Genomic DNA, 65707 nt, shown 5'->3' with positions numbered 1-65707 from the left:
ACTCTGTTCACCCAACAGGCCATTTCTACCCAGCACCGAGCATAGAGCCACTCTTAGCAGTTCAGTAAACGTTTCCTGAACTGTGGGATGCAAGCGCAAGTGGCAGGGCCAATAGTCGGGTAGGCCGCGGAAAAATCCGGGCTTGGGACCCAGGAGAGGCATCGCGCGATTCCTCGAAAACGTCGCGGATTTCCGGGCAGGAAGTCAAAGGGCGGGCGCTGGGGCGCTCGTGAACTTCGAAACTGGAAAGGAGGGAGGCGATCTGGCGGCTGTAACGGTCCGGGACCGAGGACACCCGGAAAGCGGCCCTGATAGTAGGTTCCTAGCTCAGGTAGGGATGAACAATTGCATTTCCGGCCAGCGGCGATAAAGCCGTTGCCTGGGAAACAGAAAGGAGGTGGAGCCCAGCCTAACTTTGATTGACAAGGGCCAGAGGAGGGGCGGGACTCTGCGCTGACTGGCTTCGCCTCCCCAGGGGGCGTGACTTACCTATGACTGACAGCCCCCCCCCCAGGGCGGGGCTGGCTTGAGACTGACAAGCTTGACTGACAGAAAGGGGCTTGGCTGTGACTTGCAGGGCGCCGCAAGGGGGTTGGCGGGAGAGCGAGGGGGAGGGGGGACTAGCCTAGTCTGATTGGCCTGCGCCCACAGAGCAGAGCTGAAGCTGGCCCTAACCACTGTCCCTGAGATGCCAGCCTCAGTGACCCTAGAAAAGGGCAGGCTAAATCTACTCCTGAAATCATTGTTGCACTATATGCTAACTCACTTGGATGTAAATTTAAAAAATAAATTAAATTAAGAAAGAAAGAAAGAAAGAAAGAAAGAAAGAAAGAAAGAAAGAAAGAAAAGAAAGAGAAAGAAAGAAAGAAAGAAAGAAAAGAAAGAGAAAGAAAGAAAGAAAGAAAGAAAGAAAGAAAGAAAGAAAGAAAGAAAAAGCGTGGGATATGCCCATTTGGCTCCCTCCCTATGGCCAGCCTAACCCAGACCTGAGCCATTTTTCTCCTCAGAACGTGGGTTGGGAGAGAGGGACGGTTGTGGTCTTAATAATGGGCAAGATGGGAGTTCTGGAGCAGATGAAACCAGGCCAGGGGGAAAAGGCTGGAGAGGAAGACCTAAGACGCAGATGTAGGCTCCCAAAGAAGGTTCCCAGAGTCTGGCTGCGCATGAGGAGGAAGAAGGGAGGCCCAAGAATGGGGGAGATTATTTTCCAGCGAGAAAAGTGCTACCTCTGTCCAAATGCTGACTTCCCAGGAAAATTCAAGTACGTGGAAGCAGTTTGGAAAAGGCACCTGGCTAGGATTTGCCCCTAGAGAGCCTGTGAAGTTAGCCTACAGCCAACTTTTGCTCTGAGAAGCTGGTGTGGAATTAGGAAGGAAAGATGGCAGGAAAGCATTCCTTCCTAACTGGCCTCACTGGTGCCTTGGCCAGTCCTCTCCCTGATAGGGTTAGTGTTATCTACAGAACACAGTAAGTTATAAAATGTTCTTAATGATTTTGTTTAACAGAGGTTCCTGCACCTCCCTCCCCAAATAGGTTTATTTTACATGGATTTTCCAGTAAGAGTGCAAGGCCTCTTTTCTTTTTTTTTTTTTTTAAATTTTTTTTTTTTTCAACGTTTATTTATTTTTGGGACAGAGAGAGACAGAGCATGAACGGGGGAGGGGCAGAGAGAGAGGGAGACACAGAATCGGAAACAGGCTCCAGGCTCCGAGCCATCAGCCCAGAGCCTGACGCGGGGCTCGAACTCACGGACCGTGAGATCGTGACCTGGCTGAAGTCGGACGCTTAACCGACTGCGCCACCCAGGCGCCCCGCAAGGCCTCTTTTCAAGGAGGTTACCAAAGACCAAAGCAGTACCTGCAGAAAGAGGTTTCAAGAGTTGACCCAGAGCCCCCTGGACTTGGTAGGAGGCACCGGTCAAGACTGGCAGAACAGGATGGAATTGAAACTGGTTTTTGAAATGTTACGCCATATTTAAAAACATTTTTTTTAAAGTAAACTCTAGGCCCAACATGGGCTCAAACTCACAACCCCAAGACCAAGAGTCACATGCTGTACTGACTGAACCAGCCAGGCACCCCATCTAAGTGTTGCCCTGTATTTAAAAAAAAGTTTTTTTTAATGTTTGTTTATTTTTGGAAGAGAGACAGAGCGTGAGTGGGGGTGGGGAAGAGAGAGAGGAAGACACAGAATCTGAAGCCGGCTCCATGCTCTCAGCTGTCAGCACGGAGCCCGACCCAGAGCTTGGTCTCACGAACCAGGAGATCATGAGCCGAAGCCGGACGCTTAACCAATTTGAGCCACCCAGGTGCCCCATGTTGCCCCATCTTTAATCAAGAAGAGAAATCTTTGCTTATGCTCCTTCAGCTGTAAAACTCTCAAGCTTGGAAACTCCTCGGGCTTTAGTAAAAGGTCTGAGTACACTTGTGGGCCTATCAGTTTTGTAGGCCTATAAACAAACTGGGCCCAGGGAGGAGAGGCCCTGGAGCGTCAGAGAGACGAGAAGAATGATCTCAAGTTTGGCTGGTGGCTGGCAGGTGAGGAAGAAGCTCAGCCCAGTGGCTTCAGAGTCACGCGACTCGACTTGAAGCCTGGTTCTACCACTTCCTAGTTGTGGAACCACGGGCAACTTTTTAAATGTCTTCAATCCTGTGTTTTTGCTAAGAATGGACATAACATGTCTGGTCCCCCAGTGGGTTGTGAAGATCAAAAGGTGGACTTAAAGCACTTGGGCCAGCACTGCACGTACGGCTCAATGAGCGGTAGCTGGTATCACCCCCACTGCCCATACTAGGAAACTTCCATTTCCCAAGAGGAGTGAGAGAGTCCAGGCCAAGGTACCAGGTTCACTTCAGGTTGTTGTGGGACCATACAGTCCCAAAGATTGTCTCCCACCACCTAGTGTGAGAGCTTGGAGCTGAAAAAGGGGAGATGAGGGGTATGTCCTGCAGGGAGTAGGCAATGGATTTTATCATAGATTCATACATGTTTATTCTTTTGAATCTTCCAAAGCCAAGACTTGGGGTAAGAGAGGCAACTAACTATAAACTGTTTAATAGTAGCTCTCACCATCTGTTCAGAGGCATGAACTTTTGGCCTCATTTCTCCCAGGGCGGGGGGAAAGGGTTACACAAGGAGGGAGTGGAGGGTCCTGATGGGGGGGGAGGGGTGCTAACTAGCAAATGGTCCCTGCCAGGCTTGTTCCTGTGCTGTGCTGGTGGGGGCATGGAGGGGTATGGAGGGTGTGCTGGTGCCCTAACTTCTGTCTGATGGAGCTGGACAGTCCCTAGCCTTCCTCTCTCCAGAGGCTTCCCTGGGAACCAGAGGCCCACCAACCCATGCCAAATGCCTGAAGGGAACCAAGAAACCCAGAGCCTGAGCTGGTAGGTAGGTGGGATCAGCCTTCCTAGCCAAGAAGGAAATGAAGCCAGGACTCTATCTGCAAAGGGAATAGAAGGCATCTACATCCCCTTAGTTAGCACTCTGGGTGCTGATGGAGGACTGATTTTCTAATCTCAGAGTGCCCTCTGCTGGGGGCTGAGGTTCCATACAGAAGGGAGGGAAGAGCTAGAACCTAGATTTTGTGGGGGAGGGAAGGCCGAAGGCAGGAGACTGGTTCTTCCTGAGCACTCAGGACACAGAATCAAGTGAAGATCAAGAAGTAGATTGGTTTCTAGTTTATTGAGTAACAATGGCATCATAGTTTTAGTCACTGGTAGCAGATAGTTGGGGGAGCACAAAAATGCTCTTAGAGGATCCCACTGGGGCCTTCGTCCGCACCACCCACTGCTTCAGCTAGAGCTCACGGGAGTTGGAGTCAAGGTCAAGCTCTGTATCCTGTGAGTGTAACACCATACCTTCCATTCCCAAGCCTACCTGCCCTTTGGACCAGCTATGGATGCCTGGGCCCTTCTTCCTCTTGGGAGATGGGGGTGGGAGTGGAGGTAGGAGCAGGGCCAAGCCTCAAAAAAGAGGAGCTAAGGTCAGGGTTCTGCTGAATGTCTAACAAGAGTCAAGAGAACACAGAACTTCCTGTCTTAAGATTGTACACTCAGGGCCTAGTTGCCCTTGAGGGTGTGCTAGTTGTCTCCACTCAGATACCTGTGGTATCTGAGGTTAAGCACCATTCCCACAGCTGTGTCCCTCTGCAAGAGGGGGTGCTGGGAGCTCTTAAAGGGGGAATGCTTGCTCCATGGCTTTTTGGTTTGGGTTGGGACTATCGGTGTAGATTTGAGTTTATGATGTCAGAGCAGACCAAGAACTCCTAAGAATGTACCTAAAGATGTTGGGGCGCCTGGGTGGCGCAGTCGGTTAAGCGTCCGACTTCAGCCAGGTCACGATCTCGCGGTCCGCGAGTTCGAGCCCCGCGTCAGGCTCTGGGCTGATGGCTCAGAGCCTGGAGCCTGTTTCCAATTCTGTGTCTCCCTCTCTCTCTGCCCCTCCCCCGTTCATGCTCTGTCTCTCTCTGTCCCAAAAATAAAAAAAATAAAAAAAATAAAAACATTGAAAAAAAAAAAAAAAAGATGTCCACACTGCAGTGTGGGGGCGATGGGAGGATGGCGAGAGTGGTACAGGATGCCACCCCTTTGTTCTGACAGAGGAGAGGAGAGGAAATGAGCTCTTTCAGGATGTGGGGGGTGCACAAACTCCCCGTCTCCCTTACCCTGATATGTCTTTCTCTGCCAGCCCAGTTCCTGGGAGCCAGGAAGCAAAAGTCGGAAGGAGTCGGGCCCGTTTGGCCTGCTAGTATCCCTCAGTCTCTGTTCAGAGATCCTGGCTACTCCTGTGTCCAGAAGGGGCCCTCGAGGTGCTGTCAGAAATGACTTGGCCAGTGGAACTGTTTAGGCAGGGAAGTCCTGTAGCCTGGCTGGCTGACAGGTGGCAAGAGGCCGAGAGGAGAAGCCAGATTATCAGGACATCCTAGACAGCATGTACACACACACGTACACACGTATCATGTATGTACATACATAAACATAGGAGCACAGGAGAAAGGGATTATGTGGCCCTGCTCTTTGAAACCAGAGAGGAGAGAAAAAGGCTTAACGGGGGCACCTCTCAGCCTATGGATTGCTGGTCTCAATGGCTGCTCCCCCACCAAGCCCCCGCCCAGTACCAGGAAGAGGGGCAAGTGGCAGGGATGGCAAGGCTCCACCAAAGCAGCAGCCCAAGGGGGTGAGGGAGGGGTCCAGGGGCTGACCCTCCCTCAAAGCCCCTTGTTGTAGTAAACCACTTCGATGCTGGGGTTTTGCTCACGGACCCGAGCTCTCAGCTCTGGCTCCAGCCTGCTCACATGTAAGGAGCTGCAACAGAACAGCACAGGCAGGCTGAGGATCCCCTCAACCCAACCTGCATCAGCCTAAGGGCTCACCACCTCTCCTCCTCCCAGGCTGGACAGTCTCCTTCAACTGCCAGAAGGCCCAGCTCACCATCAAGTCCCCACCCCCAGAATAAGTCTAGTGCCTGCCAAGCCTCCTCCTGGAACACACTAAAGGACCCTAAGGTCAGTGGGTTCCAGAGATGCGGAGACCTATTCAGAGCCCCCAACCAAGCCCGGGGGCAGCACTTACCTTCTCTGGGGGAAGAGGGCACAGCACAAGGGGGTGGCAAATACCAGGCTGGGGGGAGAAGAGTGTTGGGAAGGTTTGTGAAGTTTTGACCTACGGTTGTTGCCTCCCTGCATCCCACCCCATGCCTGGAGACAGCCCCTAGGGGTAGAGATTGATTAAGGCCAAGGCTGACATCAGGTTCTGGCTAAGGAAAGAGCCTCCAGGGCAATGACCCAGAGGTCCACAGCCAGTGAGTGCCTGAATCAGAAACTAAACGTGCATGAAACTCCTGGATGATACCAAAAGGTATATTTCCATGCTTTCCTCTTGTACACAAAGACTAGAATGTCTTAAAGTAGACTGTTGACCTTCAAGGGTGGCAATCACCTGCTAACACACACAACATGCCCTACAAGTGTCTAAGAGCCCTACCAGCTGAATGGATGAATGAATGATGTACATAAACGTCTTAAAATCAGCAAATACCCACCCACATTCACCAGGGAAAGGGCACTCCCACACACCCTAGCTAAGTCTCCACACACTTACCAGAAGCCCACCAGTCCCACCTGCAGGGGCGCTCCCAGCCAGGGGCGACGCTGTAGGGAGACAGAGGCAACGGGATGGCTTGTGTCCCCTCCTCCCCTAGCCCCCACCGCATTTCCCCTACCACAGCTTTATCCCATCAACCCTGCCTTTGAGTCTTTTCTTTCTCCCAAGACCATAACAGGCTTGGAATTTCCAAATCACCAGCCTCCAGTCCAGCCACGCCTACTTGCGACACCCTCCCTAGTGTCCCTTCACCCACTCTCCCCTCACAGGATTGGTTCCGCACTTCCTCCAGGAGCTGCTTTCTTCAGGAAGCCTCCTCTAACACTCCGCTCCCGTCCCAGTAGCATGCATGAATCTGTCCCTTTCCTGTTCTGCACGCCCTTCTCCATTCACTCCAGCCACAGGGACCAGCGTTCGGTTCCTCCAGTGGGCACAGCTGGTGCTCAAGATAAATTGGTGAATAAATGATTCAATAAATGAGCTTGTAGTCCTGTGCCTTCTCTGTTCTGTTCGTGCGTGTGTGAGCCTGTGTGTCTCATTGTTGTCGGTAGGTGACAGCATGAATATAGTGGCCAGTGTGATGGTGGTGGTCCATCCCCGTGTGTGTCAAGAGGCCTCTGGAGTGATATCAGCTCTCTTCAGGACAGAAACCATTTCCTTCACCCCAGCCCACTTCCTTCCTGCTGAATGAATGAATGAAGGTGGAGGGGGCAGCCCAGGGGTGGGGCCAACAGGGAGCAAGTCTCAGACTCCTGGGCCAAGCTGGAAAGAGGGTTGGGGACTGGTCACTTCTGCTCCCAGCCGTCACCTCTTCCAGGGTGGGAAAGGTGGGTGTGGCCTACCTTTAGGAAGTCTTTCTTCTCCAGAGTGTCCATGATCACCGGGGGGATGGCTGCAGGGAGAGCAGGGCAGAAGAGGAGGTAAGAGTTAGTGGAATGAAAGTCAGAATCGTGAGGAGGGGTGGATCCCCTTCACAACTCTTCCCACTCCCCTGGGAGTGCTCAAAACCCCTGGAGAATGCACCCGTTCTCTTAGAGCCTCCCGTGCCCCACCCAGGCACCCCTGCCTCACCCATGGCAGGAATGGCCATGCAGATTCTCGATATCACCACCTGGAAGATTCCCTGCTTGGCAGCGGCCACTGAGTGGCCAAGTCTCTGACCTTCCTCATCAGTCACTGGGATGCCCACCTGCAGTTCCCTGAAAAGGGAAGGGGGTGGGGGTCGGATCACAGGCCCACATCCTACCTGCACTGCCCTCACGGGCAGCTATTCCCTGGAGTCCCGTCAGATATCACAGATTCAGATATCATTCTAGGATCCCAGAGTCAGACTGAGACTGTGCCCAGAAGCTTCTGTTTGGAGAGGGAGAGGACGGTCCCCACCATGGGCCAGTCGGCACGGCGGGATGGTGTGCCTGCCTGCACGCTGGGCCTGCATGCCGGGAGCCGGAGCCACTCACCTCTGCCTCATCAGGGGGATGTTGATGCAGTTGGCAGCTGCCACAGCTGCAAAGGGGACAAATCTGCCCACCAGGGGGGGCAGGTGCTGGGGGGAGGAAATATACCGTTTAGTGGCCCTAAGGGCCATGGAGTGGCAAGGAACTCTGGGGAGGGATGTGGGGAGCCTGTAGGTTGGTGTGGACGAGCGATGGGGAAGAGGGAGACAGATAAAGGGTAAGTGAGGGGGCAGTACAATGGGGGGGGGCATTTACCTTGGTGAGGGATTTGAGTCCCAGGGCTGTGGCCACGGCCCCAGTGGTGGCACTCACATAAGCTGTTCCCAGCTGCCTGTGGGTGGAAGAGGCAGGACACAAGGTTGGAGGTGAACAGTCCAGCGTGTGGTTCTTTCCTTCAGGGACACGTCAAAATCCTCAATACGTGAGGCGTGACGGGCAGAGAAATTCCTCCCCTGCTACAGCATAGACTTGCCTGGAAGCTCCAATCCCTCGGACAGGGCCTCCCTTAGCACAGGCAAGAGGACCCCAAGCCCTCAGGCCAGGAGAGTGGGGAGAGGGGCGGGCTGAGGGGAGGGAGTTGAGTCACTGGCTGCAGAAGCACTCAGGAACAGGAGCAGACAAGAGGGAGCAATGGTAGGCCTGGGGAGGCCAGGGCAGGGAGAGAGTGGGGGGGGGAGTCCCGGTGAGGGGATGAGCTCTCACCCCACAGTGATGGGAGCGTCGCCGCTGCGATTGGAGTAATTAACAACAGCATTGAAGGACTGATTCACCCACTGCCAGAACACCACGGTCGGGGTCTTCCTGAGGGAACAGAGACACTTACTGCTGCTCCTGCTACTACAGTGTCCCTTATCCTCAAACCCTAATAAAGAAACCCTAAAGGTTATTCCCAAACCCTCAGGAGGGACCCAGCTGATGACCCTAGAACTTGCTTCGGTGACCTCTGCACGACCCTCCCCACTGACACGACCACATATACTTGTCTCTGGGGTGGGAGGAGCCCTGGGGCTGAGTTCTGAGGAATGTGAGGGATTCTAACACAAGCTCTCATTCACCCACTATTTTCTGCCCAAACTGGCCTCACCTAGTCATCAGGCTACACTCTAGCCTGGACAGAGTGCTCAGGGAGGGGACACACGGGGCAGGACCTGCCTGTAGAAGGTGAGCATGCAGCCAGTGATGGTCATGTTCATGGGCACCTGGGCTGACATACGGCCAATCAGGACCACCTTCTCCCCCGTGTCCGGATGGAAAGCAGAATCGTACACATACTTGGCCCTCCACAGCTGGTCCTCAGTGAGCCCTGGCGTCACCACGCCGGCCCTGCGGAGAATGTCAGGGAACAGACAGGCAATTCTAGGGGCAGATCTGCCCCCACCAGCCCTGACCACTTAGCTCAGGGAAAGTCTGGCCAGAGGACCAGGAACTTTGGCCCTGAGTCTCAGAATAAAGGAGCTCCTTGTCTCTGGGGGAGTCAAATCTTCCAGAAGGGCAGAGGGGCTCCTATTTCCATTTTCCTTCTAGCCACATAAAGAAGGGTCCCCTTCTGTTTCTGCCTAAATGCCTGGTCATGGGTAATGGTAGTTTCCAGTGGGTCAAAAATGGCTGGGGGCGGGGCGCCTGGGTGGCTCAGTCGGTTAAGCGTCCGACTTCAGCTCAGGTCATGATCTCGCGGTCTGTGAGTTCAAGCCCCGCATCGGGCTCGGTGCTGACAGCTCAGAGCCTGGAGCCTGCTTCAGATTCTGTGTCTCCCTCTCTCTCTGACCCTCCCCTGTTCATGCTCTCTCTCTGTCCCAAAAATAAATAAATGTTAAAAAAAAAATTTAAAAAAAAATGGCTGGGGGCATCTCAAGGGTATTTCCTCTTGGCGACAAGGGGGTGCTCTCCTATCTCCTTGGGACTCAACTTTGAGCCCCATCTGTCCTTGAAGAGGGTGGGCCTAGCAGTGGGACAGGACCCTGTGGAGGGTTGCGAAACATACAGCAGCCCCCCACCCACAAATACCAATGCCACCTCCTCAACCCAAACACCCTGAAATTCTCTGGGTTCAAGCGCTGTGCCATAGTTGCCTGTGATTCCAACATATAGAGCTAGGGAGTAAGGGGGTCAAGGAGTGGGACAAGGTCACTCTCAAACTTGAGGAGATAGATGCAAAAGGTACCATATTAATGGCAGGGAATGAGTACCCCAGGGTCTCATTCGGACGGGGCAGCGGGCTACCTGTAGTTCTGCACGATGTTCCGGGAAGCTTCCAGCTGTGCTCCAGACAGCAGCAGATTTCGGGGGTCAGTAACGGTGAAGAAGTGCCGGGCTCTGCCCAGGAAAGTGCTTTGGTCCCAGCGAGGTTCCTGGATATTGATATCTAAGGGCAACTCCCCCATTTTCTGCAGAGCAAAGATCAGGATCGGAGGACTCCAAGGAGGGAGTTCAAGAGCTCTACCTGCAGGAGCCTCTGGTGGCTCTGCCCTGGTCCCTGGGCCTATCACCAACCCCTTCTAGTGCTCAAGGTGACTCCAGATAGGTAAGCAAGGGTTGGGGGGAGGAGTTGTTTTCCAGGCAAGGCCCTGGCTCAGAGACCTGCAGCCATTGGAGGAGGGGGCAGGGGAAAACAGAACCAGAAAAAACAGATCTCTTTTGCACCCTGGCCTTGTGCAGCTTTTCATCAGTGAGGATTTACACGTGTATGGTTGATGCAACAGCAGCAACTAATCCTATGCAGCTACTCTTGTGCTCTGTGTGCACAAAAGTGTGTATTATATGCGTTATACACGCATGCTCAGGTCAGCTTCAGGGCCCAGCTGCCTTAAGACCTAGATACAAACCCCCAAGGCTGTCTGGGAAGATGGCATAAGCCGTCCCACACCCCAGCCCCTGATTGGAGGAGAACAAGGGCTCACTGGCTACTTCAGGGCTTATCTATTCCAGATCTCAAATAGGGGACTCTGATGCCAGCCAAGCATGCGTGCTCGCAGTCATGCACAAGTCCCCCTCTCCAGGGGCATTTTTCTCAACCCACACTGAATGGCCCAAGGCCCTCCTTGTTCCCCAGCTGGGCAGGGCTGGCACAGACACCCATCCACCTCTCCCCAAGCCACCTACGTCTAGAAAGGAGGAGTCAGTAAGTGCCCTCTCCACCCAGTACCAAGAGGAAAGCCTGAAGCAGCCGGCTGGCTGTGTTAGGCAAAATCCTACAATATGACTAATCCTCTCCAACCGCACTTCCTCCCGCACTGGAGGAGACACCCTCCCCTCTCTCACAAACTCACACTCACATACCCACATACAAAGATACGTACATGCCCTACACAGATATACAAACGGCGGACACGCACTGCATACACTAGCCCACAAAGACCGTTACTTGCACACTCACACATACGCGCGCACACACACACCCCATATCCATCAACTGCAGACACGGGAATGTGTGACCACATAAGGCCCCACCCTGACATTACTCCCACCAGCCAACCTCCCCTCGTGCCCCAAGCACCTCCCTAGAACCGAAGATACTGAATCCGGGTAGGACAGAGAGCACACCCAAGGCAGGCTTCCTTCCCTCTTAGCTCTCAACCTCCTACTCCCCTGAACCCCGCGAACCCCGCCCCGGACAGCCAGCACTCACACTTTGCCGAGCTCCTGGGCTTCTGGCCTCTGCAGCTCCCGGACCCGCCTTTCTCTCGGCGCGTCGCCCCTGCCTCCGCCCCCCCAACCCATCACGCGTAACGTCACGCGTGACGCTGACAGGCAGGAGGGGCGGGGGCAACCCCCCGCGCGTCCGCCGGGCGTGCCCAGGGATTGGCAGAGACTGGGGGCGGTGGGTGCCATTTGGGGCGACGCCCCCAGCCCCGGCTGCAGGGAGCTGGCTCTACGCCGCCTCCCAAAGCCAATCAGGGCTCGGGGAATAGGTTCTGGCCCGTCCCCAGGCCTAGAGAGGAGGGGAGGAGCCGTGGGCGCTGCCCCCTTTGCTTGCAGTCCCCTGACTGGCCTCGGGAGGCACCCGGCTTCGGCAGCAACGCGTCTAGGTGCCCAGGGCGAAGGCTCCCTGGGCGCAGGACGAAGGCTGGCGGCGTGGAGGGGCCATCCTCTGATGGTGCGCCCGGAGGGACTCGGGTTACCGCCTGGGTTGTTTACTAGATGGCCGCCTTGGCAGTGGCCTTTGCCTACTTGGCCCCCTGGGCTCCTACCCCAGTTCTCACAAGCTCTTCTCACAGCACTTGGGAATTCGCAGTCCTCCACAATCTCGTTCCGCTCGTGCCTGTGCCCCTTCTATGTCCCCACCCTTTTCCTCCTCCAGCCCCCTCCTTACCTAGCTCCACTAGGTCCCAGTTTCCTTACGTCCGCGATCCCTATCCCGGCACCACAGACCTAGCCCCAGTCCCTGCCCTGGGAGGTGTAGGGGAAGAAAGTGTAGCTCTGTCTGCATCAAGCAAGTGGCTCAGAAAGATTCTTCCTCCCCCTAGTGTCCTGGAACCAGTGATCCACTCTGTCCCCTTTCCAGAACTGAGGGGCCAGAGAGACACTTTGTGACATAGAAGGAAGACGCATGAGAAAGAAGTCAACACTCAGACACACACCCACACCCACACCCACCCACACACACATATACTTCACAACTCACCCAGTCACCTTACAGGGCACGCCTGACGCACGCCCAGGCGCCAGCCCACGCTCCTGCCCACCGCATGTTCACGCCCCCACTGCCCAGGTGACATTCCTTCACTGAGGCCTCACAGGTGACGCGAAGGGGTGACAATTCCGAGCCCTAGCATCTAGCTTGGCCTGGAGAAGACGCGGTTCTGGGCTCCCCTGCGCTGAGCCGGTAGCGGGAGGGGGCGAGGCGTGACCCAAACCCTAAATTCGTGGGGGCGTGGTGGGGCATCAGAACTCGAACTACAGGGGTCTCAGCCCAGGTGACGAACGCCTGACCGGAGCGCCCGAAACAGGGGGCGGAGAGAGTGACTGGCGGCCCTCGCAGCCAATGGGAGCCCGGAGCTACGTAGGCCAGCCCCGTTCCAGCAGCTAGGCGGGGCATGGGCGGGGTTCCCCGGACGCTGCAAGAGCTCGCGCCCGCGCCCACCGGCTGGCAAGGCCGGCGGCCGCCGCACCAGCAAGCAGGTGAGGGGGGCCAAGCTCAAGAGGTGGGGGCCGAGGGTGGGATGCTGCGTTCTGAGTCCCAGCTGCTCTGGGGGACTTAGCTCCGGGTTTGGGGCGCGATGTTGTGGGACTCTAGCCAGCAGGTCCTCCCCGCAAGCCTGGGAGACGTTGAGGCAACCCCTTTCGACGGGAGAGGGGGTGGGAGGGACAGCAGCCTGGAGCCAAGGGATCTGTGGCGGTCGGGAAATCTCCGGGGCCATTGGCTGCAGCTGTCCCAGGTCCTGACTCCCTGCCTCGAGACATGAGCCCCCTGCCCACAAACACAAGGAAAGGCGTGCAGTGACTGGTCCTGCCCCCAATTTCTCTCACACCACTTGAAACCCTAGGGCCCGCAAGAATCCATCTCCACTCTCTCAGCCTCTACTGAGAACTGGTCACTGGGGTGGATGACTCAGCTGAGAGCAGGAATGAGGGGTGAATGAGAGGTTCTCACTGGCGTTGTATAAATGACTCCGAAAATCCACGATGGTGCCTGGACTGGGCCAGGGGTGGGAGACGTGAGGGGCCTAGGGCATGGGAGGGCAGGAAGCTCAAATCAGGGCGAGGGGTGGAAGTTCTGGGAGGCAGCAAGGGCAACATTCACACCCTTGTCCCAACCCCTGCTCTCCCTCCGCAGGCCTGGAACGCACACCGCTGTGAGGCAACGGAGGTGGGGGGCTCCCGGTCCCTGAGACCCCAGTCCCGCACGGAAGGCTCATGGAGCCCGGGGCACGCGGGGCCCTTTGCTCCAGGGCTAGCAGATTCTTTCTGGACCTGTAGGACGCCGCCCCAGTCTAGCCATCATGGCGCACAGTTTTGCGGTGGGCTTCGACCCACTGGGCCTTGGAGACCTAAGCTCGGGCTCTCTGAGCTCCCTCTCCTCCCGAGGCCACCTGGGCAGCGACTCGGGCTCCGCAACGCGATACCTGCTGAGGAAGCAGCAGCAGCGGCTGTTGAATGGGCCCCCCCGCGGAATCCGAGCCTCATCGCCCATGGGCCGTGTCATCCTCATCAACTCTCCCATCGAAGGTGGGGGCGGGGCCCAGCTTGGGCCGGGAGCTAAGGGTGGGGGTAAGGGGCAGCAGCACTGAGTAGGAGGAGGCAGAGCCAATATGGGTGGAGGAACCCAAGTGATGGGAGTCTTAAGGATGTGGGAGGTGGAGGGTCTCTGTTTACGCTTATACTCTACCTTAAAAGCCCTTTCCTTATGTTTAGGCCAATCCTTTAGTGTTGCAGGGCTGTAGAGAGGTCAGAGGTGGGAGATAGGAGCCCGGAGTCACGGAAAAGTGTGTGTGTGGTATGCTAGCCCCCAAGTGAGCAAGATAGGGTATTGAATTGGCCCCTCCGTCCTATGGACTCTGCCTTTCTCCAATCCCTTTGTGTAGGCCTTTGGTGGGGGGCAGGATAGAGAATGATATAACCCCATCAACCAGCCCATTGTGTGACCAGCTCAGTGCGGGGCTGTGAGGAGTCAGTGCCCAACTGAGCAGACAGAATTTAAGATTTCAGGTGCAGAGGCCCCTGACCAGTTCATTCAGGAGAGCGTGCGACTCTTGATCTCAGGTCATGAGTTCAAGCCCCATAGTGTGTATACAGATGATTTCAAATAAGTAAATAATAGGGGCGCCTGGGTGGCTTGGTCGGTTAAGCATCCGACTTCGGCTCAGGTCATGATCTCACGGTCCGTGAGTTCGAGCCCCGTGTCGGGCGCTATGCTGACAGCTCAGAGCCTGGAGCCTGTTTCAGATTCTGTGTCTCCCTCTCTCTCTGCCCCTCCCCTGTTCATGCTCTGTCTCAAAAATAAATAAACGTTAAAAAATTTTATTAAAAAAACAAATAAGTAAATAATAATAATAATAATAATAATAATAATAAAAGATTTCAGATGCAGAAAAAAAGAAATAGAGGTAGAGCAGCAAATGTTCCAAAAAGTGGGGAGAAGAGGAGGGTTGAGGGTCAGGAAGGGAGCCCCAGGACTGAGCCCAGGTACCTAATCAGGGCGTACCTAATCTTCTGTAGTTGCCCAATGCTGTTTCATTGCACTCCTGTTCTATACCAGCCCTGCTTAGGTCCTGTAGGGGACCTAGAGAAAAATAAAGGTCAATCGTCACCTTCCAGAAATTTACAGGGTAGCAGAGCTTAGAGACAGAACAATGAGAACAGCTGCTGCTGGGGTAGAGGTATTCCAGATAAGGCTGGAAGTGGAAAACAAGAGTACAAGTTGCGGGGGGGGGGGATGAAATTAGGAGACAGCCAGGCTGCAGTGACAGATGTGAGGCGACACAGAGCTAGTGAGTGAGGCAGGACCTTGAATGCCCATGGGGAATGGGGACCCTCCTGGGGTTGGGCTCTCTGCGGGCCAGATGCCATAAATGTCTCCAGCTCCCCTTTTGTCTCTCAGCGAGCAGAACTCCCCTGGCTGGATCCCAGAGTGGGCTTTTCAGACCCTGTTCCTCCCCTCTGACCCAGCTGGGCATCTCTGTTCTCCTCCCTGGGCCACTGGGGCAGGGATAGCCATGTTGCTCAGGCAGCAGGCTTTCCTGCCTCAGTGGCCCAGCATGCCCACCCCCATCATCTACTATGATGGGCCTCACCCCTAGGTGAGCTGTAGGGCACTGCTGAGGGTCAGCACTGTCATTCGGGTCATGGAGCAGAAGTCCTCAGAGGAGCTAGGAGACATGGTAGGGGACAGGGAAGGCACTGGGGCAGGACCCTTGTGAGTCCCATTGTATTAAAATAACTATGTTTTGGGGCGCCTGGGTGGCGCAGTCGGTTAAGCGTCCGACTTCAGCCAGGTCACGATCTCGCGGTCTGTGAGTTCGAGCCCCGCGTCAGGCTCTGGGCTGATGGCTCAGAGCCTGGAGCCTGTTTCCGATTCTGTGTCTCCTTCTCTCTCTGCCCCTCCCCCGTTCATGCTCTGTCTCTCTCTGTCCCAAAAATAAATAAACGTTGAAAAAAAATTTAAAAAAATAAAATAACTATGTTTTACCTCCCCTTCACAACCACGCACACCATGCCCAGCTACGATGTAACAGCTCTGTCCACTGTCCTGCTAAAGATCCTCTTGCAGAAGTTCCAGGATTGCTCTCTCTTTCTGCCTCACCCTAGAGCCCCAGTGCAGCCAGGAGAGCAGGGTCTCCCAGCAATGGGAGGACTGGGGCATTGCTCTGACCTGCCAGCCCCTACCCTGTCTGGGCTGGGAAGCTCTGAGCCCAGAATCTTCCCCCTCTGCCCGAGCACAAACATCTCCCAATTCACCGAAGCCTGGAACCTCTCCCCCTTGTTACTATTCAGACCATTCCAGAGGCCTAAAATAGCTGATAAGGGAGAGACAGTGGGAAGGGAGAAACTGCTACCCACCTCACCCCCACAGGTTCCCACCAGCTCCGCAAACTCAGCTGGTCCCAAAGGAAATGCATCCTCTAATCCAAACCAGCCCTTTCTCTTCACTCTCCTTGTTCATTGGTCTGTTCACTCATTCATCCCTTTATTCTTTTACTCATTCAAAAAAGACTTAGCAGATATCAAGTGCTGCGCAACACATTGGAGATATATTGGCAGAAAAGAATTACAAAGTCCCTACCACGATTGAGTTTACAATCTAGTGGAAGGAGACAGACAATAAAATAATATATGAATAAGCAGTATATGAATAAATAATATATGAATAAGCAAATAATGAGAAAGGATGGTAAGAATCTTGGAGGTACTAATTTGGACAGTACGACAGAGTAGCGGTTCTCAAACTTTGGAATACATCAGAATTGCCTGGGGTGGGGGGCTTGTTAAAAGACAAGTTGCTGGGTCCTACACCCAGAGCTTCTGATTCATTGTGTCTGCAGCAAAGAGCAAGAGCACACATTGTTGTTGTATAATTTTTTAAGACTTTATTTTGAAGTGATCTCTATACCCAACCTGGGGCTCGAACTCATAACCCCAAGACCAAGAGTTGCATGTCGTACCAACAGAGCTAGCCAGGTGCCCCAGGTATACATATTTTTTGAGTAAGTTCCTGGGTGCCGCTGCTGCTGTTGGTCTGGGAAGCATGCTTTGAGAACCGCTCTAATAGAGACCATCTGGGAAGAAGGGAAGGGACTTCTTCAGGTAGGGTAGTCCAGGAAGGCTTCTCCGAGAAAGCGGTGTCTGAGCCAGGAGGGGCTGCAGAATGGATGCTGGCTTTACAAAAGTCTGGACAAGAGTATCAAGGATTGAGGGAACATTGAAATGATTGGCCCATGAGAGGGACAGGAAGGAGGTCAGTTTGGCCAAAGCTCAGTGAGGCTAGGGATGGTGGCCAGAGGTGAGGGTAGGGAGGTGGGCAGAGGACAGCCCATGGAGGGCCTTACCGGGCATGGGGGGCTGCGGAGTTTCTTCTAGAAGCCGGAGCAGGCATTGAAGTTCTCAATAAGCAGTCTACTGTAAAAGCTGGCTCTGGCCACTGTAGAGAATGGTCTAAACGAGGCAAGAATGGAGGTGGGGAGACAGTGAGGAGGCTATGAGTGCCTAGAGGGAGAGGTCGGTGGCCCAGGCTAGGGTAGTGGAGGTAGAGAAGTTTCCATCCTCAGAGGCCCCAAGCTCCTATGCTCAAAACCCCAGTGTGGCATCCCCCTGGCTCAGGGCCCTAGGAAGGCCCCAGGGAGGGCCTGAGAAGAAAGAGGGTTGGGGGGCAGGAAAGCAATAGACTCCTTGGCTGGGTTGAGACCTATACAGTCAGAATCAGCCAGGAAGCCTTAGAATATCGCACATCTCTGTCCTGCACCATCCATGCCCACAGGCTGCCCTTGGAGATTTCTTCCTGAGCTGTTCTGCTCATGTATTGTAACCTGATTTCTCTTAGATCACAGAGAGAGAGAGAGAGAGAGAGAGAGAGAGAGAGAGAGAGACAGATTTGTCCCCCACAAACACCTCTAGAGTAAGCCTTGTTCAAGAGGAAATCTCATCTTCTCACCTTCTCACCTGAGACCTAGCTTCCCTCTGCAGTCTTCTTATTTTTCTCTAACCAAAGGCCTTCTCAAGGACCCACCGCAGTGCCTTTACTCACTCCATCCCCTTCTTCATTAGTGCCCTCCCTTTCTGCTCCCCCCCTCCAACCAAATCCCACTCATCTCAGTCTTCCAAATCATTTTCCCTGACAGCTCCAGCCCCTAGGGACCCTGCTCCTCTGACTTTTCCCAACACTGATGGAGGGGACCCCTCTGGGCTCTGGGCACACACTGCAACATAGTGGTGTTTTGGGTTTCTCTCCTCATATAGTCAAGTAGCTCCTAGAGCCCTTACCTCCAGAATCACAGAGTTGAAGAGATAGAAGGAGCCTCGGGGATCCGTCCACAATATCCCAGACAGGGACTTATCAGGGGTCAGCTTGTATGCCTCCAAAGATGGGGAACTCATTATCTCTCCAAAACTCATTCCATTGTCTGACAGCTGAAGGTTTTAGATAGATAGCCTCTATCTCGGGCTTGGTTCTGTCCTCTGGGCTACACAAACAAAAACATCTAATGCCTTTCACAGAATAGCTCTTCAACTGTTTGAAGATTAGCACACTCATTTCTGTGCAAGCCGAAGAGCCCAAATTTGCTCAACTCTGCCCTATCGAATGGAATCTTGAACCTCTTCTCTATCCATCTGACCCTTAGAGTGACAGGATTTTTAGGAATTTGTTCTATCTCAGGCCTGTAGGTGTGAGAAGCTGAGTAAGCATTAGAAACACACACACACTTGCACACACGGACACGCGCGCACACACATACGCACACACACTCACCTATATAAGGGAAGGAGAACAGTGGCTTCTACTGTGGGGTCCTGTCCTGCCTATTCCCACACTCTCCCTGGCCCATGGCCTCAAAACCACCAATAGGGAACTCAGAAATTGGCTGCCCTCAGGCCTTAGAGCTTTAGGTATCTTTGCCTAGAAACCCACCCTTTGCAGGCCCCAACCTGGGAAACCCAGGGGCCCTCTGTGCCCAGAAAGGACATGGGAGTCATGCCTATGTCCCTCCCACCAACACCACCACACAGCCAACAGTGATGAGAGCGACATCATCCATGCGGTCCGGGTGGAGAAGAGTCCAGCAGGGAGACTGGGTTTCAGTGTGCGGGGCGGCTCGGAGCATGGCCTGGGCATCTTCGTCAGCAAGGTGGAGGAGGGGAGCAGTGCAGGTGAGCAGGGCTCCCAGGAGCGAGGTTCTGGCTTAGGATGGTGCTCTTATCAGGGATGGGAGGAAAGGGTCCTCAGCTTTGGAGGGCCCGATCCAGTGGGGACATGGGGCCCCCTCCCAGGGTGGAGTGGGCTAATGGACAGGTCCCTAGTCTCATAAGGACTACTCAGACCTCACCCGGGGATCCCCAATTTCACAGAAGAAGTTTTACCCCAGGGAGCCTTGTGTGGTGGCGGGAGGCTTAGCTTCACCCTGGAGGACTTCTCCCAAGTGGCCCCTGCCAGCCACGCCCCTCCCCTGGTGCAGAGCGGGCCGGCCTGTGCGTGGGGGACAAGATCACAGAGGTGAATGGGCTGAGCCTGGAGAGCACCACCATGGGCAGCGCCGTGAAAGTGCTGACTGGCAGCAGCCGCCTGCACATGATGGTGAGGCGCATGGGCCGAGTGCCGGGCATCAAATTCTCCAAAGAGAAGACCACGTGGTGAGAACGCCTGGCCCCAGCCCTGGCTTTTCCCCTCCCCATCCACCCCCCCCCCCCCGCAGGAGAGGCCGAGGTCACAGGGCTCTGCGTGGAACTTGACTAGTATGGCTTCTACTCTTCCCTCCACCCAGGGCACCGGAAACACAGGGATCCCAAGGCCTGACCTTGAAATAAGACAAGGCCGTGTCTCTCCCCAGCCCTCCTCCCAACCCTGCTATCCCAGAGGCCAGCGGCCCTGCCCCCAACACCGCCTGGCCTCTGCTGTGAGCCTGGGGGTGGTAACAGCATCTCCCCCTCAGGGCTTTTGTAGGGAGTTGGGCACGATGGAGCTGCTCCGTAAAAAGAGGAGATCCAGGTCTTTTTCCAAATTTGGCGAAATCTACATCCCACTGACCGTCTCTGGGCTGGGGAGTCCCCCAAGGCAACCTCTCCTTTCCCCTGCGGTTGTCAAGGATGCTGGGAGGAGGGGGGTGGTGGTGGTGGATGGGGGGCCCAGGTCGAGGGCCCCTTGCTGTTGTCCCAGGGTGGATGTGGTGAACCGGCGGCTGGTGGTGGAGAAGTGCCGATCAACGCCGTCTGACAGCGGCTCGGAGGATGGCGTGCGGCGCATCGTCCACCTGTACACCACGTCAGACGACTTCTGTCTGGGCTTCAACATCCGCGGGGGCAAGGAGTTCGGCCTGGGCATCTATGTGTCCAAGTGAGGGCTGGGCGGGGCATGCAGTGGGCGGGGATCAACAAGCGAGGCCTGGCCAATGACATGTCCAAAGGAGGGCCTGGGTCAGGGGTGGGGTCTGGAGAGGGGTGGGGGGCTCCGGGAGGAGAGCCAAGGAGTTTGGCTGGGGCATCCCTGTATCCGAGTGAAGAGAGTCTGGACTAGGGTGAGACAGGGCAGGCTAGGCAGCCGACCAGACCGCCTCCTGTCTGACCCCAGAGTGGACCACGGCGGGCTGGCCGAGGAGAATGGCATCAAGGTGGGGGACCAGGTCCTGGCGGCCAACGGCGTCAGGTTCGACGACATCAGCCACAGCCAGGCCGTGGAGGTGCTGAAGGGCCAAACACACATCATGCTGACCATCAAGGTGGGCAGGACTGTGGGTATCAGGGAGAGGCCAGACTATAGGAAGGACTTCCCCGACCGCTCTAGTACATCATTATGCCCATCGCTCTACAGTCTATGGTTTTACCATAGCCATCGGAGAGGGAGGGCAGGCATTGCGCTCGTCCCTATTGCGCAGAAGAAGAAACTGAGGCTCAGAGAGGCAGAGTAACTCAGGAATCCCGGTCCATTACTCAGCTGGTCAGTAGCAGGGCCTGGGTCCAGTCCTGCTCTTCAGATACCTAGGGCAGTGCCCCTTCATATGAGTGGTGGAGGACCTGGGCTGAAAGGAGAAAATGTCCCACCCAGAGGGTGGGGTGGTAGCTGTGGCTTTGGGCAGGACGTGGGCACAGGGCAAAGAGGCTGGGCTGGGGCCAGAGATTGGATTTCAGGGGAGGCACCTGCATTCATTATTCATGTGGGTCTCACACTTGCCTGAGGATCAGGTCTTTCTCACTCTGTCTCCAGAGGAGGTGACGTCTCGCTCTCGGCTAGTGCCCAGTCCCAGCCCCTGCCCCGCTCTCTTCCCTTTCCCAAGCTTTCACCCACATTGCCCTTCAGGGCCTCCTCTGCCATTCCTCTACTTCTGCAACCTTATTTCCCATCTCACGATCCCCCCCCATCCTGTTTCTCCCTTTCCTTCCTCTCACATGACCCCAAACACTCCTCCTCTCTCCCGCTCTGCCCCTCATTCATCCACTGAACATTTTCGAGTACGTTCTACATGATGGCCACTATGACAGGTACCGGGGCTGCCACGTTGAACAAGACAGACAAGGTCTCTGCTCCTTATGGGAGACGGACACACTAGATGCGGGCCAACTGTGACAAGTGCTACACTGTAATTAACAGAGAGGTGGGAGGGGTAATTTGGGAAGGCCCTTTTAGCCAGAGTGGTCAGGGCAGGTCTCTCTGGGGAAGTGACACCCAAAGAGGGAGGAGCTGGCCAGAAGGTGAGTTGAAGGAAGAGAATCAAGGCAGAAGGAACAGCAAGTACCAGGCTCTGAGGTACAGAGGAGTTTGGCATGTTGAGAAATAAAGCAGCTTGTTTGTCTAGAGCATGATGAACTTGGAGGAGAGAGAGAGACGGGGTTGAAAAGTTTACTCCTGTCCCATCACTCCCCCTTCTTAACCCCATCCCTTCTCACCCACCCCCTTCTCATCTTCCCTCACCCACCCCTCCTCCCTCCCACCCCCTTTCTCATCCCTCCTACTCACTTACCCCCCTTCTCATCCTCCTTGTCACCCACCCCCTTCTTGCCCACTCCCCCATGCCTTCCTATGCCCACCACGCTCTTCCCAGGAGACTGGCCGGTACCCTGCCTACAAAGAGATGGTTTCTGAGTACTGTTGGCTGGACCGATGTAAGTGGCTCAGGTCCATGGGTTGGAGGGAAAGGGCTGAGGCCCAAGGGTGGGTCAGAGTCTCTGAAGAATAATTGGGCAGGAGGAGCAAACCTCCTTGGGACTTTCACACCACCCAGCGCCATTTCTGGGCTCCCCTCCGAGGAGCTGCAGGTTTGGTTTCAGGCTCCCCTTGGCTCTGGGGTCCTGCGGTGAGTGGAGGAGAACCGATCTGCCTAAGTCAGTGGCAGGACTGCTGAGCACCGGTTCCCCGGAGCCCGTGCTTCCAGCCCTGGCTGCTGCCCCACACTACCCACCCGCCCCCCCGCCACCAAGCCCAGGGTGGTCTGCAGCCCGGCCTTCCCCTCAGCCGCCCCCGCCTTCCCCACTGCCTGCAGTGAGCAACGGGGTGCTACAGCAGCTGTCCCCGGCCTCTGAGAGCAGCTCCAGCGTCTCCTCCTATGCCTCCAGTGCCCCCTACAGCTCGGCCGAGGGCTCGGGTTCCCTGCCCTCCGACCGCATGGATGTCTGCCTGGGGCCTGAGGAGCCGGGCGGTCGGGGGCCAGGCTGGGGGCGGGCGGACACAGCCATGCAGACGGAGCCCGATGTGGGGGGCCGCGTGGAGACCTGGTGCAGCGTGAGGCCCACCGTCATCCTCAAGGACACAGCCATCCGCTCCGATGGGCCCCGGCCTGCCCGCCGCCTCGATTCTGCACTCTCAGAGTCCCCCAAGACTGCCCTGTTGCTGGCCCTGAGCCGACCCCGGCCCCCCATCACAAGATCCCAGAGCCACCTGACCTTGTGGGGTACGTAGGGGGATGGGAGGCTGATGTTCTCTCCGAAACTCCCAGTCCCAAACCTGCCTCGTGCCTTGTCCTGGGCCCCAAACCTCCCTTTGCCCCGGGCCTTGACCCAACCTCAGTTGCAGCCCCAGAATACGCTTCGATGCTGCTCTGGGTACCATTTTAAACTGGTCCTGGACCCCAAGCCCCAGTTTGTTTTCCTGTCAGTTTTGGGCCCCAAACCAGTCCTAACCCATCCCTTCCACCCTACACACACACACACACACACACACACACACACACACACACACACCAGCCCTCTTGGAGACTCCTCGAAGAACTGGAGCTGTGGGGTGGGGGAGGGTGGAAAGTTGGAGGAGGACACCCACCCCTACCTCCAGCACCACCTCCCCACAAAGCTGCAGGTCCTGTCTGCCCCCTACTCTCTCTCCTCTCTGTCCCTCCTCATACCCCTGCCCCTCGGCCTTCCCTTCTGCCCACCACTCCAGCCCCGCGGGCGCTCCCTCATGTCTGCAGAGGAGAAGAGGCAGAGGAAGAAGGAGAAGTTGGGGTCTCCTGGGGAGAAGGGAGCCCTGCAGCGCTCCAAGACACTGATGAACCTCTTCTTCAAGGGAGGGCGGCAGGGGCGGCTGGCAGGGGACGGGCACAGAGAGGCCTGGACGCTGGACAGAGGGACCCCGGCCAAGCCCCGCCCTCGCCTGGACCCGGAGAAAGGTAAGCGCCATGCCGGTCAGATGAGGTGGGGTGGACGCAGGTGGGGCCCACGTTGGCATCCAGCAGCTCTGGGTTTAAATCCCACACTGCTTATTACGAGCTGGGAGTAACCACTGGCCCCTGTAAGCCTGTTTCCTTATGAGTAAAGTGAGAGTGATGATACCTATTTCTTTAGGAATAGTGAGGGATAAGTGTATGGATGGATGTAAACCACTTAAGGACCTCGTCTGGCGTATGGAAGGTGCTCAGAAAATGTAGTGGTTATTGTTATACTGTCTCGTCTCCCCACTTTCCAGAAAGGAAATCTGTTAGAGGCACAACATAGCAAGGAAGTTGAAGGGCTTGGGTCAGATCCCTGTGCCCTTGGTGCTGAGGTGGGTAGGGGGCTCCTCTCCTCGAATACGTGGCTACATCTGCCCTGGCCAGAGCTCCACAGGCCCTACCCAGCTCTAGAACCATCCTTGAGCAAGGTCATTTCTAAATCAGGGCCCAAGCAGAAGGGCCTCGGCAGGCTCCACTATGTCAGGGGCTTCAAGGACCCTCAGAGAGGGCCTCTCGTCTCTCAGGTGAGGTTCAGAGACTGGACCGAGAGTGGAGGAGTTGAGACGCTTGGGGTTGTATGGGCCAGAAACTCAACTCAAATTAGGTTTAAAAAGCACTGCTTGGCTCAGCTACTGATGTAAGTGGGTCTAAAGATTTAAACACTCTGATCAGACATCTGCCCCCTTCATCTTTGGTTCCATTTTCCCCTGGGTTGGCTTCATTATCATGTAGGTTTTGCCCAGAGTTAAGATGGCCACTGTTGCTTAGCAACCCAGGGACAAGAAAGCTTCTTAAATAGTTCCGGCTGAAGTCCTAGGTTCTCACTGACCCAGCGGGGACCACATGCCCAACAAATGGCTGTGGGGTGGGGTGGGGGGGGGTGCTCTCATGGGCCAGCCTGTGTCTTGTGCCCACTCTGGAGTACATGCACTGAGAATGGGGGTCCCCAGGTGAAATCGGGGTGCTGTTTCCGGAGGGAGAGTGGGTGTTGGGTAGGAGCTGGCCCTGCCCCTCCTGGGGGGCTAAAGTGAGAGTCTCACGGGAGAGACTCTTTAAATGAGGCCAGGCCAGCTTCCACCTCTTCAACCCATCTCTTTTTCCACAGCCCCCGGGGCCCTGCTCTCTCCTGATTCTCCTCCCATCCCTCTGGCCTCTCCTCTCTCTCCTCCAAAGAATCTTCTTTTTTTCTCTGTCCCTTGAAGGTAGGTGCCCCCCCCTTCCCTTCGGGGTTCTTCCCCCTATATATTTGCCTCTGAATGAGTCTCCACAAGCAGAGGTCAAACTGCACCCTCTCTTGGTCCCAAACCTTCACGGACTTCCGCTGCCTATGAATGAAGTCCTTAGTTGACCATGGCCCCAAGACCTTCATGGCCTGGCCTCTGGCCTCCCCATTCCACCTCCTCCCAGCCTGAGCTTTTCATCCCAGCCAGTGATCCAGCCGTCCCTGAGCCCCCCCAAGCCCCATTTGCAGATTGGGAGCCAGGGACTTCAGCTTAACCCTTCTTCTTCACGGCAGGGGCAGTGGGGCCCGTGCAGAAGTTTGTCACATGGAGACTGAGACGCGGTAATTCAGCATCCCTTTAACAAGGCCTGGTGACAGAGCTGCAGATGGGGTGCATGTTGGGGGCTGCTAAGGAGCTTTGGGCTAAACTCAGTTGGGGCCAAGTATGGGGGATTGGGTGCGAATTGAGGGCAGCTAAAAGCATTGGACCAAGCTTACTCGGAAAGACAGGGCTGCAGACAGATGTTGGGGTATGTTTTTGAGGACTGGGGAGCTTGGTTGGGACTCCCAAAGACAGACTTTGGGGGTGGTGAGGGAGCCTGTGCTAGAACTCCAATGAGTACTATGACAGTGCATGTTCAGGGGCCCAGAGGGCACTGGGCTAGGACACCATTAAGGAACAGACTAGTAAAGGGGTCTGTGATGGGGGCCACAGGGTCTGGACTGGTGCTCCACTGGTGGGCAGATTGCTATGGGAGGCCATGGAAGGGAGAGTCCGGGCTAGGCCGAGATGTTGTCAGGGGCACCTAGGCCCCTCACGGACCTGTTCTGGGGTCTGACCCAATTGAGAGAAGCCCCTGCTTCCCCCTCGATGTCTCCTGGCTCCTTCATCATACACCTTCGTTCCTGCCCTACAGAGCGGGAGAGGGGCCGGGCCCTGCTCTCTGCCAGGTCTGGGAGCCCCTCTGGCCAGCTGCCTGATGTGGATGAGCGGGTGCAAGCCTGGGAGAGCCGACGGCCCCTAATTCAGGACCTGGCCCGACGGCTGCTGACTGACGACGAGGTGCTGGCAGTCACCCGCCACTGCTCCCGGGTGAGCTTCCAGCCTGCCCCCAACTCCAGCACACGGTCACCCAGCCCCTCATTCATTCAGGCCACTGGCTCCGGCTATCTGGGATCGAGGCCGTGAGGTCAGTGGTCAGAAAATGCAGAAGTCACTCCTGTCACACACACACACACACACACACACACACACACTGAGCTTACAGGCAGGAAGGGGAGTTACAATGACTAGAACCTAGACACCCATAGTGACAAATCATGTGAAGTACTGTGAAAGGAAAAAACATGAGAACATAACCCAAGAGGTACAAATTAGGTCTAGGGGGGCCTCCTGGAGGAGGTGATATTTCAGCTGAGACGGAGCCAGACAGGTGATGAGTGGGGGCACACCGCAGTCACTGCCTTCCTCTTCCTCTCAACCCCAGCCTCCCCTTTCACATGTCTCCCTCTGCACCTGGGTCAGCCGACAGGCCCAGCCTCATGCCGGACCTTCCAGGGGGATTGGTAGGCCCTCCCCTATCCCTCTGCCTCAAAGACCCCCAGGTTTCCTGTGCTGGGGTCCCTGTGATGTGCCTGCATCAGTGCACGTGTGAACCTGTGTGCAAGGACAAACTGAGGGGTTCCAGGACATAGTTTGTGATCCCCAACCCCCCAAAGCTCTCTCACTCTGGTCAGGGTAGGGCTGTGTTGTGTGACTGTGTGATGTGTACATTTGTGTGTCCGTGGGGTCCCTGGGTTTGTGTCACCCTAACTGTATGACGGATCTGTGTGTGAGCGTGTATGTGTCTGGCTAAGGCACGTGTGTGTCACGTGGAGACTGAGGCCCAGTAATTCCTGCGGCCCTTTACCAAGGTCTGGTTTACAGCAGAGCTGCAGATGGGGTGCGTGTTGGGGGGAAACTAAGGTTCTCTGGGCTAAACTCCGTAAACATCAGCCTGCTCCACTCTGAGCGCTAAGTGGGGTGGTGAGCCCCGGCCGCCGTGAGCTTGCAATTCTGGGCTCTGGCCATTAGGTGGCGCGATGTGTCCGTTTCTTTGGTCAGGTCCTTGTCCATCATCCCTCTGTTCCTCCCACCCTGTCCAAACCAGGACCACCTCTCACTGCACCCCCACAGCACCTGCACACTACCCAAACTTGACCCGCACGACACCCACACCAAGAGATCAGGCCCTCTGGGGTAGAGCTCTGGCCAGAATGATTAGCAAATCTCCCCCAGTGACTCAGATCACCGGCCTCCCCTCTCTCTCCTCCTCTGAGCTGTCTCTCCACAGCCACCAGACCAGGCTTTATAAGTCACCTCTTTGATCACTTCACACTCCCCAAACCCCCTTGCAACCTCTTATCTTTGACGGAATAGAGTTCCTTATGCTCACATTCAAGGCCTTCCCCGATTTGACTCCCCAACCACTAACCTCAGCTCTCCCATGGTCACCACATCACCACGTCGTTGTCTTCTGCTGGTCACTACATAGGGGTGTACAGGTGATGACCTGCACAACTCCAGAGCACTACTCTGGGAGTCACGACGTGCGCGGCCTGCACGGAGGCCTTTCATGTACCCCGTGGCTAAGTTAAGCTTCTCTCTGCCCATTATGCCACGTCTCCCTTGGAGCGCCTTCCTCCCGACTTGCATGTTGTTCCCTGCATTCATCCTTAAGAGTAAGTGTAGGGGCGCCTGGGTGGCGCAGTCGGTTAAGCGTCCGACTTCAGCCAGGTCACGATCTTGCGCTCCGTGAGTTCGAGCCCCGCGTCGGGCTCTGGGCTGATGGCTCAGAGCCTGGAGCCTGTTTCCGATTCTGTGTCTCCCTCTCTCTCTGCCCCTCCCCCGTTCATGCTCTGTCTCTCTCTGTCCCAAAAATAAATAAACGTTGAAAAAAAAAAATTTAAAAAAAAAAAAAAAGAGTAAGTGTAAATGGAAGCCAACAAACAAACCAAAAGGGCTCAGCGTCAATGCCGCCTCCTCCAAGAAGCCAACTCCGGTCTTGCCACCCTCCTCTGAGACTCCCTCTGCCTCATTGCCAGTGGTTTGGAATTCACTGGGGCACGTGGCTCATCCTGCCCCTTGTTCCCACCACCAGACTGGCTTCTGAAGGAGCTGGAACAGGGTCATCTTCCTTGTGCCCTCACTGCCCAGTGCAGGGCCAGGACCGTAGTAGGTGCTGAATGCAGGTTGGTGGACTTGAAGTGTGTATGTATGTGACTGGTTCTGTGCAATTGTATGTATCCCTCTCCCGACATGCGGGGTTGTATTTTTGATACGTGTTTGTCTGAGTCCCTGTAAGTCTGTGTGTGGTTTAGGGCCCCATAGCTGACAACTTATTTCCGGGTGTTTATGAACGTCTCACTCTGACCACCAGGGCTTGCTGTGTTGTGTCTCTGTCTACCCCTGTCCAGGATGCTGTGTGTGCGTCTCCCTGAATCAGTACGTGTCTCCCTTTCACCACCAGGGGGCGGTGTGCCATCCAAGCAGGGTGGCTCCCAGCGTTCGGTTTACCAGTTTGTCTGCGTTAGTGGGGTGTGGCTGGTGGCATCCGGGCAGTGCCAGGCAGAAGGGCCTCCCCCCAACCCCCCCACCCCCCGGGTACTGACTGGGTAGGCTTTCTGTCGAGCCGCCCCTTCCCTAAGGTCCCCATTCCAGCCCTGAACAAAGCCTAATTGGTAGGTCTATGTGCAGACATATGCCGGGCCTCCCAGGCCCGCGGCCTAGTGTTTGGCTCAAATTCCTTCCTTCTGCCTGGGAGGTGGGGGTGGGGAAGAGAGCCCGCTGCCTGCACATCCTTTTCCGGCACCAGAGCAGGCAAGGGCCAGACTTCTCTGGTTCCAGTCCCTCTTCACACTTCCTTACCTGTGTGGCCGTGGGCAAAGTCCTTGTCTCTGAGCCTCAGTTTCCGCACCGGTAAAACAAGGATAATTAATGTCACCTCTCAGGGTTGCTCAATGGGAGATCATATGTAAAAGGCTTAAAAAAGGGCTTGCTCCAAAGCTGTCATTGTCGTTGCTGCTATTATAGGTCTGTTATTATCGCAGGCTTCCACCTAGTCACCAACGTAAGACCGTCCTGTGAACAGCCCGGGGTTGGGGGAGAAGCCTTCCTAAACGTGGGGAACCCCACATGCCCAAGCAGTGCCACCCCCCCGCGTCCCCCCCACCCCTGGCCCTGGATGGCCGTGCTGCTATCTGACCTCTGGGTCTCTCTCTGCAGTATGTGCACGAAGGCGGTGTAGAGGACCTGGTGAGGCCCCTGCTGGCCATTCTGGACAGGCCCGCAAAGTTGCTGCTACTGAGGGACATCAGGTGGGGCGGAGGGTGTGGGGAGGGCTGGGGGGCAGAAAGGGGACCTCTAATAACTCCCCCTACCTCCAGAACTGTGCCCCTGCCCACCCCCTATCTCTTGCCCTCCCCAGGAGTGTGGTGGCCCCCACGGACCTGGGCCGCTTTGACAGCATGGTGATGCCCGTGGAGCTGGAGGCTTTTGAGGCCCTTAAGAGCCGGGCAGGTCAGCAGCTGGGCGGTGGGGAGAGGGTAGGACCTGTAGACCCTAAGCCCCGGGTGGGGATGGGAGTGGAGTCTCCCAGGGGAGAGGGGGCAGAGATGACCAGCTGTGTCCCCCGCTGGGCCCCCCGTCTCTGACCGGATCTCCTCTCCCACCAGTGTGGCCTCCTGCCTTGAGACCAGCCCAGCAAGACGCACCTCCCAAGCGTCACCTCATCACGCCCGTGCCTGGTCAGTCAAGAGTCCCAGAGCCTGGGGAGGGGGCACACAGCTGGCGTATTAGGGAAGTGAAAAGGGGCCTTCTGCCCCTGCCCCCGTGTAGGGTATCCAGGCTTCAGAAGTTTGTCTGGTTCCCTGAAGGAAGTCCCTTGTCCACCGGAACCATTTTTATCGTCTCTACTCACCACCCACACTATTATTTCCTTAATAATTGGTTTTAGACCCACTCACTTTTGAAATCTAGTCTCACTCTCTGCAATAATCTCCGAGAAATTGCCAGTTTGGCGTGCGAGCAATATTTTTTCTACGACACATATCGCGATGGAAAGTATGAAAATACTATTCCAACAGAACCCGGGCAGTGACCCTCACTGTGGCAAAGCTGCCGCAGGGCCCAAGCAAACCCACGCCTGGGTCCCCCAGGCCCTACCCCAGCAAAGGCAAGGACTGGGGCCTGGCAACAGCAAGGGCAAGGAGGGGCAGCCTGCCTGACCTCGGCCCTCTTCCCCAGATAGCCGTGGAGGTTTCTATCTGCTGCCTGTGAACGGCTTCTCAGAGGAGGAAGATGGTGGGGAACTGAGGGAGCGGCTGGGGGGCCTCCAGCTCTCCCTGGGGGCCTCTGCTCCCTGCCACCCTCATAAAGGGATCCCCCCTCTCCAAGACGTGCCGGTAGATGCCTTCACCCCACGCCGAAGCACCCGCACCCCCCCTCCGCAACCACCCCCCGTGGCTCCCAGGCCCCCAAGGCCTAACTGGCTGCTGACAGAACCCCCGACCCTGGAGGACCCGCGGCAGAGCCAGATCCAGGGCCCTGCCCGGAGCCGCAGCCGCAGCCGCAGCCGCAGCCGGGGCCGAGGCAAGTCCCCAGGACGCAGGCGCTCCCTGTCTCCAGCACCTATCTCCACCCAGAGCGTGGCCAACGGGCGCTACCACAAGCCTCGGAAGGCCAGGCCACCTCTGCCTCGACCTCTGGATGGGCAGGCAGCCAAGGCGGGAGGCCACCAAGGCCCCTCTGAGAATGGAACTGGTGGGACAGCCGAGGAGACAGCCGCGAAGGCCCCTGGCGGGGAGCTGAGGACAGTCACGTTGTCCAAGATGAAGCAGTCCTTGGGTGAGTCCAGGTGGGCCTGGGCCTGGCAGGTGGGGCTCTCGGGTTTGGTGGGGTCTGTGGGCTTGGTTTTGGGCTATAACTAGGGGGCTTGGGCTTAAGAAAAGATTGGGGTATGGGGGTAGATTGCAGAGGTGGGAGTAGAGGATTTTTGGAGTTGAGGACCGAGCAATAATAGAATATGGGGATTAGGGAGAAGTCCGGGCCCGGACTTGCTGTTGGGGTCCTGGGTTTCTCCTGTGAGCTCTGGGTGGAGGGGGGTGGCTGCGCGTTCACCCAGTGCTTCTCTCTCGCCAGGCATCAGCATTTCTGGGGGCATTGAGTCCAAGGTGCAGCCCATGGTGAAGATAGAAAAGATCTTCCCTGGGGGGGCTGCCTTCATCAGTGGGGCCCTGCAGGTGGGTGAAGAGCACCCAGGCCCACTCCTGAGGCCCGGAGCTGAATTCTGGCGGGAGTGGGGCTAGAACATGCTCATCTTCCAGCCAGACAGGTTTAGACCAGGCCATGGGAGGAGGCTTGGGTGCAGGGGGGTCAGGACTGCAAGATGACCAAGCCTAGGGAAAAATCTGTCCCCTCGCGCCAGCCTGAGCCTGAGGGTGGCCCATCCTGTTCCACCCCTAGCCCCAAGGGACAAAGGGCCATTGTCTGTGTCTCACCCTGCCCCCGACCGCTCCAGGCACAAAAGTCCCATTGTCCATCCCCTCCACCCAGATGGGGAGGAGTGTCCTCGCTGGTGGAGGTGAGAGGTTGGGTGTTGGGCTGACCTGAGAAGGGAGGGCTGTGATTTTCCCACTCCCATCCCAGGCTGGCTTCGAGCTTGTGGCAGTGGATGGAGAGAGCCTGGAGCAGGTGACCCACCAGCGAGCAGTCGAAACCATCCGCCGAGCTTATCGAAACAAGGCTCGGGAGCCCATGGAGCTTGTGGTCAGGGTCCCTGGGCCCAGCCCACAACCCTTACCCCCCGAGTCGTCAGCCCTCACCGATCAGTGCCTTCCTGCTGACCATTCCCCTGCCCGCTGACCCCCTCCTGGTACTCATTCCTTCCCACTGCCTCCCAGAACCTCCCATAAATGCTCTTCCCACCAATTCCCAGATCCCTCCCACTGATGCCAGTCTCCTCCAGCGGACCGCCAGCCCAGTCCCTTCTCCGACCCCTCCGGACTCCCGATACTAACCCTAGACTCTCTCCACCTACGCCGGGACTCTTCCCACTGACCTCAGATCCTCCCGCTGCCTCCCAGGACCCTCCTGCTGTCTCCCAGACCTCCCCTCCTACCCTCCTCTCGGGATTCGGGAACCTCTCACTGCTCCTCGACTTGCCTCCTCCCAGAGCTCCACACTGCTGGCGCAGACCTCCCCACTTTCTTCCCTCCCCCGCTGTCACTAAGGCTCTGCCCTTTCCAGATAAACTTGGTGTCAAGGACAAGGTGCTGGGGGGTAGGCTGTGTCACCCGCGCACTGCCCCCAACCTCCCACGACTGGGAGAGGTTGGGAGAAAGCCAAGGTCTGGAGCTTGGGATTGGCGGGCCCTTTCTCATGAGGCCCCCTTTAATGCCCCCAAGCACTGAGGAACATGGACTGTCAGGGCCCGGAGGGGTCATTGCATCCGTCCCCCAGCCCCAAGCAGTGTTCTGTGCAAGGGATAGGATGGAAAGCTTTTCTAGTTTCTCAAATCCTGGGAGACCGTTTCATGTGGTGGTCCGCTAGGATCTCACACTTTCCACTGGATTTGTCCATCCCCCATCACCCTTTCTCTCCCCAAGACCTCCACGAGGGGTCAGAAAGAGGTGGCAGTCGGGGTCAAAGAAGTTCCCATCAACTCTCTCTAGCACACTCGTCTTTTTTTACAAACAGAAAAAATTTTAATTTGTTTCTTTGGGTTTGTACAAGAAATTTACAGTGTGGAAAAATATACAAGTGAAAACGAGGCCATAAACCTGGGTGTGGGGAGGGGCCACTTGGTCACAAACACAAATAAACAAGACGTTTCTGAGTTCTTCCTTTGGTCTGACTACAGCCCCTCACCCTGGGAGACAGGCTGCAGAGCTGGAACCTGGGGGTCAGACCCCAGTCCCAGCCCTGTCGCCCGACACGGGCAGGGTGGGGGCAGGCACATCTGGAGCAGCTGGCACTGTCTGGCTCTCTCTGGCTTCGGGGTAGGGGAGTGTGGAAACGAGGGAACCCCTTCTTCTTCCCAGCACCCCCCGTTCCCCCCACCCACCCCGGGCGTCTGGGATGAATGCGGTCGGCAGAGTGGCAATGGCGGCAGCTGGGGAGTGAAACGGGTCGAGTGAGCAGGAACCTCTGTGTGACAGTGAACACGGGGACCTTCGAGGAGTCTGATCTTGCTCATCCGAGTCACAGGGCAGCCCCAAGTTCTTGGCAGAGGCCCAGAGGCCTGGACCCCCGGGGCGGGGGGACGGGCGGCTCTGGGGCCCTCAGTGGACCTGAGGCTCCCGCCCCCCCCCCCCCCTTCGGCAAGGCTCCCCGCAGATCCGGGACGCCGAGGGCCCTAGATTTCGGTGGCGGTGATCTCCTCCAGGCAGATGCAGGGGGCCGGCTCGGCCAGGCCCAGGTCGGCGAGCTCCCGAGCCTCCAGCTCCAGGCTGAGCTGCTGCAGCTCCTGCTCCAGCTGCCGGTTGCGCCGGTACATCTGGATGTAGTTGTGCTGCAGCTGCTTCTGGTAGCGGATCACCTGCTCCTTCTCCGCCTGCCAGGCCAGCCGCTCGCCCTCGAAGCTGTCCCGCTGCTCCTCGCCCCGCCGCCGCTCCCGCTGCAGCTCTGCCCGCAGCCTCTCCACCTGGGCCCGCAGGCTGCCCCCGACCCCGGCCGCCGCCCGCTGCACCTTGGCCTCATCGCTCTCCGCCAGGAGGAAGGGGTCGGCGGTGGCAGGTGGCGCGGGGGGTTCCCGGAGTCCGGCGGCCTCGGTGTCCAACTGGCCGGCTTTCTCTCGCAGCCGCTCGGCCTCCTGGCGGTGCCGCTGCAGCTCCTGGGAACAGGCCTCCAGCTCCAGCTCCCGAGCCCGGGCCGCCTCCTGCAGGCCCCGCGCCCGGCCCTCACTGACCCGTAGTGCGGCTCGGGCTTCTCGCAGCGCCACCCGCAGCGCCACCAGCTCGCTGCCCTTCTGCACCAGCTCCGCCTGAGACTCCTTCAGTTGCTGCTTCAGCAGGGAGATCTCGCCTGACTTCTGGCACACCTGTTGTGGGGGGAGGAATGGAGAAGGATGGTGAGAAGAGTTCTCCCGGGGGGTCAGGCCCTGACATCACGCAGGGTATGTGGGGAGAGGCTCTCTGATCGTGACACCCGTAACACAGATGGGGACACTGAGGCAAGCTTAGTGATATGTCCAGAGTCACACAGCTGGTGAGTGGCTGAAGGGAAATACGGATCCAGATCTTTCTCCTTCAGAGCAGGTGTCTTTAAACCATCGTGAAGCACCACCGAGCCCTGGGGACAGGCTGGGGGCAGGCCGTGCAGGAGTGGGTGCGGTTGAGGGCAGTGCCCACATTTCCACAGGCAGACACCGCGGTGTCTTGGTTAACAGCATAGACACTAGAGCCAGATGGCCTGAGTTCAAATCTCAGCCCTGCCACGGACTAGCTGTAATTCTGGGCTCCAGCCTTTCTGGGCCTCAGTTTCCTCAAACGGGGATGTTAACAACACCCAGCTGGCAGGGCTGTTATGAGGATTAGAAGATCCCCCCCCCCCCCCATATGACATAGAACGGTGCCCGGCGCACAGCAGCACTACGTTCTTATTCTTAACTGGTCGGGAGGCAGTGGGTGGGAACACCACTGGCTGTGTGAGCGCTAAACCCGACTGCTGAGGAGCCCCACGAGGGTGGCACAGGGAGACCCCCACCCAGAAAGGAAGGTCAGAGGGGGAGCTTCATCTCACAGAGGGGAGGGTGGGGGGGTCCTCTAGGAGTAGCAGGCCAGAGGGGGTGGGTATGGCTGGACTCCTTTTCCCAGCAGGCCCCGCTCCCTGCCCCTCCTGGTCTGGCCCACCTCCCACTTGGTCTCCTCGAGCCTCGGCCCGAGCTCCCGCTGCTCCCGCTCGAAGGTGGCGCAGCGCCGCTCCAGCTGCTCCCGTTCCTGCAGCAGCTGTGCAAAGTCGTCCTGCAGCTGCCGCTTCTCCTGCTGCAGCTGGAATACCTGCAGCTGCAGCAGCTGTTGGGCCCGCTGTGCCCGCTGTGCCTGGGCCGCACCGTCCTCCCGCAGGGCCTCGCGCTCCCGCGGCCAGTGCCGCTGCCGGTCCTCGTAAGCCTGGGGACGACAAGGCGGCCCTGGGTCCTGACGGCCCCCCCCCCCCCGGACCCCGAGCCCCGCCCGCCCACAACTCCCCGGTCACCGACTGCTCTGGTGGCCCAGTGGCTGGGCTCAGGGACGGCAGGCTCCGCTGCCCCGGGATAATGATCGCGACAATAATCACAACCACTTTTAGGACGCTAGAAACAATATCCATAATAGCAAGCGCTTCCGTAGGAGTTTCTAGGTGCCAGGCGTTTATTCTAAGCACTTTACAGCCTTTGCCTTACTTCATCCTCATGATAAATATCTCCATTTATAGATGAGGAAACCGAGGCTCAGTACCATTAAGTATCTTGCTCAAGTCTGAAAGACAGCAGACGGTGGTGCTGGCTTCGATTCCTTACCACTCTGCAGGTTACGCCGGACAGCTGGGCTGGGGACCGCCCCCCCCTCCCCCCCAGCACAAACAGAAATGCTCCTCGGACTCCCCAGCACCTCTGGATGTCCTGCCATGCCACCCCCATTATCGCTGCTGACCACACCTGACACATGGTCACCTCACTCTCGTCCAGACTGTCCCGCAGCTGCTGCAGCTCTGCCTCACGGTCTCGGAGCTTTCCTTCCAGGACACAGTGCAGCAGGGCCTCATCCGAAGGGGGTGGCGGGGGTGGGGGTGGGGGCGGAGAGCGCTCCCCACAGGAGCCGCTGTCAGGGGAGGCCCGGGCACCGCTGCCCAAGAGCCCCCCAGCCACACGGCCTCCCAGGGAGCCTGTGCTCTTGCTGGAGGAAGACCGACCACTGTCCGAGTGGGAGGGCCCAGTAGGGGCCCCTCGGGCTGGACCCGGCAGTGCCCCCCGCCCGGGGCCGTGGGAGGGCAGGTGCCCGCCTGGGGAGCCGTTGGCTGGCTCTGCACCCCCGGTGCTGTAGGTGGGCAGGCTGGACAGTGAATTTCGGCCGGAGTCAGACAGTGTCCCCGATGGGCAGCCACTGGCCCAGCCACTCAGTGCCAGGGGTTTGTCGGCAGCCGAGGAGGAGGAGGAAGAGGAGGACGAGGCAGGGCCCCCAAACAGCTGTGTTAGGCTGCCCTGGCTCCCAGACAGTCCGGCGGCCCGAGGACCCAGGAAGCTAGGTAGGGATGGTGCCCCTCGAGGTTTGGGCAGCACTGGCTTGAAGGCTGTTGGGCGGATCAGGATTTTCTCCATGTTCTGAAATGAGGTGCCATGGGACACTGGGGATCAGCTGCCCAATCTTTCAAAGCCCTTATCATACTCCCTGCCCTCCCATCTGGGGTCCCGATCCCCACATGTTAATAATAAATGCTACCACCGGCTGAGGGCCTCCTGATGTCCTCTACATCAAGCAATTTAAAAGGTTCATCTCTAATCATTACAACAGCCATACAAGTAAAATATCATCAGTATCCCCATATTACAGATGAGGAAACGGAGGCTCAGCAAAGTCAAAGACCTCGTTCGACATCAGACATGTAGTTGTTGTGCAGTAACAGTAATTTGAGCAGCAGACATTTATTGAGTACGTTATGTGACAGGTACTAGGCTAAACCCTTATGTACGTTATTTGATTGAATGCTCACAACGATCACATGAGAGCTAATCTATTACCTCCATTTTACAGATGCAGAAACTTTGGCTCAGAAAGGTTAAGTGATTTTCCTAAGGTCATGCAGCTAGAAGGAGGCAGAGCTGGGATTAGAACCCAGGTCTGGTGAATCGGGAGCCCACATTCTTTCCTCTGAATCGACCCTCAAATTCCGGCTTCTTCAGGGGCTCCTGATTCCACCCAGGCCCCAAAGGAAGGGCTGGTCCTCACCTTCTCCAGCTTTCCAGAGACAGGGATGAGCTTGGGTGGGGGGCCGCGGAGATGGGCATTGCGTGCCCGCTGCTCTCGGGCATCCTCAAGGTCACTGCTCGGGCTGGGGGGTGACTCTGTCCGGAAGTCCTCGTTGATGTAGGTGAAGCTGGTACCAGGGACGGCCTTCCTAGGGGGCACAGCTGGGCACAGTGGCTCCTGTGCCTCATAGCCACCCCGTAGCAGGCCATCCTGCTGGCGGAAGAAGGTGGGCCCAGAGGGGCCGTGGTGGCGGGGAGGAGCTGGCCCCCCAGGGCAGGGCCGGCCTGAGATGAGGCTGCTCACGCTGCCCATGGCTGGAGGTTGTGGGGCAGTGGTGGCCTCAGGAGTGGGCTCCAGTGGCACTGGCAGAGTCTGCACAATGGCCATGGCGACAGGGGCTCAGGCCTGGCCAAGGGCCTCCAGGGGAACCTGTGAGTAGGGCAGGGGTGTAAGAGTCCCTTCACCTTGAGGTCCCTCCCTATCCGAGTCCCTGAGTCCCTCTCCTGACCCCGCGTCCCAGGACAAACAGCCCCCTGACTGCCCGCAACTTCCCCCTCCAAGCACTAGCACGAACCTGACTTCCTCCTGGGACCTAGACCACTGCCCAACTCTGGTCTGAACAGGGCTAAGGACTGACTCTACAAGCAAAGATGATGATGGGATGTGAGGCCTGGTGGTTACGCAGGGCCCTTAACAGCAGAGGCCCAGGCCCCAGCCTAAACCTGCATCCCTCATGGAGGCTAGGACTCAAGTTTAGGAGGGAGCTCTCTGCCAGCTCCCAGCACATGTTCCTGGTCCCCTAGGACAGGTGGCCTCATTAGAGGGCAGTTTGGGCACAGGCAACCTCAGGGACAGAGTCAGCAGCAACTCAGATGGCAATTAGGGAATAAAGAGCCAAGGCCAGGCAGTGCCCAGCCTCGCCCAGCTGGGCCTCAGTTTCTCCCAGACAGAGAGGCAGCAAGGGTGGAGCTGGCCAAACAAGAAACCCAGAGCTTTTAGGGAGCCCACAGGTGCCCTCTGGGGTCTCCCGCCTTCCAGAGGTGGATACAGGCTCATGCGTGTTTCCATGACAATTCCCGGCCTCACCATACCCAATCAATCAGGCCTAAAGGAGCCTACACAGGCATGCCACCAACCTCTAAGAAAGCATGCGGCTTTAGACATTCCCCAGAGTAACCCGGAAGGGATGAGGGTAGAAGCCCCAGCCATCACCTTTGGCAGCTGCTCTAAGATCTCATTTCCCTGGAACCCAGGGAAGAGGGCTCCACCTCCCCAGGCTCTGCTCCTTCCTGGAAGCGGACAGCAAGTCTCCGCCCGGAACTCCCTCCCCAGTCCTGAGGCCGAAGACCAGGACTCAGGCATCTGCTGAAATCATCATGCAGAGCGGGGGCCAAGAAGCGGACAGAATCGAGTCGGAACAGGAGTGTGCGTTTGTACTCATCGGTGTGTGTCGGGCTGTGCACAGGCGCATGGAAATGAACTTACTTCACGTGTATGTGAAAATGTGTGAAAACGCGAGTGCATCTGAGTGTATGTATGTTTGACTAGAGGTATGAGTACATTTGTATATTCGTGTGTGTGAGTTCATATGTGCGTGCCTCCGGATCACTCGTGCGTTCACGAGTATGTGCGTGCCTCCGGATCACTCTTAGGAAATACGTAAAAGTGGTAACTGCATATGTAGTAAGTAAATTTGTGCTGTATGAACGTGACTGAGAGAAGAGAACATCTTTGGATAGATGTCCATTCACATGTACGTGAGTTTACGTGGAAACTGCATACGAACAGGGAAGTGAGTGTGCACAAGCGGGTGCAGAGCACCGTGTGCACAGAGCATGTGTGAGAGTGGGTGCGAGCCTGGGTGGCAAGCAGGGCCACCTAGGTGAGCAGGAGCCTGGTTTCTGTCACTCATTCGAGTGTGGGGAAAGGACAGACACATTATCTGACTCCTTTGCCGGGTCCGTTCCCCTTCTTTCTTGCTTGTATCGCACGAGGCTCCCCCTTCACTCCCCACTCAAGTCAGGAGACCATGAGAACCGGGAAGGTATCCAGACTGAGCCTGGAAGCGGGGGTGGGGGGGGTGGGGATGTGCTGAGCCCATCGGCAAGTGCCAGCCCCGAGCCAGGCAGCCGGGGCACCGCCTCTCCTGCCCTCTCCCCCCACCACTCCAGGGCATGGAGAAAGCTGTGGGGTTAGGGGCTTCTTAGGGGGCAGTGGAGGCTGGCACCTCTGTCTGCATTTGCCCACTTCAGTGAGCACTGAGAAAGTGAGAAGTAAGGGGAGGAGACAGGCGGACTCAGAGAAAGACAGGGGCCCAAACGACCAGAGACAAAGACTCAAGAGAGACCCCAGGGTCAGGCAGACAGGGAGACAGGCTGAACCAGTGAGCCCGGGGACCTGAACCCCACAGAGCCAGGGGCCCCTAAACCCAGAAGAGACATGGAAGCTGGGCCCCGAGAGCCAGACGCCCAAGGAGCCAGAGCCAGGCCTCTGGAAAGCCAGGCCCAGCCAGCCGGGCTCCAAGAGCGGGAGCCCGAGAGAGGAGGGGCAAGTGGAGGCTCCATTTTGAGAAACGCGTTGTGTCTGTGGGAAAGGGAACCCCTGGCTCTCCCAGCACTCCTTGAGTAATCACTCTGGCACAGCGCACGCACACCCCCTTCGTGGGCCGGGGGCAGCCGGGTGCTGGCTTCGGCCAGGGCCCCGGGCAGGTCTGGCTAAGCCCAACTCCCGCAGACCTGTTCTGGGGGCTGAAGAGTTGGGGAAAGTCTCCCCCCACCAAACTCCAAGGACTAGTCAAGCGGGATCGAGTCTGGGATCACGAGTTCGCATTCCGCGATAGGAAGCCGGGAGCCCCCGACCCACCCTCCAGGGCCCCCCCGACACCCCCCCCCTCCCCGCCTCTATTAAGTGCGGGCGGCTGGGGGACGCCTCCTCCCCACCCGCCCACCGCCGCGCACAAGTTGGGGGCGCCCCCGGGTCGCCTCCCAGCCCGGCCCCCCCTCCCCCTCACCTCCGCCGCGCCGCTCCATGCTCAGCCCCGGGCCGCCCCCAGCGCTCCACAGGCGCGCCGCCCGGCTCCAGCCCGCGCGCGGCCACTCGGAGCCGCCCGGCCCGGCCCCGCCTCCGCGGCGCCCCTAGCCCGGCCGGCCCCCGTCCGGCCCGAGTGGGCGGCGCAGCGCGGGGGAGGGGTCGGAGGGGCGTCCCCGCCCCGGGCGCGGACACGCGCAGACACCCCGCGTCACGCGAGGCCGACCAGGCGCACGCGGGGGCTGCGCCGGGGGACCCAGGATCCTCGTCCCCCCGCGCCCCCGCTCCGAGAGCCGGTCGGCTCAGGACTCGGCCGCGGCCGTGGCCGCGGGTCACCCTCTACCCCTACCCGGGCCCCGGGGCCAGCGGCAGCTGGTCATTGTTCGAGCACAAAGGGCCGGGCGCCAAGGCGGCCGCCCTTCCCCCTCCGCTTCTTCGGTCGAAGCCTCCCCCCGCAAGACACACTCTCGGGCTTCGGAGTCCAGAGCGAGACGCCGAGGGTCGGCTGCCCCTCCCCCGCCCCAACCCCTGCTACCGGGACCCTGCGCCCCAGGATGAGTCGGGGGCCGAGGCTCGCGCCGGGCCTGCCCCCCACCCCCAGCGGTTGGTGGAGGAATATTTGGACTTGCGGAGGCGGCGCCACCTGGCGGCGCATTCGGTGAATACACTCAGTCACCCCCTCGCCCTCCACCTTGGGGGCCTCTACACGACTCCCCGGCCCTGTACCCTCTCCTGCGCGAGCCCAGGCCTGTCTCAGGCGCGGCTCTCTGCTCCCCAACCTTCCCTCAGAATCATTTAAGAAGGAGGTCATTGCTGGGAGAGAGGCGCAGCCCCTGGTCCCCCAACAATCACTGGGGTGAGCCGGTCCAAACCTACACCAGCCTCACAGCTGACAACATTCCTCTGCCTTCTCAGGGTCGCAGATATTCTCACCTTCTGGCAAACACCAGTCTTCATAACACCCACACGACCTTTCCCACTTGCAGTCAGTCCCACGCAGCCACAATCACACAGTCTCATCCATCACGTGGTTCCACGCTCCTTTCCATAATCTTTCAGGCCACCGCACACACAGACATACTCCGTGTCACAAACCTTGTTGTGCACAGTCTTTCACAACAACTCAACGTCCTTACTACCGACTCACGATCTTAAATAGGCTTCCTCTCCTAAGCATCTTTCACATATTGGTGGTCTCATTCACAGTCAGACAACTTTCATAAACAGTGAGTTTCACAAACATTCTACCACACAGACTTTCCCCGAAGGGTCTCTGTGCCCCAGTCAGGTCAGCTGATGCCCACACCCCTGGGCAAGAACAGCTTCCCACCCCCTACTTGCAACCCCACCCCCAAGGCCAAGGCCTGCCAGAGCTCCTCTGCCCCAGGAAGGAGCATCCCCCCCTTCCAGGCCACAGCCCTGGCCAGCTCTCAGCTCTATTTTTAGCTCTATGGAAAGGGTTGTTTTTCTTTCTTTTTCCCTGGAAAGGGAGACATAACCCAACTACCCTCAGGCTCATCCCAGACCCTGAGCCTTACAAGAACAGACTGAGCCCCCCCTCCCCAATAGAGACCCCCTCCCCTGGCCTTGCCCTGATCCCAGCCTCTTGGGGCACCAGGAGCCTCCTCCCCTTTCTGGCAGCCAGCCCAGAAGCTCAGGCAGCAGCTGGGCTCAGCATGTGTGTAGGGGTGGAGGGTGGGGCGGTGAGGGAGGCAGAAGGCCGCTGCCCACTCCCTCATTCCCTGGGGGAGGGGGCTCATCCTCCCTTCTAGGGGAGGGAGATAGGCCCACTCTTGTATTTAGGGACATTTACCCTCATGCATTCTCCGGGAAAGGGCTCCCACCCTCGCAGGAGTGGGCTTTCTGCTCCTACATTGGGGGGGAAGAGCTCCCAGTTGTGCAAGGAGGGGAGTGGTAGGAAGGGGACCCAGTGGGGCTCAGGCAGCTGCTCCCCGGACTGGAGGTATGGGGCAGGGGCTTCTGTACACTGCCATCAAAAATAACTCCCTTCTTCCATACCTTCAGGGATGAGGGCACCACGAACATGTTCGGGTGAAGGAAGGAGAGGAGCCCAGGTCACCCCACCCAGTGCAAGTCTCCAGTCCTGCGCTACCCGGACTCCAGGGGGCGTTCTGTTCCCATTTCTGTGGGAAGGTTTAACACTTCTCTGGAAAGAGAATGGAATACTGCTCGGCTGGAGACCTTGCAGACTCGCCCAGGACTGGGGAGGGAGGTCCTCGTCCTGATGCGCGGGTGGGGGAGCACAGCCCACTTGTCTGCGAAGCGATCACGTGCTCGCCGCCTGTTTACGTCTAAGTCTTCACCTGTGGGCGGCCAGGAAGCAGGAACCTCGGGAGGTGTCCCACCCGGCCCGCCCCCGTCGGCGGTCACAGGGCAGCCCTTTATCTCCAACCCCCGTCAAGTGCGCGACAGCAGAGCGCTCTGTCCGCTGGGGGTCCGTGCGGGCCAGTGGCGCTGCTCCAGGGACTGCAGGGGTAATCTATGGGGCGCGTCCTTTCCTGAATGCACGTGTGTTCGTGTGTCCCAAGTGCGTGGGTCTGTGTGCGCGCGTGTGTGTGCCCGCTGGTGTGAGTTTGTGTCGGTTCCCTGTTCAGACTCCTCGCCTGCGCCCCGCCCCCGTCCCCCAGAGTGGGGACCCCTTTCTCACTCCAGTCCCCGGCTTCCCCAGATCGGGAAAGTTCGCTCCGGAGCCGGGATGTGTGGAAGGCTGGAGTTCCGATACCTCCGTGTCCCCACCACTCACCCAGCGCCACCTGCGCCGCCGCTCCGGCTCCCGCCCAGCTCCTGCTCCAGCGCGGGCACCTCCTCGCCGCAGATCCGCCGGCTCCCAGCCAGCTCCGGGCTCCGGACTCCGGGCGCCCGCCTGGCCGGGCCTGGTGGAGCGGGGCGGGGCGGGGCGGCTGAGGCCGCGCCCCCGGCCCAGGAGGGGAGTGGTCTGCCCAGCACCCCCTCAGCAGCCGACCCGGTATCCAGCCCAGCAGTAGCTCAACGGTGGCCTGAGGCTGCTCCGCTGGCCTCCGACTTCACAGCCTTCTGGATTTGGCTTTCGACCTGGGAAAGGGGCGAGCAGCACGTGACCGAGAGCTAAACTACCTGGGTGCCCTAACCAAGTTGGCGATAGGGCTTTACTGCCACCTGCCCGGCCCTGTGGGGAGCCAAACCGAGTCCACTCTCGGCTCCTTCCCTAGGCACCGGGAAAACCCCTAGGAAGCAGACAAAGAAGGCTCAGGTTTCACCAAAACAGACCCCGCCCCACCCTCGGGTCAGAGCTGCCCTAGCACAACTACCTTCCCCTCCCCTGGAGTAGGTGTCTGCCCAGGTGAGTGTGCCTGCCAGTTCTGGCCCCCCACAGAGCAGGGGCCAGGCTTCCCTTAGACTCATAAAGTTCCACCCACAGGCACAAACAGGAAGTTGCCTTGTATTGCAGGGAGGCACCTAGGGCTCCCTCCCTCCATGGCACCCGAGGCCGCCTGTGGGAAGGCACAGACTACCAGGTCTATAGGTATCTGGGCCACACTCGCAGCCTGAATACTTGGGCAGCGGGAGTGCAGTGAATTTAGTCCCTTCTCAAACCCATCTGCAGTAACGAAGCTGCTGGAGGACTGAAGCTGCCCCCCTCACAGACAAAAGTGACCCGGAATCTGAGAGAGCTGCAGATCCAGCTGGACCCTGCTTGGCCAGGCCCTTCCTGAATGCTCAAGGAGATTCTTAATATCCAATTGGACATAGGCAGAACCAGGGTAATTTGACTTAATCTGCTCTGGTTGGGTACAGGGACAGTGGCTCCCAGGGATTCCCCCACTGCTTTCTAGGCTCCTGGGACTCTTGAACATACTTTGGGCTAATCTTGATGTGAGGAGTTTAAGACAGGGGTGCAACGGAATGTGTTTGTGTAGGGGGAGGGCTGGGGGAGCATTAGCTTCCCCTGCCCCCCATCATTATTGTCGTTTGTGCCAGGCAGGGAGTCTGCTAGGAGGGTGGGGCAAGACAAACAGGCAAGTGTGTGTCTGTCCCTCTATCCCCAATTCACAGGGACCTCAGAGATTTCCTGAGAACTCACCGGGAGTTCCCAGTAGATCAGAATGTGGGATGTAGAACCCACATCCTTAGAGGTAGGACTGACCTGGTGGTGTGCATCTGGAAGGCATGGCTGACGTTGTTATAGACCCTGGATGAGGCCTAGACCAGCCAGCGGCTGGGAATGATTACTGCGGGATTAGGAGGCCTGGCTCCAGCCAGTCTGGGAGACCCCCAAGAAGGGAGGCCCTGGAGGAACTACCCCCTCCCTCCCCCACAGGTTCTTCCCCAGAGAACAGCTTTGTTCCAGGGTCTATTTCAGGACTCAGCTGTAGCCATAGTTCTCACACCCAACAGACCAGAGAGCCCAGAACCTTCCACAGGGCCCCAGAAGCCCGCTTAGGTGGACTGGGGGAACCTGATAAGGCAGCCCTGCCTGGAGGGAGCAGGAAACCTCCGCCTACCCTTACAAAAGGCTTCTCCCCAGCTCCCTCAGGACACCTGGCATTCTGACCACTCTTGCATGCAAATCTAAAGGGAAAATAGGGCTTAAGGGTATCAGAGGAAGTGAGATGGAAAAGTGCCATCATTTAGAATTATTTTTCACAAGTCTCTTACATGACAATCCCCTTCAGTACTTGTTAAAGACGAGAAATCCTGTAACTTTTCTCAAACCTCTAGAATCAGAAACATCTGTGTGTGTGTGTTGGGGGGGGAGGGGAGTAGGCCCTAGGTTCTTCATTTTTAAAGAATCCTAGGAGTTCTGACACATACTGACATAAGACAAACACTGAGTGTACAAGGATGAGGAAAATGGATGGGGAGTCCGATAAGAAGGCAGCATGCGGAACCCGCACTCAGGTCAGTGAGTGGCTCGTATCACTGAGGGACAGCTGGTCAGGCAGGGCCTAGACATGTGGCCCAGTGACCCACACCTGTGCCAGGGATCACATGGAGATCTTCAGGGAAGATAAGGATAAAGAGACACCATTCTGTCATCCCTAAGCCAAGAAGAGGTATAAGGGGTTGTGTGGGTGAAGGCCCTTTAATGCCCGTTTCCTTGGGAGTGCACAGCTAAGACTCCCTATTGAAAGCAAGAGGAAAATCCAGTTCTAGACTGGGGAGACACCTGGTGGACAAATAAGAAAAAACACAGAAGCCAAGGCCATGGAAAAACTGTTTTCAGTAAAACTAGAAAAGGCTCTACAAAAAGCATGACTATCCACCCCAGTGGTCTGAGGTGACAGAATATGGAATCTGTGTCCATGTGGCAGGCACTCTGGGCTCCGCTTCCTTCCATGGCTCTCTGGCCAGCTTCCACCTTTGGGGCCCTGATACTACAGGGTCAAGCACCTAGGATCCAATCAATGGTAGGAAGTGCCACCTCATGCCAGGGTCCAGAATGGGCAACAGAGGAGTCTGGTACCCACCATGTCACCCTTTGGCTCCACAAGCCTAGGTTTGAGTTTGGCAAGAAGTCCTCTATTCCCTTCTACGTTCAGGGGGCCTGAACCCACTGCTTTGAACTCAATTTGCTCATTCCCACCTCAGGGCCTCCGTATCTCATTTCCGCTCTGCTTGGATCCCTCTTTCTCCAGATGTTCACACGGCTCAATCCTAGTCCTTTAAGCCCCATCTCCGATGTCCTCTGCTTAGAGATATCTGTTCCGACCTTAATCTACACTAGGCTGTACGTATTGCCCTGTTTTCTTTTCTTCATGGTGTATCTCACTGTCTAAAAATACGTTTTGTGTTTGTTCATTATTTCTCTTGTCTTGCTTATCAGACTGCAGGTTCTAGGGAGGCAGGGAGCTCATCTGTCTTGTCAGTGCTGTATTCCCAGGACCTAGAACAAAGCCTGGCACACAGGAAGTTCTCAAGTCTCCCACTATGGAACTCTGCCCTAGGTTAGACCCCTCCGTGGAGGACCCCTAGCTTAGGCCCACAGGACAGAGGTAGTCTTGGCAGAGGGCTAAAAAAGTCTATGCCCCTGCCTGTCCGGCCAGGCTCATTTCAGTGTCCGGCTCTGAACGGCCTTCACCTGGAGGGCTTGGAGGGGTCTGGCTGGCAGGGCTGGTGGGCCTGATCCAAGCAAGTCTCAGAGTTCTGGGGCACAGCCCCCTTTTTGCCAGAAGAGGGCTTTTTGGTCGCTAGCCCATTGTCATCCTTGACTTTCTTGAGCCGAGCCTTGCTCTTTGGTGGTATGGAGAAGGTAAGAGAGCTCTTGTTGAATTCAAGTGGGAAGACACCTACGTCTCCATCAAAGCGGTTCTTGGACACCTGCAGATACCGTTTCCCTGGACCAGTTACCAATTTCCTGTCCTGTAGGATCAGAACGTTGTCCGCTTCCTGGCTTGCCTGGGGGATGGGGGCAAAAGGAGGAAGGAGCAGTGAGAAGACACATGAGAAGTAAAAAGGAAGGTTGAGGGTCCAGGGAAGAATGGCAAAGCCATGAACTACTGACCACAACCTGGGGCCACCTGAATCCTTCAGTTCCTTGACTACTCACTGCTGCCCTAGATTCTGTACACGCCATTCCCTCTGATTGTAACACTTTTCCACAGCCCACCACCCCACTCATCCCCTGCTTCTTATCACTCAGGTCTCTATCAGAATGTCACACTTTAGGGTGCCTGGGTGGCTGAGTCGGTTAAGCGGCCGACTCGGCTCAGGTCATGATCTCGCGGTGAGTTCGAGCCCCGCGTCGGGCTCTGTGCCGACAGCTCAGAGCCTGGAGCCTGTTTCAGATTCTGTGTCTCCCTCTCTCTCTGCCCCTCCCCTGTTCATGCTCTGTCTCTCCCTGTCTCAAAAATAAATAAAACGCTAAAAAAAAAAAAATTAAAAAAAAAAGAATGTCACACTTTATCAGAGACCATTCTTGATCCCCATAAACAAAGAACGAACCATCATCTTCCCACTTCTGTGTTACTCTCTTCCCTAGCTCCACGTCTGTTCCATTGTGGCACAGTTTGTGCTCCCCACCCTGTATGCCCTGTGCCCAGCCGGCCTGCCATGTAACAGGCACTCAGTGTACCCCTGGAAGCTCCAGGACTGGGCTGGTCCCGCTGCCCAGGAGGCCCTCCCATTTATTCGATTATTTAGCACTTACTGTCTGCCAAAACTCAACCTAACCTTTGTTGACACCTCCTCTCCCCAAATGGGTGAAGAAGTCTCCCCAGATGTCCCAGGCTGACTCAGATGTTTCGCGGCTCCCCCAATGCCTGTGTTGCCTACTGTAGCTCTTATCATACTAAGTTATAATCACGGTCTTGCTATTTTCCCCACTGGATGATGTGAGCTCTTAGAGGACAAGGAGGGCAAAGGACCAACTATCATCAGCCTTTATATTCCCAGCACATGTATTCCTCATGTCGTGGCCCGAAGGCAGCGACAGCTGTCTCCTGCCTCTTCTAAGTGGACAGTCAAGATGATTTAAGGCTGAGTGAGGGCCATCCCTGGTCACACCTGCCCCCTCTACCCTCCTAAGCTTGGGCTCCTCTAAAAGCCACTCACTTTGGCTGAGCCAAAAATGGACGCTGTCTGCAGTTCCTTATCGTCATCCTCCTTCCGGGGGTGAATGACCAGTGTCACGTGGCAGCTATTGTCTGTTGCAAACTTTCGAAAGGCCCCGACGATGTAGTCTTGAGCTGCAATCCTGCCCCCACCCCAACAAAGTGAAGAGGTTATCGGACACAGACAGAAGCACAAGAGCATACACACACTCTTGATTCATTCGCATCTCCCCACGCCACAGACCCACACTACTTCACTCTACCCAAGAACTCACACTTAGGTTCCTCTCCATACTTCCCACTGCCACAAGCCACACGTCTGTGAAGGCAGAAATACACACAGGGTGGTGTGTACCGGCACACAGGTCAGAAATCAAGAACACAGCGTGTGCCTAAGGGCCAGCTGCCTACGAAGACACGCGTGTTCAAGTGCGTTCCAGTTACACAAGAGGGTGTCACCTGTCTGTGGACAGCGGCTCGTGCCCCATCATGAACTGCAGATTGTCGATGACCACATGACAAATGTCATACACGTATACTGCATGTTGCATTGTGTCTATCACAGTCCTGGGAAGAGGAAGAAGCAAGGAATTCAAGAGTCAGTTACAAGCAGTCTCTAGACCATCCCAGCAGAAAAGCCAGCATTCCTGAAAATTCTGTTGGGGATCTGTTCTCCTGCATTCCCATTCTCTGAAAACCCTCGGCCTTGGAATCTCACCTGATGCTCTGCTGCCCATGGAAAGTCATGAAATAGAGAGGCAGGTCCTCAAAGCGGTCGGCCCACTCATCGTATTTGTCCAGTTGCTCTTCTAGCCGCCCCACAGCAAACTGTGTCAGCATGACCCGGGCGAGTCTCACGTTGCTGATCTCAAAGCTACCCCATAGCGTGTTTACCCCCTGGGTACACAAATCCAGGGCATACTCACTGATGAATGTGGTCTTCCCACTGCCTGTTGGCCCTGCAGGGGGTTGAATACAGACCTGGGTAAGGGATGAAAGTTCTACCCTTAAAATTAAGACCCGGAGCAAGGGTTTCAAAGTTGGGAGAAGCCTCCTCTTTAACATTTGCCATGGCCCAAACCCACATGCGTTTCATCACCTGATCCTCTGCCTCTTACCCCAAGAAGTGATTTCCCAAGGCTCACCTGTGAAGACTGTCAGCTCGCCCTTCCGATGTCCCTTCAAAAGACGATTGAGGTCTGGGAAGCGGTTCCAGCGGATGCCAGCTGCCTGCTCCACATTGGACAATTCTCCTAGCACCTCCTCCCGAAGCTGCCGGAAAGACACGATCGACTTGTGCCAGGCGGGCAGGGCGGTACGCAGAATACGAGAAAGACTTAAGCCTCGGTTCAGGGCCTCCAGGGGCCGGGGCTGCCGGTCTCCAGGCCGCACCAAGGAGCATCGCTTGGGATTCAGTTTTCGGGCAAACAACTTGGCAGCTTCCCAGGACCGAAGGTCATCTCCTAGCCAGAGCACAATACGTCGAAACTGTTCGAGGTAAGGGAGCAAGGCAGGGGGTAAGCAGGCTGTTCCTCGGGGTAGGGCAAGGGTGGGCAGCCCTGTGGATTGGTTCAAGGCCAGGCTGTCCAGCTCACGACTCGTCAGTACCACCTCAACATCTCGACGACTGATCAGTGGTAATCCAAACAGATTACGGTAGACCCCAGGCCGGGGAATGGTGGTTTCCTTGTAGTGCACTCCATCTCCCTGGCCTTCAGCGCCTAGTAGCTTCAAGCCTCGTAATCCCAGACCTCCAGGGGAGAGCCAAGGGAAGACAAGGCTGCGAGCCGGCCGCAAATACCGCACATTGAAACGCCTGAGCGTGTCATCTGTCACTCTGGTAAGGCCAAACATCACACGAACCAGCTGGGCCTCCTCCGGCTCAGGCAGCTCCCAGAGAGGTACAGCTCGGTCCCAGATCCTCCGGACCTCCTCACTGTCCTCCACTTCTGGGGCCTCACTGAGCAGGACTCCCTCTCTGGCCCCATCTCCTCGTCCCTCCACACTGGCCTGGAAGTCTTCCCAGCTCCCCTCTGCTAGACTGGTCATGCAGAGAAAGCGGCCTGTGGTCTTGTCAATGAAGAGGCTGAAGGAAGCAGCAGCACCATTCTGGTCCTTGAGCGGCAAGGCCTTTACAAAGGGGCTGGGTGCCCGCAGGCAGCTGTGGCCATCTTGGAAGGGGATCCCACGTGCCCGCAAATATTGGCGGATTTCAGTTGCAGTTACAGGCAACACTGGTACCTCCAAGGCTGGGAGAGCCTCCTTCCTGTACCGTCTTCGAGGAGGGCCTGGGGCCAGGCTTCTGGGCAGGCCCCTGCGACCCATCCACTCCCCACGCAGCGGCAGCAGGATACGGAGGGGGTACCCACCTCGAAGGAGTACCCACATTCCTAGTCAAACCGAGGAAGTCACTACTTGAAATGCCTTCCGTGCCTTGTTCGGGGGGCCTTCGCTAGGTCAGACCCCAGGGATCCTCGGCGCAGCACTCTACAGAGCCCACTGGAGGTGGTTTCTTTCTTCCAACTTCTCCCTCATAAACACCTCTCTGAATCCTCTTCAGCCCCTGCGCATTGCTACTTCACATCTATGGCCATCTACAGGACCCTTTCACGTCCGTGGGCTTCTATCTGGCTCTCTGTCTCCATGGCCCTGTGCAGCCACCTCACCTCTACGACCCTCCACACTGCCCCTCACCGCTGTGCCTTGTCTAGGTCATCTCTTTACTACTCCCGCCCCTCCGGGGGATCTCCTGGTCGTCCTCATCTCTACCGCCGCCTGAGCCCTTCCTGGCCTCAAGGCGCTAGCCCCCAACTCGAGGCTCTCCTCGCCGCTCCTTCCTTCAAAGAGGACTCACCACAAGTAGAGCGCCACCCGGCGGCTCCCGCCGGTCCCCGCGCTCACCTCGCCCCCGCGCCCGGGTCCTCCCTCGACTCTACCGCCAAGAGCTGTGCCGCTTGCGACAGTGGCCGCGCATCACCACCTTCCTCTCGCCCCTCTCGACCGCAACGTGGGTCACTGTCCCACGTCCCGGGCCATGACCGCGGAAGCAAAACTCCCCGGCCGCGTGTGTTCCCGGAACCGGAAGTCCCGGCGTTCGTCCCGCCCCCGTCCCGCGAGGTTGGGTTGGGCTGGGCTGCCTGGGCGCTGTAGCCATGACGGCGCGCGGGACCCCGAGCCGCTTTCTGGCCAGTGTCCTCCACAACGGTCTGGGTCGCTACGTGCAGCAGCTGCAGCGTCTCAGCTTTAGCCTCAGTCGCGATGCGCCCTCGTCCCGCGGCGCCAGGTGAGCCGGGCGCAGGGCGCGGGGTGCTCTCGGGGCAGAGGTCGCCCAGGGTCGGGGGTCGCCGTGCTTACTCTTCTGGGCTTCCTCAGGGAGTTCGTGGAAAGGGAGGTGGCAGACTTCGCCCGACGGAACCCGGGGGTCGTAATATACGTGAACTCGCGGCCGTGCTGTGTGCCCAGAGTAGTGGCCGAGTACCGTGAGTGGGGTCGGACGAGGGCTGGAGGGCGGCATCTGGGGGGGGGGGGGTGCCCCGCCAGCTCGCCTTCCTTTCGTCTTACCCTGATCCATCCGCTTCCTCTCCCCCCACCCCCTCCCTTTGGCCAGTTAACGGGGCTGTGCGCGAGGAGAGCATCCACTGCAAGTCAGTGGTGGAGATTGCGACGCTGGTGCAGAAACTGGCGGACCAGTCGGGCTTGGAAGTGATCCGCATCCGTAAGCCCTTCCACACGGACAGCCCTAGCATCCAGGGCCAGTGGCACCCCTTCACCAACAAACCGACAACGTTGGGCGGGCTGTGCCCGCGAGAAGTCCAGGATGCTGCCCCAGCCCAGGTGCAAGTGCCATGAAGAGTTACCCCAACAACTCCAATCCCAGGCTTTGGACTCTTGCCCCAGTGGAGGTGGTTCTTCCTCTCTGGTTCAGGGGATTCCAAGCCCACTTCGGCAGATGGAGCCCACCAAAAGGGAAGTTGACGCCAAAGCTTTTGCTTGGGATAAAGAAGAGCTGCTTGTCTTCGTTGCATAGGAGGAGGGGCAGTGACTTTGTTAAGTCTCCTAATTATCGCTCAGTTGACATCCTTGAAACCTGATTCTTCAAGGATTTTATAGGCTTTTATTTCTCTGTAATCCAGACTGATAATAGTGATCTCAAATCCAGGTGTGGGGTTTCAAGACTGGCTTCTGAGGAATCTCTGATGTCCCAGCTCTTTCTTTTTTTTTTTTTTTTTTAACATTTATTCATTTTTGAGAGAGAGACAGTGGGGGGGGGAGGGGCAGAGAGAGAGAGGGAGACACAGAATCCAAGGCAGGCTTCAGGCTCTAAGCTGTCAACACAGAGCCCAATGTGGGGCTCAAACCCACAGACTGAGATCTTGACCTGAGCCAAAGTGAATGCTTAATCCGCTGAGCCACCCAGGTGCCCCTCCCATCCATGTCCTATTTCTGCAACCATTGAACTAGAGAGAGCTAGCACCTTAGATTCTGCTGTGAACCTGGCATTAGGACAGTCACTTTACATCCGTGTAAATGTTTAGATTAGAAAACTGAGGTTAATAAACTTGCCCAAAGTTACACTTAAGATCTTCAAAATATGTGTATATTTTAAGTCTAACCCCATTTTTCATTATCCTAAAACCAGAAGGGGAACATACAACCCTTCAGGATGGTTAGTGTTAGAGGCCATGTGATTATCCAGTCCTAACCCTTGGAGACTGATTGTTAGGCCAGGTCCCTGGTAACAAGCTTGCCCTGGTCCTAACTACTAACTACTCCCCAAGACAGGCCCCTCTGCAGAAATGAATTCATGTTGTCCCTTGTTGGGGGGAGGGACGGGACTGAAAAGCTTTTGGGGATGAGCAAGAGAGCTGATAAACAGAGAGCATCTTCTAGGCTTAGCCAAAACAAGGGGGAGGAATAGTGAGGAAAAGAGCTAGGAGGTAAAAACCTAGAAACCTTTGTATGAATTCTTGAAGTGTTGTAATTTTGTTTGTCATGCCCATACCACATGATCAGTGAGTAGTGAGAACGTTATAAAGGCCTGTGTATCCACCCAGGGCAGTCAGATGGAACCTGAGGATCCCAGTTTCCTCTGCAAATGGTTTTATGGGGAGCAGAGCCAACCCTGCAGCACCATTTCCATAGAATCAGAAGCCTGCCCCCTGGTGACCAGGGGAAGGCCAGTCTAGACCAAGAGGACCACACATGGCTGTGGGGAAAGAGGGTATTTATTAACCAACAGGAGGGGGAGGAGCTGAGCCCAGGCTCCCCACTCTGTCACATGCCTGTTCTGCCCACCTTGGTGGTGAGTGGGGGCATTCCTAAAGAAGTGTAGCCGTTCTCACAATAAATACATTCATTGTGGGGTGGAGGTGGGAGAAGTTGGGTGAAGGGCAGTAAAAACCCGTGGGATTCCACGTTCTCAGCTACAAAAATAACAGTCATCCTCACCCAAGGGGAATGGGGGAGCTCAGTCAGGATTTGATTGTCCCATATGGGCCTGGAGACTTCAGAGGCCCCTGGACCCTGAAAGTGCCCCGGTGAGGTAGGACAGGGATGGGAGCCAAGCATCCAAACTCCCAGCCTCTGCCCTTTGCATAGTTCCAAGAACGGGCTTCATGTGCCAGGTGAGACATCAGATCTCCTCCCCCTGCTCTGGTCTGGGGGTAGCAAATGCTTGGTCCCCAAAAGGGAGGCTGGCTCATTGCAGTGTTGGTCACCCGTCCTAGGGAAATGTCTGAGAGGACAGCTGAATGGGAGAGGGCTCTCCCTCTGAAATGTCCATGGACCAAACCCAACAGATACAGGTCCGAGGCAGCAAAGGGAGGCTCAGAAATGCAAGTGGAAATGTAAGCACGTGTGTGTGAAGGGACATGCCTGGGGCTCTGTCTGTCACTCTTGAGAGTGACCAAGGGGGTGAGGAGGTTGACCAAAGAGGGCTGCACGTTAAGGAAGAAGAGGGGAATGACACAGTCTTACCTCCCCAGACTGGCCTGTTCCCAAGCTTTTGCCAAAGAGGTCACCACATGGGGCTGGGACTAGGGGAGAAACCTAGATAGGATGGGATATGGCCGTTGGAAGGGTACCCAAAGTCCAGGAGAGATGAAACACAATGTTCCAGGAGATGGGGGTGGGGGCCCTGCAGCCCAGCTGATAGACATTCATCCGTGTGCACACGTGAATGCATGCAGGGCTCAGGTGGCTCTGGTGGCTGGCAGAGGTCTTGTCTGGTTTCGGGACCATCCAGCACATAGGGCCACGCAGAGGGTGGTGACCTTGAGGTCATCTGGACCTGCAGAGCCCTGCCTGGGAGAAAGAGGAAGGATTTGAACAGACAAATGGGGCAGGAAGATGGCATCCTCTCCTCCCAAGTGCTTGGGGTAAGGGAATAGGAACTGGGGCTGGGTCTACAGAATTCCACGTCCTGGGGGAGTACCCACCTCTGAGGAGCACCGGTGGGCCTGGGCTGCTCACAGATGGGTCTGTGGAGACTGAGGAGGGGACTTTGGCTGGGCCTGACTCTGCCAGCCCTACAGGGACATCACAAAGTTGGGAGAAGGGCCTGGAGTTGGGGGGAGGGAGGTGAAGGTAGAGTGGCTGTGTTGGGGAAGCAGCAGCCCAGCCTGGGGCAGACAGGCTGGCTTGGAAGAGCATTTGTCCTAGGAGGCTGGGCTCAGACAGAGCTCTCGTCCAGGTGCTCTACTAGCTGTGTGTGTTTCCTCTTCTCCAGGATGCGGCTGAGCTCCTCAGCAAACGAGCAGGGCCCTGCCGGCACTCCGTTGTTGCTCTGCCTCAGGAGCACGTAGCTGTTGCCGTTCATCCTGCGCAGCCGGCTGGGTAGTGCCACCAGCCCGTTGGTCAGCTCGGCCGGTGGCGGTGGGGGCGGCGGAGGCGGTGGGGCTGGGGCTCCCTCCCCAGGGATGATCTGGAGGCAGCCACCTTCCAGGCCCCCAGCCCCCTCCCCATCATCACCCTCGTCTTCCTCTCCAGGACATTGGCCTGAAACTGTCTGCAGCTGCACAGCAGAGCCCCCTGCCCGGCCAGCCCGACCCAGAGAGTATTTCCTTCGACGCCCTCGTCTGCCTCCCTGAAGACAGGCCACATAGAGGAGGGAGGAAGCCAGGATGAGGCAGAGGCCGCCAAGCGCAGCGATGGCTAGCACATACAGTAGCCTCACGTCAGGTGCCAGCTGTGCCCCGGGCACGGCAGGGGCTTGTGGAGCTGGGGCAGGAGTGGCTGGCCGGACTGTGAGGCTGTAGGAGGCCAGCAGGGTGCGGAGGCCGTTCTCCTCAGCATAGCAGCCATAGTTGCCACTGTGCTCAGGCTGTATGTTTGTCACCAGCAGCCCATCCACGCCCACGCGGTAGCCATGCTGTCCGTCATTCAGGCCCATGCTCCCATTGAGCAGCCACAAGGCCCGGGCCAGGTTGGATGGCTGGTCACAGGGCAGGAGAACATCGTCACCTCGGAGGACAGAGCGGGTTCTCAGTGGTGGTGGTGGCCCTGGAGGTGGGGAGGGGGGGCGGTGAGAGGAGTGGTCAGTGTTGTCTATCTGAGGGAGGGCGTTGGAGATGGCAGGTCAGGTGGTTCACTGTTAGTCCCTAGCACCAAGCGCAAATCTGGAATCATGGTGACAACTGAATGAGGTCTCCTGCGTTTGTGTTCCCGTTTAAGGTTTGCATTGGCCCGTCTCAGTGGTTTCAGTGCCTGCTATCTGCCAATGATTTGTAAGCTCAATCTCTAGAAGAGTTCTCCCCTGATCGACAGACCTGAACATCTTCCACACGTGGCATCTCCACGGGAGGTCTCTTGAACATGGCACAGGAACTAAGGCCAAAGCCTCCGTCCCAAACTACACCAGGTCTTTTCCTTGAATTGTCACAGTGAATGGCACCAGTAGCTACTCAGCTGCTTAAGTTAGAAACCGGGGAGTCCCCTTGCCCCTTGTCTCTCTCCTTCACCTTCGTGTCTAATTCTCACCAGGATTCTGCTTCCAGAATCCATCTCAGCCCTGTTCACTTCTCTCCTTCCCCAGCTGCTGGCCCACTCTGGCCCCCATGTAATTTATTCTCCATGCAGGAGTGGGGTAACCTTTTAAAAACACCACACTGATTGTGCCACTTCCCCGCCTCAACATGGTCCCTGCCCACTTCTCCAGCCTCTTGGCAAACACCCCAAGCTCATCGGCCTGCTGTCCCCTCTGCTTGGATGTCACCCCCCTCTCCGTGCCCTCCGCTGGTTGGCCAGGGGGAAAGAGCACAGAAGTAATGAAAAGCACAAACTCCAGTCAGACTGTTCGGGGTCAGGTTTGAATTCTGACCCCACTACTTAATAGCTTATTAACTTTGGGCAGTGTAGTTACTCTCCCTGTACCTCAGAGAGATTGCCCCTCATAGGGATGGGGATCGTGGCACCTCTCTCCTAGCAATGCTGTGAGCATAAGAGAGATCGTGTGTGTACGTGTTCGGTCAGCGCCTGGCACAGGGTAAGTACTCAGTACATGTTAGTATGACTATTAACTTCCGCTCCTCCTTTAGGTATCAGCTCAGTCATCTGATCTTCCTCAGGGGAGTATTCATTGTCCTTCAAATCCTTGTTATAGTTGTAAGTATTCCTTTTGTAGCAAAAACCAATGGAAAGAATTACTTGTGTGATCATTTAATTGCCCCCCCTCCCGCCCCCGCCAGCACACACTTGGCTATAAGCTCAGGTGTGACAAAAAGAACTTTTATGTCATGAGCCTTTCTCCTCATTTATAATCCTTTAGGGCAACAGATGTCTGTGGAGCACTTACTCTGTGCCACACTGTGCTGGAACATCCTCGCTGAAAGCACACAGACACAACCATTCAGATATGTACACGCACAGGCAAATGACAGTAAACGTAGAGGACAGGCTATGCAGCCGGGCCTACACACGTCCATGCCTGTCACTTACCTGTGTCCTTGTTGCCTTCACAGCCTCGGTTTCCTCTCTCTATGTCCTGTATCAGTGCTGTCCTAAACTCACGAACAGGGGAACTGAGCTTTAGTTTCCCCAGTGGAAGTCAATGATGCTGTTGCCAACAACCGCCCCCCACTCCCCCTCCAGCTAGCAGGCCCGCCTCCTCCCCTCAGGCCCTGATCCCCTGTTCACACGGGACCCTCACACCCCTACCACCTCTTACCTGCTACCCTGGGACCTGTTGGTTATGATGCAGGCATGGGTGCTGGGGTCCCAGCCACAGTAGGGGTCCCGGGCCAGGATGCAGTCATAGCAGGAGCGGTAGCGGGAGCAGCTCGACAGTGGTAGCTGGATGACACCACTAGGGGCCCCCACGTAAAGGCTGTGCTGGGAGCCGGAGAGGAAAGCTGGTTGGCAACACCCCCAGCTCCCACCTACAGACACACACGGCCACTGCCCAGACACCCACTCCCTCCCCCTATTCTGGCAAGTAGTGGGTCAGAGGCTACCTGCATTGGAGAGATGACCAGATTTTCCACAGACTGGGGCTCCTTGAACACTTGTGTCTCTTCGATAATGTGCATCCCAGAACCCAGCACCACGGCCTTGTGGATCCAGCCATCAGCTGGTATGGAAAGGGCAGAGGGTCAGAACCCGGAAACGGAATCTGTTTTCAGCCCCCTGCAATAGCCTAATGGGAGTAGCTTGGGAGCCAGGACGTCAGGGACAAGGATTCAGCCGGTAACAGTTACTCAGGACTGGGAACAGTTCCCTGGCTGGGAACTCTGGGCTTGTCATGGCAGGAATTGTTGGGTCCAGAAACATTAGTGATCAGGGTCAAATATCACTGTGGCTGGTGACAGGAATCCGCAGGTACCAAGAGCCAGTGGTCACTGGGGGTCAGTAGTGAGTGTTCATTGAAGAATCAACATCATTGGTCACCAGGGTTTTGTGATCAAAAGTCATTCAGGGGATGAGCGGTCAACGAGGATCAAGGACCCAGGTCAGCAGTTACCAAAGGGCCCAGGCCAGGGGTCAAAAGTACCTGTGCCCAGAAAGAGCAGGTCATAGGTGGGTCCAGCAGGCGTGGTGACAGGCGTCCCTGTGAGGTGTGTATAGCGCACACTGCGCTTGAGCAGCAGGGGCCGTCCTCGTGTGGGCACCACGGGCCGAGCCATCAGTGGGTGCAACTTCACGAAGTCCAAGACGAGGGATGGCAAATCCTGGGATGAGTTGTAGCCGCGAGTGCGCAATGAATCTGTGATGCACTGGGATGGGGGGCAGAGGCAGTGAACCTCAGGAATCTACTGCTTGCGTGCCCTCCCCTTCCCCCCCCCCCCCAAGGCTAGGCCCTCCTGCCCCTCCCGGGGGTTCTGTCTACTCAGCACTGACCCCAGGCCTGGGCACTCACTGAGCCGGGCCGGGGCTCCGGCACCCCACCCTCATAGCGGCCCCAGCGCCGGGCACCGTCCTGGTATTCCATGTAGGGACCTGCGAAGACAGCCTGCACCTCGGCCAGGTCGTAGCGGCAGATGGCTGAGGCCTCTAGGGTCTTCCTAGGAAGGGACATAGGGGAGGGGCCTGAGCCACACTGGGTGGAGCCTGCCACCTGCCCCAGCCTGGAGCTCACTGTTAACCCTGGCCAACCCCAGCTCTCGGCATCAGGGCCTCTCCTAAGGGTCAGGAGGCCACTGTGGCCTCTGGCTCCAGGCTAGCTGGATGTGCCTGGAATTCTCTCTCTGCAGCCAGCCTCCCCACAAGGGATCCTATTTCTCCTCGTTGACCTCTGCTCCAGGCCTCAGGCTGTCCCCAGTTCCTTGTGTCCCCACTGTCCCTGCACTGACCACTGTGTGGTCAGCGTGAAGGCCGCATAGAAGTGTGTGCGTGCTGAGGTGTCCGTGTCCAGGCTGCAGACACCACGTAGCATCTCATACTGTGGAATGTGGCAGACTAGACGCGCCTTTAAGAAGGAGGTCCACTTCTTCTGCAAGATCTTCTTTCCTCCTAGGTCTCCCTGGGGAGGTAGGGCACAGGGTCAGCGTCAGAGGTTCCGCTTGTACACTCTTGGGCCAAACTTGGTGCCACTCACCTTGCACACACGGGCCACACGGGCCACACGGTGGCTGTTGCGGCTCTGAGTGAAGCTGCTGGGGCCCTCATCAGTGGCCCGCTCCGTGAAGAAGTAGTAAACCTTGTCGTCATCGCCCACTGTACTGGCCTCGCTCTCCCGTACCAGGACGGAGAACACAAACTCAGCATCTGCAGGTTGGGCAGTTCAAGTGGCCCCTGAGACAGGATGGGGATCCCCTCCACTACCCCTCACTCAACCACACTCAGGAATAGACAGGCTCACCTGGGAATTTGGGGATGGGATGTCAACTGCCCAAGGGAGTAAAGATGAATAGTCCCCTGCCCCCCAACATCCTGTGCCTCATCCTCCTAACCATTGAGCCAGTGCATCGGAGCCTCCTCAGTCCTCAAGGAGTGCGGGTGGCGGCTTCGGCGGATGTCAGGGATGCTCCGGAATTCATACCGTGTGGCTGTGTAGAGGCCTCCATCTGGAGCACAGGCATGCCCCGCATGACAGACACATCACATACAATAAGGCACATAACACATATCAGTGGCAAGTCCTAGCAACGAGGTCCGTGTCCCCCAAAGAGCACGCTGATGGATAAGGGGCCAGGGTGGGGAGGAGCGCATGCTCACCGATGATGAGGCCTGTGAAGCCACGGGCTGGGTCATAAGGACACTTCTCCTTCCCCTCCTCAAAGCTTGTTGGCAAGGTGAAGGCCTCAGCATCCTGGAGGATTACGAGGCCAGAAGTCAGTGGTCTCGAGGACAGGCAGGGGTCATGGCCCAAGCTCAGACTGGTCCAGGGCCAGGGAGCAGCAATAAGGGCTGGGCTGGGGCAGACCTACTCACAATGGCTGCACAGAGAGGCTGGAAGGCGTGAGTCCCGCATGCATAGAAGTGGGTGGCATTGAGTCGCTGAAGGAATCGCACATGGTTGAAGCACTCCGTCTGGGGGGGGAGGTGGGGGAGGGCTGTGAGCCCCCAGCCTGCTTAGAGGCCTTTTCCGTTAATCCAGCGTTGTAGTTCGGCTCTTGCCCCCACCCATGCGACACAGTTCTGAGTTCCCAGTGGGCCTGCTCACTGCCCGGAACACAGACTACTCCCTGGAACCCACTGTCCTTGGGCTTCCCAGCGGCATTGACCCCTCTTCAGTCTTCTATCTCACTGTCAGGATTACCTGACACATTTTGTCAGCTTCTGCATTGCCTGCAGCCCTCTGCACCCCCAGTTCGGGGGCCCCCAGGGCTCCCACCACCCTGAGATACTTCTCTCACATCTCCTTCTCAGCAGTGTCCCCTAGTCCTGGAGCTCCCACACCCCCTGTAGGGTGACACTACCAAATGTATCCCCAGGCTCTGCCCTCTCTCCACCCAATAGCTAGCTCGTTCCCTCCTCCCTAACCTGCATCTTCCCTCCTAAACCTGTTCATCCAGTCTTTCCCACCTCACTTCATCCATCCATCCTATTAGTCGATTCCAGGAGTCATCCTTGCTGCTTCCCCCTCCCTCACCCCCATGTTCAGTCCTTCCTCGAGATTCTTTGTCGTCATGTCTCCTGACGTGGTCCACTTCCCCCTCCACCTCCACCACCCTAGTCCATGTCACCACTGTTGCCTCTTCCCTGGACAACTGTAGAGACTGCCTGACAGTTCTCCCAAGCCTCCGCCACTCTGTAAAAGCTACTTGTTTATTCAATGAGTGAGGAATGCATGTACACAGTGTAAAATTCAGAAGGTACAAAGGGATAGGTTGTAAACAGAGCGTCTCCTTTTATCCCTGTTGCCTTCAAAGGGGACTGCTCTTACCATTGTCTGGTTTCCTTCCAGAGATATTCTACCGATTAGCACCCTCTGGCAACCCACTTTCCAAGGCATATTTTAAACATGTAAACCAGATTGTGTCACTGCTGTATTTAAAAAACCTTCAGTGGCCCACTAGAGTCCTGAACATAGCCTACCACTTCCGGCCCTGCATGGTAGGGCTCTGCCCCTTCTTCCCCTCCCTCATCTGCTCCAGCCACACTGCTTCTCTGCCCATTAAATGCCTCAAGCTAAGCCCCCCCCCCCCCCGACTTGTTTGCCTTGTTCATGATTCCTCCTCCTGCTTGTTACCCAGGGTTTGAATCCATGCAGGCCTTTTTGTCTCATCCCATTGCCTCCCCGGGTCCCTTCTCTCCACTAGCCTGCTCATGCCTTCCTTCTCTGACCCCCATGATGCCCCCAACCTTCACTGCCTTTCCTGCCTCCAGACTCACTATTTTATTTTATGATTTTTTTTAGAAGGATTTTCTTTAAGTTTATTTTTATTTATTTTGAGGGAGAGATAGAGAGAGGGCAGGGGAGAGGCAGAGAGATAATCCCAAGCAGGCTCCTTGCAGGACTCAAACTCACGAACCACGAGATCACGAACTGAGTCAGATGCTTAATCAACTGAGCCACCCAGGTGTCCCATAGACTTACTCCATTTTAATCCATCTAGTGCCTGGGCCTGGATTAGTATTACTCTAGTAGTGTTTCCCCAAGATGTTTACATTAAAAAAGGTCGGGGTCCCTGGGTGGCTCAGTCGGTTAAGCATCCAACTTTGGCTCAGGTCACGATTTCACAGTTTGTGAGTTCGAGCCCCGCATTGGGCTCTGTGCTGACAGCTCGGAGCCTGGAGCCTGCTTTGGATTCTGTGTCTCCCTCTCTCTCTGCCCCTCCCCACTCATGCTCTGTCTCTTTCTCTCTCAAAAATAAATAAACACTAAAAAAAAAAAAAAAAAAAAAAAAAAAAGTGGAGGGGGGGAGATGGGGGTGGGTGGGAAGGAGAGCACCTGGGTGGCTCAGTAAGTTAAGTGTCTGACTCTTGATTTCGGCTCAGGGCATGAACTCATGGTTTGTGGGATCAAGCCCCATGAGGAGCCTGTGTGGGATTCTCTCCCTCACCCTCTGCTTGCCCCCCCCCCCATTCATGCACACACACTCTCTCTCAAAATAAACTTAAATAAATAAACAAACAAATAAGGGGGGATGAGGGAGGAATTCTGTGGTCAAATAAGTTGGAAACCATGGCTAAAACCTGCCTTGCCAGGGGACTTCTCAGGGCCTTAGGGATGTTGCTGTGCACTGTGGGATTAAGCATACAGCATTTCCCAAACTCATCTGACCATTAAACCCCTCTTTTGAAAATTAATGTTTCTCAGAACATGTTTTGGGAATTGTCTTCCTGAAGCCTTGCTACCCAAAGTGTGGCTTGGGGAGCAACAGTATCAGCTTCCTCTGGAAGCTTGTTAGAATTGCAGAATCTTGGGCCCCTTCCCCAGACTGACTGAGTTAGCACCTGCATTTATACCATACCCAGGTGATTCTTGTGCACACTAAAGTCTGAGAGTCTCTAAAGTACCAAATGGTGAGCGTGCCCACTGTCACAGAATAAAGCCCATACCTCTAGCTGGGCATTTGCAGGGCTCTGTGACTGGGTTCCACTTGCTTCACCAGCCCCACTTCCTACCCATGCTGCTCCAGCAGCACTTTTGATGAAATCTCTTAGCGGTGCCTCGTTAAACACACCTATCCCGACACCACCCCAGACCCACTGAATCAGAACCCCTGGGCCAGGGAATATAGTTTTTTTTTCTTTCTTTTTGGGCTTCTTCTTTCATTGGGCTCTATGCCCAATGTGGGGTTTGAACTCATGACCCTGAGATCAAGAGTTGCATGCTCTACTGACTGAGCCAGCCAGGCACCCCTGGGAATGCGTATTTTTAAAAAGTTCTCCAGATGGATCTGTTACATAGCCAGACATGGAACCCCTGCAGACACCCTGTTCTTTAGCTTGAAAGAACTGGCAATTCGCTAACAGCCCTCCATGGAATCCTGGGTATTTGAGCTAGTCCTTGACTAAACCTCATTTGTCTCATCTGTAAAATGGAGGATAGTACTATTTCATAGGGTTATTTTAGAATTAGGAGAGATAATGGCTAAGTCAGCATTTACTAGAGATTACTTATTTCTATCATGATTCTTACTCAGGAGCCCAGAAGAGATTCAGATGCCACTATAGGCCAAGCTGGTAGGTGACCAGCTGTTTGGATTAGAAGTGCTGCACCTAGGGCCCACCACTCTGGCTACACTCACGTGTTTGCTGTGGTTGCTGCAACTGACTGGCTGATCCATACCTCTCCATCTGTGTCCCCACCAACCTTGACATCCCCAACTGAAGAGAAGGAAAGGAGCTGGGGAAAGGACAGACCACATACCTGGTTGTTTTTCCCTTTTTGATGGCATTTGCTTTGCATCTCTGGGGAGGCCTCCCAGTGGATCTGGAGACAGGGAAAGGGAATGGGCTGATGTGTTGACCCCAGGACCCTTCCCTTTCACCATTATCTGTGGGACCAAGTATAGGACTGCAGGGAACAGGGGAAACTGGGGTACAGGTAGGTTTCAGGAGGAGCATTGGATGTTAAGGGAGACGTGGTTTAGGAAGGGCCATGCTATCTGACCAGGGGGCTATGGAAGGCTGGCGAGGCTTCCAGGAAATTGAGGTCCCAGGGAGGTGGATAAAGCCGGAGATCCTCTGGGTGTTCCAGGTTCTAAGGGCTAACCTCTTTGTGAGCCCCATCTCCTATGTCACGGGCATTGAGAGAGAAGAGGGCACCTCGGGCTCCAACCAGCAGTCTTGCTGAAGACTCCTCCAGCAGCAGCGTTGAGTAGTTCTGGGCTTGGCCCTTGAAGTGCCGGGTCCTGGAGAGCTCTTGGGGAGAGTGGGAGTCGTGAGCCCAGCCCTGTGGTGTCCTCCCCACTCCCAGACCTGGCTCCTGCTGCGTTTCAAATTTGGCGCGGGGGGGGGGGGGCATCTAACCTTCATAGGGGATGGTCATCCGTGGGATGGCATCTAGTTCTCTGGATGGTCTCCGCAGTGAGGGTCCAGGGACTGCAGATGCTGTGAGGAAGCTCAGGAAGAGGGGCCAGAGCCTTCCCCACATTTTTCTGGGGAGGCCCAGACCAGTAAGACCCCCAAGGGGAGCCAGGGCCACAGTCACAGGGTATGATGGCAAGAATAGTCACAGGGGTCAAGGTCCAGGGAGGTCACTTGGAAGGTCAGGGGTCATGGGGCCAGGGAGGGTCCTGGAATCGAGGGGACATGGAATCACAGGGTTGTGTGGCCATGGAATCCCAGGTTAGAGGTCAGAGGGAGGGATGGATCACATACTGCTTTTCTGCATCAAATACAAACTCCATGGTGGGAAGGAGTTGTGGGGTCATAAGGGGGTTGTAGGTCACTGATGGGGTCACCCTGCCCCGACAGCAGGACTAGTTCTGGTTCTCTGAGGTCCGTTTTCTAAAGAAAAAAACAGGGTAGAAAAGCTCTTTTATCTGTGTGTGTGTGGAAGGTAGATGGCATTACCCCCAGACTTCAGGGGGCACTGGTGGGAGGGACCACAGAACTCCTACGTCAGGATTGGCTCACTGTCGCTCTGTCCACTTCTCTGCTCTGATGCAAGTTGGGTAGAACTTGCCCTCCTTACAAGACCCTAGACTCCTCCCAACCCGAACCCAAAGTATCCACCCTCCTCTGGCCAACTCAGAGGCTAAGCTAGGCCTCCGTCTCGGGTGGAGCTCCGTTTTCAGAGAGAATGCCTTCTCCTCCCAACAATGGGACCAAACTTGGGGCAGCAGCTGCCCCTGTTGCCTGCGGGGGTGCCTTATGCAAGAAAGCTTGGCAGAGACATTTAATGGGCCTTTGTTGATTTTGTCCTGTTTTCCCTTTGTTTTTTCTTTTCCCTGGCCCGAGAGCTCCCTCTGGAATCTCTCTTTAATTAGACACTTCTCCTCCTCAGCATTCCTCTCCGAGGGGGTGCACATCTCTACTCTGCCCATGCGAGTCTGTACTGCACTCTCTGGCTAGGCATCCACACGTGTCCCTACCTGCAAATAGGCATTCATAGACATGGTGGGGGGCGGGTATCTGGGGCCCCCTGGCTGCACTGCACAGGTGTAATGTCTATGCAGGATGCTCTAGTGTGCAAGGCCAGTTGAGATAAAAGCAACATGGAAATGGTGAGTGATGGGAGCTCTTGGCCACCTCCCCTGGCTTACCCTGGAGACTATTCCACACCTGGACTCTCTCTCAAGTCATGTGGGGATGGGGTGGAAGTAGGTGGCAGATCTCCCCTGACCCCTGTAATAGGCCTGATCTCTGAGGTGGCTCTTGAAGGCTTCCTGGACTGGGCTGGGTGTGGAGGAAGCCTGACCCACCCAATCTCATCAGACACCCACAGATACAGCCACAAGGGCCACTGGCCTCTCCCCTCCTTTCCAGGTCAAATATTAACTATGTGGCCTTGAGGCGAGGGGAAGGACTAGGATCCGGCCAGAGGGAAAACAGGAATTTGGAGCATTTATTCAAGAGGTAAAGGTCAGCACTGTAGTGGTCAGAGCCCAGAGGGGGAGAATATAGTATGAGTGTAGAGAAGAGTGTAGACTAGAGGGCGTCAGCTCCTCATCTGGGGGCTGGGCAGCACGAGGCCCCAGGCAAACTGCCCATGCCCCACCCCTCACTGTGGAGGCACACCTGTTTACCTTTGGGGCCTCCTATTTGCTTAGTGCAGAAGTGGAGTGGGGGGTGGAGAGGGAGCCCTACGGCTATGAGGTATCAGGCTCTAGGACTGGGCAGGAGGAACACGCTCCAGGTTAGAGAAACCACTCAGAGTGTGGTTCATGGCAGAAGTCACACATGTCCAGAAGGGGGTGATGTGCACACAATAGGTGCACATACACACATGTTCACAGAAGAGCTGTGAACAAATGTACTCATAGGAGAGTCATGCACACATACATTCACAGGGAGGTTTGTGCACGCATATGCTCATATAAAGGGCCTGCCAGATGCGTTCATACACATTGACAAATAAGGCTCTATTCACATATTCTCATCCATTCATTCAGCAGATCGCACAGCCTCAGAAGTTAAGGAGGGTTATAAATCCACACGTGTGCATATGAAGGATTGTACACCTATTCACAGAAAGGTCGTGCACATACATATGTGTAGGGACATGCACACAAACCCACCGATACAGTAGGTCAGGCATGTTCATGTTAACAGAAGGGTCAAGTACATGTATGTTCACACAGTGCTCAGACACACAAATTACATGTGTGCAGAGGCAGCATATGTTCAAACAGGGGTCCAGTTCTCACTGCAGGGTTGGAGGCTGCCAGTGTCCACTGAAGTGCAGAGCAGCACTACCTCCCTTCCTCAAAGTCCCAATTTTAAGGCCAGATTCCAAAAGTGTGTGTGTGTGTGTGTGTGTGTGTGTGTGTGTGTGTGTGGTGATGTAGGGAGGCATCTGACCTCAGATGTTCAAATGCAACGGGCTTCTCTGCAAAGGAAGGGGTACCTAACCCAGACGGAAGGAGGCCCCTCGCTTTAGCAAAAGAAAGATGGAATGGAACTTAGCACCGCTCCACTCCCCGGTATGCTGCCGTTCTAGATATGGGAGTTGGGCAGGGGCTCTCAGCCTCCATTTAACCTGTTGGGAGGGAGGGCGGGGCTAAACGGGGGGCGGAGCGGCTGCCCTCCCTCCCCCAGT

General features: G+C 56.6%; 6 protein-coding genes across 12 annotated transcripts; 2 read left to right on the top strand and 4 right to left on the bottom strand.

The window, feature by feature from the left end:
- Positions 1 to 4525: 4525 nt before the first annotated feature.
- Positions 4526 to 11243, bottom strand: SFXN3 (sideroflexin 3). Of its 3 annotated transcripts, none has more exons than XM_047073326.1 (11): positions 11184 to 11243; positions 9779 to 9942; positions 8711 to 8881; positions 8261 to 8359; positions 7814 to 7889; positions 7562 to 7647; positions 7173 to 7300; positions 6944 to 6993; positions 6099 to 6148; positions 5571 to 5618; positions 4526 to 5303 (listed from the first exon to the last, which is right to left on the bottom strand). In XM_047073326.1, exons 2-11 carry the CDS (start codon positions 9937 to 9939, stop codon positions 5207 to 5209), a joined length of 966 nt encoding a protein of 321 aa, XP_046929282.1. In that variant the 5' UTR covers positions 9940 to 9942; positions 11184 to 11243; the 3' UTR covers positions 4526 to 5206. The 3 variants fall into 3 exon arrangements, 2 of the variants coding, with proteins under 2 accessions (XP_046929282.1, XP_046929283.1); XR_006960930.1 differs by lacking the exon at positions 4526 to 5303 and adding an exon at positions 6369 to 6537 and having other exon boundaries at positions 5577 to 5618; XM_047073327.1 differs by lacking the exons at positions 4526 to 5303; positions 5571 to 5618; positions 6099 to 6148 and adding an exon at positions 6193 to 6537.
- Positions 11244 to 13497: 2254 nt separating this feature from the next.
- PDZD7 (PDZ domain containing 7) lies at positions 13498 to 31460 on the top strand. The gene is made up of 16 exons (XM_047072685.1): positions 13498 to 13723; positions 18716 to 18856; positions 19162 to 19336; positions 19860 to 20036; positions 20271 to 20418; positions 21739 to 21799; positions 22177 to 22584; positions 23098 to 23295; positions 24854 to 24901; positions 25477 to 25652; positions 28824 to 28915; positions 29026 to 29117; positions 29273 to 29344; positions 29844 to 30443; positions 30738 to 30838; positions 31245 to 31460. The coding sequence occupies exons 1-16, from the start codon at positions 13498 to 13500 to the stop codon at positions 31458 to 31460; spliced, it is 2931 nt and encodes a 976-aa protein (XP_046928641.1).
- An 825-nt stretch (positions 31461 to 32285) lies between these two features.
- LZTS2 (leucine zipper tumor suppressor 2) lies at positions 32286 to 42938 on the bottom strand. Of its 5 annotated transcripts, XM_047073319.1 has the most exons (6): positions 42877 to 42938; positions 42333 to 42640; positions 36521 to 36970; positions 35233 to 35895; positions 34448 to 34705; positions 32286 to 33636 (listed from the first exon to the last, which is right to left on the bottom strand). In XM_047073319.1, the coding sequence occupies exons 3-6, from the start codon at positions 36926 to 36928 to the stop codon at positions 32953 to 32955; spliced, it is 2013 nt and encodes a 670-aa protein (XP_046929275.1). In that variant the 5' UTR covers positions 36929 to 36970; positions 42333 to 42640; positions 42877 to 42938; the 3' UTR covers positions 32286 to 32952. The 5 variants fall into 5 exon arrangements, with proteins under 5 accessions (XP_046929275.1, XP_046929278.1, XP_046929281.1 ...); XM_047073322.1 differs by lacking the exon at positions 42877 to 42938 and having other exon boundaries at positions 42333 to 42681; XM_047073325.1 differs by lacking the exons at positions 42333 to 42640; positions 42877 to 42938 and adding an exon at positions 41588 to 42222.
- Positions 42939 to 44772: 1834 nt separating this feature from the next.
- TWNK (twinkle mtDNA helicase) lies at positions 44773 to 50147 on the bottom strand. The gene is made up of 5 exons (XM_047073318.1): positions 48264 to 50147; positions 47837 to 48077; positions 47578 to 47685; positions 47120 to 47261; positions 44773 to 45964 (listed from the first exon to the last, which is right to left on the bottom strand). The coding sequence occupies exons 1-5, from the start codon at positions 49504 to 49506 to the stop codon at positions 45644 to 45646; spliced, it is 2055 nt and encodes a 684-aa protein (XP_046929274.1). The 5' UTR covers positions 49507 to 50147; the 3' UTR covers positions 44773 to 45643.
- Positions 50148 to 50228: 81 nt separating this feature from the next.
- On the top strand, positions 50229 to 51381 carry MRPL43 (mitochondrial ribosomal protein L43). The gene is made up of 3 exons (XM_047073317.1): positions 50229 to 50401; positions 50491 to 50597; positions 50726 to 51381. The coding sequence occupies exons 1-3, from the start codon at positions 50271 to 50273 to the stop codon at positions 50965 to 50967; spliced, it is 480 nt and encodes a 159-aa protein (XP_046929273.1). The 5' UTR covers positions 50229 to 50270; the 3' UTR covers positions 50968 to 51381.
- A 944-nt stretch (positions 51382 to 52325) lies between these two features.
- Positions 52326 to 63097, bottom strand: SEMA4G (semaphorin 4G). Its single transcript, XM_047073316.1, has 14 exons — positions 62974 to 63097; positions 62717 to 62865; positions 62372 to 62434; positions 58984 to 59082; positions 58768 to 58861; positions 58503 to 58616; positions 58148 to 58317; positions 57903 to 58072; positions 57470 to 57614; positions 57104 to 57326; positions 56568 to 56683; positions 56282 to 56445; positions 56053 to 56114; positions 52326 to 54618 (listed from the first exon to the last, which is right to left on the bottom strand). The coding sequence occupies exons 1-14, from the start codon at positions 63095 to 63097 to the stop codon at positions 53789 to 53791; spliced, it is 2523 nt and encodes an 840-aa protein (XP_046929272.1). The 3' UTR covers positions 52326 to 53788.
- Positions 63098 to 65707: the final 2610 nt, after the last annotated feature.

This window comes from Lynx rufus, unplaced genomic scaffold, assembly GCF_022079265.1.
Source record: "Lynx rufus isolate CCGP_SWC_20201006 ecotype Redwood Valley unplaced genomic scaffold, mLynRuf1.p SCAF_11, whole genome shotgun sequence".
NCBI lineage: Eukaryota > Metazoa > Chordata > Mammalia > Carnivora > Felidae > Lynx > Lynx rufus.
The sequence above is the reverse complement of the archived record's forward strand: the minus strand, read 5'-3'. Positions and strand labels throughout refer to the sequence as shown.

Excerpts from the sequence above, each read along its gene's own strand:
- MRPL43 (XM_047073317.1), top strand. The coding sequence starts at position 50,271 with ATGACGGCGCGCGGGACCCCGAGCCGCTTTCTGGCCAGTGTCCTCCAC. Across the intron at positions 50,402-50,490 it reads CCCTCGTCCCGCGGCGCCAG|GGAGTTCGTGGAAAGGGAGG; the intron begins GTGAGCCGGGCG and ends GGGCTTCCTCAG. Across the intron at positions 50,598-50,725 it reads CAGAGTAGTGGCCGAGTACC|TTAACGGGGCTGTGCGCGAG; the intron begins GTGAGTGGGGTC and ends CCCTTTGGCCAG.
- SEMA4G (XM_047073316.1), bottom strand. The coding sequence starts at position 63,097 with ATGTGGGGAAGGCTCTGGCCCCTCTTCCTGAGCTTCCTCACAGCATCT. Across the intron at positions 62,866-62,973 it reads GATGACCATCCCCTATGAAG|AGCTCTCCAGGACCCGGCAC; the intron begins GTTAGATGCCCC and ends ACTCTCCCCAAG. Across the intron at positions 58,073-58,147 it reads GTGTGGCCCGTGTGTGCAAG|GGAGACCTAGGAGGAAAGAA; the intron begins GTGAGTGGCACC and ends CTACCTCCCCAG.
- PDZD7 (XM_047072685.1), top strand. The coding sequence starts at position 13,498 with ATGGCGCACAGTTTTGCGGTGGGCTTCGACCCACTGGGCCTTGGAGAC. Across the intron at positions 25,653-28,823 it reads TCACCCGCCACTGCTCCCGG|TATGTGCACGAAGGCGGTGT; the intron begins GTGAGCTTCCAG and ends CTCTCTCTGCAG. Across the intron at positions 30,444-30,737 it reads CAAGATGAAGCAGTCCTTGG|GCATCAGCATTTCTGGGGGC; the intron begins GTGAGTCCAGGT and ends CTCTCTCGCCAG.
- TWNK (XM_047073318.1), bottom strand. The coding sequence starts at position 49,506 with ATGTGGGTACTCCTTCGAGGTGGGTACCCCCTCCGTATCCTGCTGCCG. Across the intron at positions 48,078-48,263 it reads CGAGCTGACAGTCTTCACAG|GGCCAACAGGCAGTGGGAAG; the intron begins GTGAGCCTTGGG and ends AACCCCCTGCAG. Across the intron at positions 47,686-47,836 it reads CATGGGCAGCAGAGCATCAG|GACTGTGATAGACACAATGC; the intron begins GTGAGATTCCAA and ends TCCTCTTCCCAG.
- SFXN3 (XM_047073326.1), bottom strand. The coding sequence starts at position 9,939 with ATGGGGGAGTTGCCCTTAGATATCAATATCCAGGAACCTCGCTGGGAC. Across the intron at positions 7,648-7,813 it reads GACTCAAATCCCTCACCAAG|CACCTGCCCCCCCTGGTGGG; the intron begins GTAAATGCCCCC and ends TCCTCCCCCCAG. Across the intron at positions 6,994-7,172 it reads CATGGCCATTCCTGCCATGG|CCATCCCCCCGGTGATCATG; the intron begins GTGAGGCAGGGG and ends CTCTCCCTGCAG.
- LZTS2 (XM_047073319.1), bottom strand. The coding sequence starts at position 36,928 with ATGGCCATTGTGCAGACTCTGCCAGTGCCACTGGAGCCCACTCCTGAG. Across the intron at positions 35,896-36,520 it reads TCTCTGGAAAGCTGGAGAAG|AACATGGAGAAAATCCTGAT; the intron begins GTGAGGACCAGC and ends ACCTCATTTCAG. Across the intron at positions 33,637-34,447 it reads TCGAGGAGACCAAGTGGGAG|GTGTGCCAGAAGTCAGGCGA; the intron begins GTGGGCCAGACC and ends CCCCCACAACAG.